Source organism: Pseudophryne corroboree, chromosome 2 (assembly GCF_028390025.1).
Source record: "Pseudophryne corroboree isolate aPseCor3 chromosome 2, aPseCor3.hap2, whole genome shotgun sequence".
Taxonomy (NCBI): domain Eukaryota; kingdom Metazoa; phylum Chordata; class Amphibia; order Anura; family Myobatrachidae; genus Pseudophryne; species Pseudophryne corroboree.
Window position 1 is genome coordinate 163,455,866 of NC_086445.1, and position 72,089 is coordinate 163,527,954.

Here is a 72,089-nt window from a genome sequence, read left to right on the forward strand (position 1 = left end):
TGATAGGTATCGAGACAATCAACTTTACCAAAAGGGGTGGAGACAGATACAACAGACTGTCTGAGGGAAAATTTTGGGATACACAAATTGAGGACCCTCGTTCCCGACGGCCTCAATGAGTGTATTGAGATTGACCCTAGTACACATTCAATCCATACCACACTTTCTCTATCGTCCTAGTGGATGCTGGGGTTCCTGAAAGGACCATGGGGAATAGCGGCTCCGCAGGAGACAGGGCACAAAAGTAAATCTTTCCGATCAGGTGGTGTGCACTGGCTCCTCCCCCTATGACCCTCCTCCAAGCCAGTTAGATTTTTGTGCCCGGCCGAGAAGGGTGCAATCTAGGTGGCTCTCCTAAAGAGCTGCTTAGAAAAGTTTAGCTTAGGTTTTTTATTTTACAGTGAGTCCTGCTGGCAACAGGATCACTGCAACGAGGGACTTAGGGGAGAAGAAGTGAACTCACCTGCGTGCAGGATGGATTGGCTTCTTGGCTACTGGACATCAGCTCCAGAGGGACGATCACAGGTACAGCCTGGATGGTCACCGGAGCCTTGCCGCCGGCCCCCTTGCAGATGCTGAAATAAGAAGAGGTCCAGAATCGGCGGCAGAAGACTCCTCAGTCTTCTAAAGGTAGCGCACAGCACTGCAGCTGTGCGCCATTTTCCTCTCAGCACACTTCACACGGCAGTCACTGAGGGTGCAGGGCGCTGGGAGGGGGGCGCCCTGGGAGGCAAATGAAAACCTATTTTGGCTAAAAATACCTCACATATAGCCTCCGGAGGCTATATGGAGATATTTAACCCCTGCCAGAATCCGTTAAGAGCGGGAGACGAGGCCGCCGAAAAAGGGGCGGGGCCTATCTCCTCAGCACACAGCGCCATTTTCCCTCACAGAAAGGCTGGAGGGAAGGCTCCCAGGCTCTCCCCTGCACTGCACTACAGAAACAGGGTTAAAACAGAGAGGGGGGGCACTAATTTGGCGTTAGAAATATATAAAAAAGATGCTATAAGGGAAAACACTTATATAAGGTTGTCCCTATATAATTATAGCGTTTTTGGTGTGTGCTGGCAAACTCTCCCTCTGTCTCTCCAAAGGGCTAGTGGGTCCTGTCCTCTATCAGAGCATTCCCTGTGTGTGTGCTGTGTGTCGGTACGTGTATGTCGACATGTAGGAGGACGATGTTGGTGAGGAGGCGGAGCAATTGCCTGTAATGGTGATGTCACTCTCTAGGGAGTCGACACCGGAATGGATGGCTTATTTAGGGAATTACGTGATAATGTCAACACGCTGCAAGGTCGGTTGACGACATGAGACGGCCGACAAACAATTAGTACCGGTCCAGACGTCTCAAAAACACCGTCAGGGGTTTTAAAACGCCCGTTTACTTTAGTCGGTCGACACAGACACAGACAGGGACACTGAATCCAGTGTCGACGGTGAATAAACAAACGTATTCCTTATTAGGGCCACACGTTAAAGGCAATGAAGGAGGTGTTACATATTTCTGATACTACAAGTACCACAAAAGAGGGTATTATGTGGGATGTGAAAAAACTACCATACTTTTTCCTGAATCAGATAAATTAAATAAAGTGTGTGATGATGCGTGGGTTCCCCCCGATAGAAAATTATGGGCGGTATACCCTTTCCCGCCAGAAGTTAGGGCGCGTTGGGAAACACCCCTTAGGGTGGATAAGGCGCTCACACGCTTATCAAAACAAGTGGCGGTACCGTCTATAGATAGGGCCGTCCTCAAGGATCAGCTGACAGGAGGCTGGAAAATATCATAAAAAGTATATACACACATACTGGTGTTATACTGCGACCAGCGATCGCCTCAGCCTGGATGTGCAGAGCTGGGGTGGCTTGGTCGGATTCCCTGACTAAAAATATTGATACCCTTGACAGGGACAGTATTTTATTGACTATAAAGCATTTAAAGGATGCATTTCTATATATGCGAGATGCACAGAGGGATATTTGCACTCTGGCATCAAGAGTAAATGCGATGTCCATAACTGCCAGAAGATGTTATGGACACGACAGGGGTCAGGTGATGCAGATTCCAAACGGCACAAAGGTGTATTGCCGTATAAAGGAAGAGGAGTTATTTGGGGTCGGTCCATCGGACCTGGTGGCCACGGCAACTGCTGGAAAATCCACCGTTTTTACCCTAAGTCACATCTCTGCAGAAAAAGACACCGTCTTTTCAGCCTCAGTCCTTTCGTCCCTATAAGATCATATCTGCCCAGGGATAGAGGAAAGGGAAGAAGACTGCAGCAGGCAGCCCATTCCCAGGAACAGAAGCGTTCCACCGCTTCTGACAAGTTCTCAGCATGGCGCTGAGACCGTACAGGACCCCTGGATCCTACAAGTAGTATCCCAGGGGTACAGATTGGAATGTCGAGACGTTTCCCCTTCGCAGGCTCCTGAAGTCTGCTTTACCAAGGTCTCCCTCCGACAAGGAGGCAGTATGGGAAAAAATTCACAAGCTGTATTCCCAGCAGGTGATAATTAAATTACCCCTCCTACTACAAGAAAAGGGGTATTATTCCACACTATATTGTGGTACTGAAGCCAGAAGGCTAGGTGAGACTTATTCTAAATCTAAAAATTTTTTGAACACTTACAAAGGTTCAAATCAAGATGGAGTCACTCAGAGCAGTGATAACGAACAGGAAGAAGGGGACTATATAGTGTCCCGGGACATCAGGGATGCTTACCTCTATGTCCCAAATTTGCCCTTCTCACTAAGGGTACCTCAGGTTCGTGGTGCAGAACTGTCACTATCAGTTTCAGACGCTGCCGTTTGGATTGTCCACGGCACCCCGGGTCTTTACTAAGGTAATGGCCGAAATGATGATTCTTCTTCGAAGAAAAGGCGTCTTAATTATCCCTTACTTGGACGATCTCCTGATAAGGGCATAGTCCAGGGAACAGTTGGAGGTAGGAGTAGCACTATCTCGGATACTGCTACAACAGCACGGGTGGATTCTAAATATTCCAAAATCGCAGCTGATCCCGACGACACGTCTGCTGTGCCTAGGGATGATTCTGGACACAGTCCAGAAAAAGGTGTTTCTCCCGAAAGAGAAAGCCAGGGAGTTATCCGAGCTAGTCAGGAACCTCCTAAAAACAGTGCATCATTGCACAAGGGTCCTGGTAGAAAATGGTGGCTTCCTACGAAGCAATTCCATTCGGCAGATTTCACGCAAGAACTTTTCAGTGGGATCTGCTGGACAAATGGTCCGGATCGCATCTTCAGATGCATCAGCGGATAACCCTATATCCAAGGACAAGGGTGTCTCTCCTGTGGTGGTTATAGAGTGCTCATCTTCTAGAGGGCCGCAGATTCGGCATTCAGGATTGGATGCTGGTGACCACGGAGCCCAGCCCGAGAGGCTGGGGAGCAGTCACACAAGGAAAAAATTTCCAGGGAGTGTGATCAAGTCTGGAGACTTTTCTCCACATAAATATACTGGAGCTAAGGGTAAATTTATAATGCTCTAAGCTTAGCAAGACCTCTGCTTCAAGGTCAGCCGGTATTGATCCAGTGGGAAAAACATCACGGCAGTCGCCCACGTAAACAGACAGGGCGACACAAGAAGCAGGAGGGCAATGGCAAAAACTGCAAGGACTTTTCGCTGGGCGGAAAATCATGTGATAGCACTGTCAGCAGTGTTTCATCCCGGGAATGGAAACTGGGAAGCAGACTTCCTCAGCAGGCACGACCTCCACCCGGGAGAGTGGAAACTTCATCGGGAAGTTTTTTCCACATGATTGTAAACCGTTGGGAAATACCAAAGGTGGACATGATGGCGTCCCGTCTGAACAAAAAACGGGACAGGTATTGCGCCAGGTCAAGAGACCCTCAGGCAATAGCTGTGGACGTTCTGGTAACACCGTGGGTGTACCAGTCGGTGTATGTGTTCCCTCCTCTGCTTCTCATACCTAAGGTGCTGAGAATTATAAGACGTAGAGGAGTAAGAACTATACTCATGGCTCCGGATTGGCCAAGAAGGACTTGGTACCCGGAACTTCAAGAGATGTTTACAGAGGTCTTATGGCCTCTGCCGCTAAGAAGGGACTTGCTTCAGCAAGTACCATGTCTGTTCCAAGACTTACTGCAGCTGCGTTTGTTGGCATGGCGGTGGAACGCCGGATCCTAAGGGAAAAAGGCATTCCGGAAGAGGTCATTCCTACCCTGGTCAAAGCCAGAAAGGAGGTGACCGCACAACATTATCACCACATGTGGCGAAAATATGTTGCGTGGTGTGAGGCCAGGAAGGCCCCACAAAGAAATTTCAACTCGGTCGATTCCTGCATTTCCTGCAAACAGGAGTGTCTATGGGCCTCAAATTGGGGTCCATTAAGGTTCAAATTTCGGCCCTGTCAATTTTCTTCCAGAAAGAATTGGCTTCAGTTCCTGAAGTCCAGAACTTTGTCAAGGGAGTATTGCATATACAACCCTCTTTTGTGCCTCCAGTGGCACTGTGGGATCTCAACGTAGTTCTGGGATTCTTCAAATCACATTGGTTTAAAACCAGTCAAATCTGTGGATTTGAAGCATCTCACATGAAAAGTGACCATGTTCTTGGCCCTGGCCTGGACCAGGCGAGTGTCAAATTGGTGGTTTTTTTCTCAAAAAAGCCCATATTTGTTTGTCCATTCGGACAGGGCAGAGCTGCGGACTCGTCCCCAGTACTCTCCCTAAGGTGGTGTCAGTGTTTCACCTGAACCAGCTTATTGTGGTGCCTTGCACCTACTAGGGACTTGGAGGACTCCAAGTTGCTAGATGTTGTCAGGGCCCTGAAAATATAGGTTCCAGGACGGCTGGAGTCAGGAAAACTGACTTGCTGTTATCCTGTATGCACCCAACAAACTGGGTGCTCTTCCTTTTAAGCAGACTATTGCTAGTTGGATGTGTAATACAATTCAGCTTGCACATTCTGTGGCAGGCCTGCCACAGCCAAAATATCTAAATGCCCATTCCACAAGGAAGGTGGGCTCATCTTGGGCGGCTGCCCGAGGGGTCTCGGCTTTACAACTTTGCCGAGCGGTTATTTAGTCAGGGGCAAACACGTTTGTAAAATCCTACAAATTTGATACCCTGGCTAAGGAGGACCTGGAGTTCTCTCATTCGGTGCTGCAGAGTCATCCGCACTCTCCCGCCCGTTTGGGAGCTTTGGTATAATCCCCATGGTCCTTTCAGGAACCCCAGCATCCACTAGGACGATAGAGAAAATAAGAATTTACTTACCGATAATTCTATTTCTCGGAGTCCGTAGTGGATGCTGGGCGCCCATCCCAAGTGCGGATTATCTGCAATACTTGTACATAGTTACAAAAATCGGGTTATTATTGTTGTGAGCCATCTTTTCAGAGGCTCCGCTGTTATCATACTGTTAACTGGGTTTAGATCACAAGTTGTACGGTGTGATTGGTGTGGCTGGTATGAGTCTTACCCGGGATTCAAAATTCCTCCCTTATTGTGTACGCTCGTCCGGGCACAGTACCTAACTGGCTTGGAGGAGGGTCATAGGGGGAGGAGCCAGTGCACACCACCTGATCGGAAAGCTTTACTTTTGTGCCCTGTCTCCTGCGGAGCCGCTATTCCCCATGGTCCTTTCAGGAACCCCAGCATCCACTACGGACTCCGAGAAATAGAATTATCGGTAAGTAAATTCTTATTTTTCCTAATCCCCCCCACCCACCCCTGCCTCAATGGATTATCTTTCTTTTCTCCCTTTCTTCCTCTATTTCCTTTATTAATTGCCATTCAGTTAATGCACAATGCAGTTGGTTTACTAACATACAAGTGCAAGGAGACACTTCTACTGTTATCCTCTGTTATTCCTATAGTTATTACTAAAGCATCTTTAAATTATTGAGTAAAATAAAATAAGAAAACAGATTTAGGATAGAATATGTATTAAACTATCTATAAATTAAGAGAGTATGGGTAGATATTTATTGAATAGAAAATTTATTTATCATGTATTGATTTTTACCATATAAGGGTGTATTCAATTAAAGTCTGATCCATTCTGACATGTATTTGTCGGAATGGATCCGACAACCCCTATTCAATCCCATCTAAAATTCAACTTTTTCAAGTCGAATTTAGATGGGACCCAGAGGAGGAGAGGGGGGGTGAGCCGTGCGGGGACAGCCGGTGGCAGCCAGAGGAGATCAGCGCTACTCCGTAGTAGCGGAATAGCGCTGCAGCAGGATGTCACTCACCCGCCCGACCTCACGGCAGCTTCCACCCGGCTCCAGCAGCATGCTGGAGCCGGGTGGAAGCTGCCGTGAGGTCGGGCGGGTGAGTGACATCCAGCTGCAGCGCTACTGTAGCGCTGATCTCCCTTTATGCCTGCCGGCTGTCCCCCCGTCTCCCTGCAGCTCCAGCACCCCCCTCGCCGCCTCTGGGTCCATCTCATTCCGACATCATGTTGATGTCGGATTGAGAAGGTCGAAAACGGGGCCAAAACCTGTCGGATTTGGCCCCGTTTTCGACATCACGTGGATCGGCAGCTATTCCGCCGATCCACGTGCTTTTCGACAAGTCGAGGCATTCGACTTGTCAAAAAGCTTTGAATAGGTTGAATCAGGATTCGACCTTAAAAAGTCAAAAACTGCCGTCTTTTCGACAGACTGCAGTTTTCGACTGCAATTAAATATATCCCATAACCCATATGAGATGTCATATACAGGTGTCTATTAATATGTCTAAAATACATATATGCTCCATATAATCTAATTAAAAGTATTGGAGTTTATTATTTTATTTTGTTCACAATGTCCCTACTAGCTATATAGTTCTGCCATTTTTCATCATGTATTTATCAGATATATTTTTTTCTGCTGCGGGGTACACTGGGCTCCACAAGTCTGGACAATGGGTGTAGAGTAGGATCTTGATCCGAGGCACCAACAGGCTCAAAGCTTTGACTGTTCCCAGAATGCACAGCGCGGCCTCCTATATCACCCCGCCTCCCAGCACAGGAGCTCAGTTTGTTAGTTGGTGCTGCAGTAAGCAGGCACTTAACAGAGGGGCTGCTCCATGCAGCCCTAAAAAGGCTTTTTTTCTGAAGAAAAAGTGAAGACTTCAGGGCAGCAGCAGGGGTAAATGTCTTCTGACATTCTCTGCTGCAGCTCCAGCTCTCCCCAGCGGCGCTGTACAATCCCGAGCCCTGGTTGCCGGGTACCTACAGCGGAGGCTCCGGTTTACTTCATGTTAGGCACACACAGCTGGGGCTCTCCAGGATCGCGTGGCCGCGCTTCGGGAGGTGGTAAGTCGCGATCTGGCGCGGTCAGTGGGAGGCGGGCCGCGCGCGCTGGCGGTGTACACTGTGGCAGTACAGGCGATCCCACTAGATCACCAGGGCATGGGACAGGTCAGATTTTCTCTATAAACCGTTTTATTAGAGCCCGCAGTACCCGGTGGTTTTGCCAGCAGGGGGCTAGAGCTTGGACCTGAAGCCCCTCCCCCAGCCCCAGGGTGCCATTTTCTGCAAATGTTCCCGCCCTGGAGCTGTATATCTGTCTCTCCCTCACTCCCAGTCAGTGTCTGCGGCGCCATTACTCCTCAGCTCACTGTTCCTGGGACTGCTTGGGCAAATCCTCCTATGTAAAGCCGCCTGGTTCTCAGCGCTGTGCCTTTACATGACACTTAAGTATTCTACCTGCCTTTTTAGTCAGTGCTAGTTAAGAAAGAGTGCATTTAGTCAGGGGTTTATAGTACAATTACCCTGTGATATACATCCAGTTTCTTACTGTGTAGTGTTATATCTATTGACTATATAGCTGTGTAAGCTAGTCCAGTGCAGTATTATTGTCTGTAATAACCTCTGCATTGTACAAACTGTGACTATTTGTGTGTGCATTGATAGCCGAGTGGTGTCCATCTCGTGTCTTTCACTCAACTTGCTATCCCTATATTCTATAACCTGAGGGGGCTTGGTGCGTCAGGTGTTATTTAATATAGGATTTTCACAAATCTGTATTACGTATTTTTCTCTGTGATTTAGTCCCCATATCTCTCCTTTATCTCTGCTGGTGCTGACTGCACTGCGCAGGGGTTTGGGTTTAGGGATATAGTGCTGCTAATAATTGTACTGTTACCTCATACTGCAAGTATATCATGTCTGCTTCTGAGGGTAACGGTTCTGGGGCGGAACACACTGCTGGTGTTGCTGAAGCCACAGGCACATATGGGGAGAATATAGCAGCTGTGGGCTCTGGTTCTGGGGGCTCCTTGCCCCCCAGTGGGACTGTGGCAACGGAGTCACATACTGACCCTCTGTGGGCTGCTTTTTCCACGCTTCTGCATACGCTAGTTCATAAACTAACACCCCCTATGGGACCCCTATGCCGGTACAACCGTATGTGGTTACTGCAGCTATCCCGCCGTGGGCGGACGAGTTATCTGCTCAATTAAAGAAGTTGAACCAGCCCCTGACTACTAAAAAGTCTGACCAACGCTCGCCTAAGTCCAAGAGCGAGCGCTCGTCTCCTCACAATCCACTGCTGTCACTGACACCTCGTCTGATGAAGACAGCACTTACACTGACCCCACAGGTTCTGACTCAGATACAGCTGATGGGGAGGGTAGTTCACATGTGGATGTTCCTGATCATTTGGAGGCTATCAAGTTAATTCTGCAGATTATGGATGATCCCGAGCCATCCGTTCCTCCTAAGAAACCAGATAGGTTTAAGCGTCCAGAAGGTGATTAAACAAGTTTTACCTCACTCTGACCACCTAGTGGATACATGTCAGGAACCCTGGCAAAGCCCGGGTACGAAGTTTGTGCCTCAAAAGAAGATGCTGGCTCGCTATCCCCTCGAGCCAGAGCTGTCTAAGAATTGGGAAACGCCTCCTCCAGTAGACTCGCATGTGGCTAGGATGGTGCTTTCCTCAGCTCTACCTGTCTCTACCGTCACGTCTCTAAAAGAGCCTACGGATAAACGTGTGGAGGGTTGTCTTAAAGCGATTTACACCATCACGGGTGCTGCACAAAGGCCGATTATTGCAGCTACATGGGCGGCAGAGGCTATTGAAGCATGGGCCTTGGAGTTAGAAGCTGAAATCTCCTCTGACCATGCTAGACAATGCTTGTCATATATTGTCACAGCTTCTCGCTATATTAAAGAGGCGGCTTCTGATGCCGGTATCCTAGCAGCCAAGGCCTCTACTACGTCAGTCCTGGCTCGCAGGATATTGTGGCTGAGATCCTGGTCTGTGGATCTGGACTCTAGAAAAACCCTGGAGGTACTCCCTTTCAAGGGAGATATTCTGTTTGGGGAGGACTTAAATAAGATAGTGGCTGACTTGGCTACTGCCAAAACTGCCTGTCTGCCTAATACAGCTCCTTCTGTGTCGAAGGCCAAAGGCATGTCCTTTCGCCCCTTTCGTCCTTCAGGTAAAGCAAAAGGTCAGGCATACCATAAGCAGGCCCGCACTTCCAAACCTGGTAAGCCGAAGCCCAAAAGAGCCTGGGCTGCCCGTCAGCCAGCAGCCAAGACCGATAAGCCTGCCGCATGTAGGGGCGGGCCTCCCCCTGGGGTATCCCAGGGTGGGCGAGCCGGCTTCTAGGGTATACCCAGGAATGGTTGAAGACCACTTCAGATGCCTGGGTACGGGAAGTCGTCACTCGAGGTTACGCCATAGCCTTCAAAAACCGACCCCCTCATCGATTTTGCCAGCCAGACGTCCCGTCAGACCAGACAAAGGCAAACACTCTACATTCGGTGGTACAGACCCTCTTGGATACAGGAGTCGTGGTACAGGTGCCTCTTGCTCAGAGGGGCCGGGGGTACTATTCTCCGCTGTTTCTAGTCCCGAAACCGAATGGGTCCTCCCGGCCCATTCTCAACCTCAAGGCACTGAACAGGTTTGTGAAGGTTTCCAAGTTCCAAATGGAAACCCTTCGCTCTATAGTTCTGGCCTTGGAACCTGGGGACTACATGGTCTCCCTGGACATACAGGATGCTTACCTGCATATTCCTATAGCAGTGTCACATCAACAATACCTGAGGTTCGCTATTGGCAACCTCCATTACCAGTTTTGGGCATTACCATTTGGTTTAACAACGGCTCTGCGAGTCTTCCCCAATGTTATGACGGTGGTACTCCGCCGTCAAGGGGTCAGGATACTGCCGTATCTGGACGACTTGTTAATCCTGGCAAATTCCCCAGATCTTCTCCTGCGTCATCTGGATATGACGGTCCGGTTTCTACAAGCCCACGGGTGGGTCATCAACTGGAAGAAATCCTCCCTGGTCCCTGCTCAGAGCATGGTGCACCTGGGAGCGCTGTTGAACACTCACAACCAGAGGTTGTTTTTGTCTCAGGAGAAAGTCCTGAAGCTTCAGGACAGGATTCGTTGCTTCCTTTCTCATCCGCAAGTGTCGATACATTTGGCAATGCAGGTGCTGGGTCTCATGGTGTCAGCATTCGACATGGTGGAGTATGCTTAATTCCATTCTCGCCCCCTCCAGAAGCTGATTCTAGCCAAGTGGGACGGCCTGCCTCACCGGATCAGGTCTCAAATGATCTCTTTGACTCCTGAGGTCCGTCTGTCGCTGCTCTGGTGGCTCCAGGACCAACAATTGTGCAGGGGCCGTCCCTTCTGGATATCCAACTGGGTCCTGTTGACGACAGATGCCAGTCTAAGAGGTTGGGGCGTGGTGCTGGAGCAGCACTCCTTGCAGGGTCGGTGGACCAAGGAGGAATCTCTCCTCTTGATCAACATTCTGGAATTGCGGGCGGTCTTCAATGCGTTGAACCTAGCCCAGCATTTGATTCAGAACCATCCTGTTCAAGTACAGTCGGACAACGCCACCACAGTGGCTTACATAAATCATCAAGGCGGCACTCGAAGCCGTTTGGCAATGAAGGAAGCCTCACAGATTCTACGTTAGGCAGAACACCATCTACCGGCAATATCGGCAATATTCATTCCGGGAGTCCTGAATTGGGAAGCGGACTTTCTCAGTCGTCAGGACGTGCATGCCGGCGAGTGGGGCCTCCATCCAGAAGTGTTTCAACTCCTCGTGGAAAGGTGGGGTCTTCCAGATGTGGATCTGATGGCGTCTCGACACAATCACAAGGTTCCGGTCTTTGGAGCAAGGACAAGGGATCCTCAAGCAGCATTCGTGGATGCGCTGGCGGTGCCGTGGAGGTTTCAGCTGCCGTACGTGTTCCCTCCGGTGTCACTCCTGCCGAGGGTAATTCGGAAGTTCAAGCAAGAAAAAGGAAATCTGCTTCTCATAGCTCCGGCGTGGCCCAGAAGGCACTGGTTCTCAGACCTGCAAGGCCTATCGTCAGAGCGTCCAATTCTACTTCCGCAACGCCCAGACCTTCTCGTTCAGGGCCCTTGTGTCTACCAGGACCTAGCCTGGCTATCTTTGACTGCGTGGCTCTTGAAGCTTCCGTCTTGAGGGCTAAGGGTTTTTCTGAAGAGGTCATTAAAACTATGTTGCGGGCCCGGAAACCGGCTTCTGCTCGGATCTACCATAGGGTCTGGCATTCATACTTTGGTGCGCATCTAACGATTATGACGCTTCCAAGTTTAGTACAGCCAAACTGTTGGCTTTTCCGCAGCAGGGCCTAGATTTAGGCCTGCGTCTGGCCTCCCTCAAGGTTCATATTTCTGCCTTGTCGGTGTGGTTTCAGAGAAAAATTGCAACGTTACCTGATGTTCATACTTTCACTCAGGGTGTGTTGCGTATTCAACCTCTCTATGTCCCGCCTGTGGCTCCTTGGGACTTGTCGGTGGTTTTGGAGGCGTTACAGGAGCCTCCATTTGAACCTCTTGGTTCAGCTGACCTTAAGTGGCTTTCCCTTAAGGTGGTGTTCTTGCTGGCTATTGCCTCTGCTAGAAGAGTGTCGGATCTGGGTGCCTTGTCTTGTAGTTCCCCATATCTGATTTTTCACCGGGACCGGGCGGTTCTTAGGACTCGTCCCGGATATTTACCTAAGGTGGTTTCTTCGTTCCACCTTAATCAGGAGATTGTGGTTCCAGCCTTTGTCTCTCCTGATTTGTCTCCCAAAGAGCGGTCTTTGGATGTGGTACGGGCTCTCCGTATCTATGTGAAAAGAACTGCTTCTATTCGAAAATCTGATTCTCTCTTTGTTTTGTTTGGATTTCACAAACGTGGCTGGCCTGCTCAGACCCTGGCCAGATGGATTAGAATGGTGATTGCACATGCTTATGTGCAGGCTGGTCGGTCAGCTCCTGCTCATATTACGGCCCATTCTACTCGGTCTGTTGGACCTTCTTGGGCAGCCCAACGCGGTGCGTCCCTTGAACAATTGTGCAAGGCGGCTATGTGGTCCTCCGGAAACACGTTCATAAGGTTCTATGCCTTCGATACTGCCGCTTCCCAGGATGCTTCCTTTGGACGCCGGGTTCTTGTGCCCGCTACAGTGTGTCCCCTCCCATAAGGAACTGCTTTAGGACATCCCCATTGTCCAGACTTGTGGAGCCCAGTGTACCCTGCTGCAGAAAACGAGTTTTATGGTAAGAATTTACCTTTGTTAAAACTTTCTGCGAGGTACACTGGGCTCCACAAGGCGCCCACCCTGACGCACTTAGCTTCTTTGGGTTCATATGGCATTAGCCGCTGACACTTCTCCTGTCGTGAGAGTGTGGTGTATGTGGCTACTAACCGTTGTCGTCTCTTTTCCTGCTACTGCGTTGGGCTGGTTAACTAAACTGAGCTCCTGTGCTGGGAGGCGGGGTGATATAGGAGGCGGCGCTGTGCATTCTGGGAACAGTCAAAGCTTTGAGCCTGTTGGTGCCTCGGATCAAGATCCTACTCTACACCCATTGTCCAGACTTGTGGAGCCCAGTGTACCTCGCAGAAAGAGTTTTAACAAAGGTAAGTTCTTACCATAAAACTTGTTATTTATACCAATGTACAAAATATTGTTGAATTTAATTCTCATTTTTAATTTTTTCTATGTATATGCTTGATTAAATATATAGATTGAATGACAGCCATAGGAGTCCTAGTTAAATGTGTAGCAATTAATAGATTCTATAAGAATATTGATTGCACACGTGATTGTCATAATAGGAGCCCTTTAAATAGAGCTCCTTCAGTTCTAGGAGTCATCTCTTTGAAAAGTCATCTCTTTGAAAAAGTCACGTGTAGTCGTGACGAAACGCATCAGGACTCCGCCCACAACGCCGCTAACAAGTTCAGGTGGACACTCCAGACACCGGGCACGCTGTGCATACACCATCATATAAGCCGCTTCAAGCACAGCACGGGAGAGGGGAGGCTAATCCCCCTCCAGCTTGTACATCTGACCGCAATTCACCCATCCACTACGGGACTCGACACACACTGTCACACCCAGCGGCTGTACTACCGGCTATAAACGCGGTCCACACGCCGCCAATACCAACAGTGCTGACATCTTTTGGGCTAACAACCTGTATGATACGACTGCAGCGGTAGAGACTGTAGTGTGGAGATTTATATCCAGCTTACCGCGGTCCCTCCACTATTGGAATTAATGGCTCATTCTTCATCAGCTTCACGCCAGCATGCACCTGAGCTTGGTAAGTATAAGCCACCTAATGACAGCGGCTAATAATATTTGATTTCACTTATATTACAGCAGTTCACAAAGCCATCACGAATCAATTTACTCAGGGGACGCCCGGTATAGTTCACTGGTCCTATTGTCACTGAACATTTATATTGGCACACGGACTTGGTTTTCAGCTGCTTTTAATTTCAATTTGCATTATTACTAAACAATTATATTAAGTGTTGAACATTCATTATGTAATCGCTATATATTTATATAAGAATGTTTTTCATATAATAGCAAAGCATACAGCTACAATGGAGTATTTGCTCATTTTTAATAAAGTCATTTTAATTTATTAATTTGGACTCCTTGGCTGTTATCATCTGAGGTACAGTACGCATGGATATATGAGCACCTCTATTAATTTCTTTTTGTTCAGGTATTTATATTAGGTGTAATACACAACTCCTATATAGAGGCGAACGTATACCAAGTACTGTTAATATTTGTCTCTGCTGTATTAATTTGACACAGGCGCTGCAGTAAATAGTGTTGGTTTACATACTAAAGTGGGCAGAACTTCCTCATCCAGTCCGCAGTGTTCGTTCCGGGAGTCCTAAACTGGGAAGCGGACTTTATCAGTCGACACGCCATTCAGGCAAGCGAATGGGCTCTACACCCGGAGGTCTTCCAGACTCTAGTAGACAAGTAGGGGTTGCCAGAGATAGATCTCATGGCATCCCGTCTGAACAACAAAGTGCTCACATACGGGGGTCAAGAACAAAGGATCCCAGAGCGATCTTTGTCGATGCCCTGTCGGTGAGATGGGATTTTCATCTGGCTTATTTGTTTCCTCCAATCACCATATTACCCAGGGTGGTGAGAAAAATAAAGCAAGGAAAAGGTGCCGTGATACTAATAGCTCCGGCTTGGCCCAGAAGACATTGGTACACAGATCTGCAGAGGATGTCGCTGGATGTTTCACTTCTGCTCCCTCAACATCCAGATCTACTTATGCAGGGTCCTTGTTATCAAAAACATCTGGATCGACTGTCGTTGACGGCGTGGCTCCTGAGACCTCTATCCTGAAGTCAAGGGGATTCTCACAACAGGTAATTCAAACTATGCTCAGAGCAAGGAAGGAAACCCTCCTCAGCTCGCATTTATCACCGAATATGGCAAACCTATATTCATTGGTGCAGTGAACGGAAAATGGACCCTAAATCTTTCAGAGTTTCCAGGGTCTTTGCATTCCTTCAGGCAGGAATGGATAAAGGTTTGAAGGTGGCTTCCTTGAGAGTGCAAGTATCAGCATTGACTGTATGGTTTCAAAAGAAAATTGCCAATTTGCAGGTTGTGCGTACTTTTTTCCAGGGAATACTGTGCATTCAACCTCCTTTTGTTCCTCCTACAGTGCTTTGGGACTTAAGTCTAGTCCTGAAACCCCTTCAAGTTGCCCCGTTTGAACCACTTAATAAAGTGGATCTTAAATGGTTGAGAGCTAAAGTTCTCTTTCTACTGGCTATGGCGTCAACTAGAAGAGTATCAGATTTAGGGCATTATCATGTCATTCCCCATTTCTGATTTTTTTATCCAGATAAAGCACTTCTCAGAACTAGATCTGGGTATCTTCCGAAGGTGTGTCTAAATTCCACCTTAATTAAGAAATTGTAGTCCCGGCTTTCCAGGTACCGGGCCTTTCTGCGGGAGATGCATTGCTGGACGTGGTCCGTGCATTAAGGATCTACGTGGATCGTACCAGTGCCATCATAAAGACAGAATCTCTCTTCATTCTCTACGGATTTCACAAGAGAGGATGGCCTGCTGATAAACAGACACTGGCAACGTGGCTTCGGATGACTATTTCAGAAGCATATTCTCAAGCTGATCTCCCTGTCCGACTAATGTCTCTGCTCACTCTACTCGTAAGGTAGCTCCATCATGGGCAGCACAACGTGGTGCTTTAGCAGAACAAATATGTAAGGTAGCCACGTGGTCTTCCATTAACATTCATTAGACATTATGCCTTGGATACCTTTGCCTCTCATGACGCTGAGTTCGGGCGAAGGATTCTCCTGTCCAATCAGGAGCGTCTCCACCACTAAATTGCTTTGGGAAATCCCATTGTTATACTGTGGATAACCGGTGGACTCTGCAGGAAAAATATACGTTATGGTAAGAACTTACCATTGATAACAGCATTTCTCCTAAGTCCACAGGGATCCCACCCTGACGCACCTGATTTGAGGATCCTTTTACTCACTAACCTCTTCCTTCTTGTACGGAAGGTTGTGCATATGTGTTCTTATTGCCTGATTAGGGCTATCTATGATACTCCTGCCTTGAGCTTTGGAATACAACTGATTTGCCTGAGCAAGGAAGCAGGGATATATGGACGGGCCCGTTGCATGCTGGGAGGCCGGAAAAGCTTTGACCGATTGGTGCAAATCCGCTGTCGCTTTATCATATCCCATTGTTATCCTGTGGATCCTGTGGACTTAGGAGAAATACCATTATCAACGGTAAGTTCTTACCATAACGTATATTTCTACAATAAGTGACATCTTTTATAGATTTTTTTAAAAATGAACTAAGCTACACCGCAATATGTAAAAAATATCAATGCTTTATTAACAAGTATATCTATAAAACATCCTGGTTTTCAAAGTAGGAATCCATGAACAATAAATATAGCAAAGTTGTCATCTTGGGATGTTTGCTCAGAGCAAGGGGTTGGTGACTCTTCCAATAAACAGCACAGAGTCTGTAAACATAAAACAGGAGTTTCATGAATTCAGAAAGAAGGGAATTGTATTAATTTAGAAATCTTTACCATTTAGAAGTCCAGTTAAACTTAAAACACTAGTGTTTATATTCGGAATCATGAGTATGTTCCTTTTTCTACTTTATTTGTGGAATCACTACCACCTAAAACCCTGTAGAGCAAATTAGTGTTTGACAAACAGCTGATTTTTTTTTTTTCTATTTAATTGTTTTTGAGTTTTTTTCTATTTCATTGTTTTAGGTGTATTGCAGAACGATTTTAAACCAGCATTTTTTACCCTCCTGAAGCAATAGTGTTCCAAAGGTCAGCTGGACTTCTTTCAGAATAAGCTTTTTACATTTCTCCAGAAGTACAGACTTTCCTACACTGCTGCATGTTGAGCCACCATACGTTCCTCCTATAGCTCCGTAGGACTTATTCTTACCTGCTTTAGATCATTCTCCTTTTTTTAATCCTTTGGAATCTGAATTTGGAATCTGAATTTAAAAAAATGGATAAAAGTCTAATGTTATGGCCTTATGCAGTGCAGTTCATTCAGAAGTGGAAGAATCTCTTGGGCGTTGTCAGGTCTTTGCAGACCTATGTTACCAGAACTGTATAAATGGATGGCCTTTTGGTCCTCATTTATGATGCTTGCAAAAGAGATTGACCTGGGTCAAAGCAGATTGTTACTAGGTGATTAACGGGAGATGTATGACTTTTCCCATGGCAGACAGTCAGCTTATATTGTAGCTAGCAATTTATCAGGTACATTCTACAAAATAATATAAGCTGACTGCTATGGGCAACTACCCACCTTGTTTTAGCCACTCTTTAGAAGGCTTGATACATCTTCTGTCTGTAATTAGGCTTACATTGGAGTAGGGCAACCTGTTTCTGAAAGTGAGCACATCCTACCAGATTGACTAATGCCCCCTGATTGGTATAGTATGGGGCTATGTCTGAGCAGCTATTTCAGGCAGACACCGGGTTTTCTGTTTATTCAAAAGGTTTATCAGATCCAAAGTTTTGAAGGAAGATGTTGTGCACAGTAACTCTGGAGCATATCCTTCAGCATTGACTGTTTTGCAATGTTCCAATGTATCCTAATTTGAGATGGAGAAAGTGTGATCTTTTGTAAATGTGGCAAATCTTGTGTGCATAAATCCATGGACAACCTTTGGCTTTCCAGCTGTTGTGAAACCACAAGCCCCAGCATACATTACCTGCTGCCAGAGCATGCTGGGGAAGGTAAGTACAGTGGTGCCGAGAAAGGGGGGTAGGGTACAAATTACCTGGGCCCAGGTATGTTGGAGGGGCCCAGGTCCATGCCTTCTGTGATTAGGCCATGTAACCTGAAAAGTACCTAGGCCCAGCCACGCTCTCTACTGCCCTGGCTGGGAGATATGCCATGCTCCTGTGAGTGGGTGCTTCTCATATGCTAGATACCCCCCCAAAGAGGTATGGCCATGCCCCCAGCATGCTGCGGTCACACCCCTTCAGGGCGGACAGTGGGGCCCAGGAAGTTGTTATACTGGGGCCCATGATTTCTCTTGGCAGCCCTGGATAAGTATATTCTGACCTCTATGCAACCCAACCCAACTTCTCTACTGTAGTAACCTCAAATTGCCACCAGAAATAAAATCTCATCTTCTCAAACAACCTCAACCTTCTGGAATTAATGATCAGACACTGTGTCACTAACAGTCCTTCACATGGTGGCCTCCATATACACCTTCAGGATTGGAAGCAGGCATGAAAGTTGGGCTACTAGATTCCCTCCACTGCACACTTACAGTTCTACCAACTGTTTCCTCCCTCATGGTTCCATCTTTTGAAGTATGTACTATCTGGATTGGCAGTCCCGTCTCACTGCATGTTTCTGTGGTCTATCACCCCCGTGGACCATACAAACAATTCCTTGAACATTACTTGGCTTTTCGCTCTCGTTTCCAATCTTCTGACATCCCCAAAATCATCAATGGTGATTCCAGCATATCAACTCCATGTAACAACTGTAAAGCTGGGCATATACTATACAATTATCTGCCATATAATCTGCCTGATCTGGCTGGGTGGAATGAGAATCTGGTAATGGATGAGCGCAAATGACAATCGACCATTTGCTCCCAAACACTGGAAAACAAACAAACTGTTGTTCATGCAAATTGGCTAAGTCACGGACAGGTTTTGTCAATGTTCCAGTGTTCGGAATATCCCAGCTTCAAATATATCTCCTAACTTGACCACCCTGCTCTGCCCAATATTTGTGCCTCTCATCCCCACTGTTTCTCTCTCCTATTATAGGGCTCAATTTCTGTCTTTTTAACTGCACTGTGGAATTCCCTTCCTCGTACAAATACACCAAATACCTAAACCAATTTCCTCCTCCCTTTTTTCTTATACCCGATTACCACCACTTTATAGAGTTCACAAGGTTGCATTTATACTTGTGCTGTACAAAATAATACTGTACCTGTGCTAGCTTGTCGTAAGAAAAATAGAAATGGCCGGTCTGCTTTAAATACAGGCTTGCGGGATCTTTTCATCAACACCATAGCTGTATATAAAGAAAAAAATAGAAATGAAATTAGCCAGGTCAAACCTGTAGGAGTTATTGATAGTTCTTTTACGTCCTAGACCTAGAGGATGCTGGGGTCCAAATTAGTACCATGGCTTTGGGAGCCATGGGAACTTTAAGAGTTTAATAGTGTGGGACTCAGTTTAGAAAATGTGCCCAGTGGAGCCGGTCACAGCTAGGGGAGCTCCTAGGAGGTTTTTATTTATTTATTAGTTAGGCACAGGGAGGCTGCTGGCAACAGCCTCCCTGCTTCGTGGGACTTAGGGTGGGGAGGGGGGGGAGTAGGATCCAACCCTCTGAGGTTAATGGCCCCTATCTCCGCTGACCGGACACAGAGCTCCTGAGGGTGTCGATCGCAAGCCCCCGAGGCGACCGCTCGCTCCCGCAGCACTGCCCCCACCCCCTAACAGAGCCAGAAGACGTCTGTGGTGAGTAGGACGACGGCGACCCGACAAGCGGGGAGCCAGTGAGAATGGCGGCATCAGGCTGGGATCGCAGCGCTGATGCTGCGCTCTGGAGGGCTCAGAGGTACTGTTGTGCGGTGCTGTGAGGGGTGCCCTGAGCCAGCGCAATACCCTTACACTGGTCACAGATGCTATCAGGGACACTGTACTGCTGCTAGGAACCATTACCTCCGGCCAGTATAATCTCTAGAAGTGCGGGAAGATGGGCCATTTTAGGGGGCGGAGCTTCTCCTCTGAGCGGATCCAGCACTCACCAGCGCCATTTTCTCCCTGCAGTTTACATCCACAGAGACGCTGACAGGGAGCTCTGACCCTCCACGTAACTCCAGCTATCTGGTACTGTACCAGTGGGTTATAGAAGGGGGAAAGAGTGTTTTATTCACATTATTGTACTACTGTATTGTATTGTAAGGCTACTCAGTCAGCGCCAGGCTTTTATTCTATAACTGCCTACTGGGGCACTGTGTGTGCGGGCTCCTTAACTCTGTGTCTCTCTGAAGGTACTTGGGGGAAACTGTATCTGACATTTTCCTGTGTGTTTGTATGTTATATATCTCACATTACTATGTCTAGGGCTCCGTATCTTGTGCTACAGAGTGTGTATCTCCAGAAGAGTCTATTCCATGTACACAGGAATGCAATATACTGTCTCAGCCTTATGAATCCGAACCTCAGTGGGTGGCTTCTAGTAAGGGAATGATATCCCAGATTTCATCTAGGATTGCTCGTAATGAGACTGAAACACAGGATTTTAAATAATCTGTAGAGGTTTTGTCGTATTCTGCTCCCACTACTTCCTCAAAATTCCCTGGTATATGCCCAAAAAAGCGTGCTCTTTCCCAGATAATGCAAGTCGACATGGATACCGACTCTGATACGGGAGACGGCAATGGGGATATACTGGGGAAGGGGAGGCATCCCTTGCTAAGGGGGTGCTACTCATGATTCCTGAAACATGCGAGATGTTTTACGCATTGCTGACAAGGTACCTGAACAGGTCGAGGAGGCTTACTTCACAGGCAATAAGAAAGCCTCCCTTACCTACCCTGCGTCTAAGGTATTAAACGCATTATTTGACAAATCCTGGGAAACCCGGAAAAAAAAATCTAGATCCCAAAGAGAGTTCTTGTTGCTTTTCCTTTCCCTGAAGAGGATAGGAAAGAGTGCGAAAAAAACCCTATAGTAGATGCTTCTGTATGTAGATTGTCTAAAAAGGTGGTTTTACCTGTACCTGGGTCTACCACTTTGGAAGAGCCGGCAGACCGCAAGATTGAGACTACGCTCAAATCCATATACACTGCTTCAGGCGTGGCGCTAAGGCCCACTATTGCTTGTGCATGGTTTTCTAAAGCTGTAGTAAAGTGGTCAGGCACATTACTAGAGGAATTAGATTCTCTTGATAGAAGTGACATTGCACTGTTCTTACGTCACATACAGGATTCTGCAGTTTTCATGGTGGAGGCCATGAAGGACCTTGGTCATCTGAATGCACGGACATCTTCCATGGCTGCCTCGGCACGCAGGGGACTCTGGCTGCGCCAATTGTCTGCGGATGCGGAATCCAAGAAGTGTGTGGAGAACCTACCCTTTACAGGTCAGGCTCTGTTTGGGGAAGCTTTGGATGTGTGGATTTCCACGGCAACCGCGGGTAAGTCAACCTTTCTTCCCTCAGCCGCTCCGCCGAGGAAATCTTATCCTACGTCTACAATGCAGTCCTTTCGGATCGCAAAGGTTAAAAAGTTCAAGCCCCCTTCCACTTTCTTCAGAGGTGGTCAGGGAAAATCCAGAAAACCTGCACCAACAGATTCGCAGGAACAGAAGCCTGGTTCCGTTTCCTCAAAATCCTCAGCTCGACGGTGGACCTCCCAGCCTGGAGATCGGGCAGGTGGGAGCACGTCTAAGAAATTTTCGGTCAGGTCTGCACGTCATTAAACCTGGCCCCCTGGGTGTAAGCTATTGTGTCCCAGGGGTACAGACTGGAGTTTCAAGAACTCCCACCTCACAGATTTACCAGCTTTGCTAACAAAAAGGGCTATCCTACAGGAAGCCATTCAAACGTAAAAGGCAAATGTCGTTGTTCCAGTATCACCTCATCTGGAAAACAAATGTTACTACTCCAACCTCTTTGTGGTACCGAAACCGGACGGTTCGGTCGGACCAATATTGAACCTGAAATCTTTTAAACCCCATTTGAGGGAATTCAGGTTCAAGATGGAGTCTCTGAGAGCGGTGATCTCAGGTCTGGAGGAGGGGGAATTTCTGGATATCAAGGATGTGTACCTCCACATTCCGATTTGGCAGCCTCACCAGGCTTATCTCAGATAAGCACTGCCATTTGGCCTAGCCATGGCACCAAGCGTGTTCACCATCCATTTTTGTAGTGGGAAAAGTTCGGGTCCAAGAATCTGCTTGATTCCAGGAAATCGGTGGTGACAAATGAGTCCAATTTAAGCCAGAGAAGATGATGAGGAGACGGTAGGTAGGTGGTGCACACAAGCAAGCTCAATGCGTTTCGCTGGTAAAATCACTGCCAGCGTCCTTAGGAGCAGGATCTTTTTCCACTACAAAATTGGATATTCAAGCTATTGGGAAACCTATGGGACTGCACTTCATAGATCGGGTAATACCAGTGCTATAGAAGGATCAATAACTTTCTGTGGAATGAGCCCTAGCCAGTAATACAATATAGCATTTTATTGAGGAGACTATTGGAGGTCAACATTTCCAAAAGCTTTTATATTTGTGATTTGTGGCAACTATCCCTCTTTTTTATAAATTTGTAATAAATTGTCATATTTTATATATTTTTTCATTGTGTAACGTCCTTTCAAATTTTGGAATAACTCCCGGCGCCAGTATCTTTCTCTTTGGAGTACAGGGGAGATTGAGATATTGTCAGCCTTGAGAAATGGTAATGGTATTAGAAGGTGGAAAGAGAACATCAAGGGTTGTCATTTATGCAACCTTTTACTAGGCACGTTTTTGGTAAAATTGGCAGGTTAGATAACAATGGTTTTAAGTGTGTAAATTTTAGGTCAAATGTTTTTGTTTCTGTTAAAGTATGTTAACTTTTGCATGTGTGCTGTATGTGAATATTGGTAGTACTGTAGCTTTTCAATAAGCCACCTTGCATTTTAGCTTTACTTTCCCTTTTAAGGGTGCATATTTATCCTAGTGTAAAAAGATTTGAATTGTTTTAATTAAAACACTACACTATCTCAGTTCTTTATTTTGTTCCCATTTCCCAATTACTAGCTTGTGCAGTGTACATGCAAGGTCTTGTGGTGGGATGTGGTACACAGGCTCTCTTATCTGCTTTATAATAGATTGTGTGTCCCTCTTTAGCCATGTAAAATATGACACGGATAAATAGTGTATGGCGCTGTCTCTGTTCACTATGTTGCTTATATACCTGTGACTCCTGAGGCTCTTGTACCTCCTTCCGACACTTCAATCTCTGCCTTATGAATGGCTTGTGAGATGTACAAGCTGTTTTGCTCTGGAAGATGGCATTGGTACATATGATCATTTATTGTCATTGATATACTTCTACTTATATAATACATTATCAGTCCCTCCTGATGCTGTTAACACCAGGTGATATTCTGCATTTAGTTTTATATATGAATTGAATTAAATTAAATTATTACCTGCTATCCCTTTAAAATTTGCCTTCATTGGATCAAATATGTCTGATACTCCCAGGTCTGGTAGTACCATCCTTAAATCACTGTAGCTTTGCAATTTGAACCTGCAGAGTTAATTAAAAACGAATTAATAAAATTTTTCTAGATTCACAACCTGTACCACATGCATTTTTATACATTTAATGCAAATGAATTAATCCATGAAATAAAAAGGCCGCCCGGTGTAATAATTCAGGTTTTCTTATATCCCTAGTCAGACATACCATTAGCAAAGAATGGTGACTAAAGGAATTGCCTTGGACCAAATGGGTAATTAATAAGAATATGCCTTAACATTAAATGATTACCTGGGCAAGAAAATGTCCATTTTGATCCTTTTCATAGAGCAGGTCCACAGTGAAATACTCTTTGATGATAGGTTTGATTCAATGGAGGACAATGGCGTGTTCCTGTCTGTGGAACGTACCACAAACATACTGACTGTGTTCCCAAGATACGGCAGCTCAACCACTGTAAACTTCTCATGGAAAGTGGTTTCAAACTGCCCTGCAAAAACATTTAAGAATGTAGGTCAGGTGTATATATTGGTTATTACAGCCAGTAGCTAAAATGAGCTTCACATTAATATGTAAAAACACATACATATACTAAAAAAAACCTAAAACATTCAACTATTTTACTATTCAAAAGTTTAGTGCTTCCTATACTTGCTTTATATTTTTTTATGCCCTATGGTTGAAATACAGCATTTAATAGTTCCATAGTTGTAACTTTTTTCTTTCAACAGTTGTAATATTTAAGTTATATGTAATATCTATTTTTTTTGTGGTTCTAGTATATAACGTAAGATAATGACAATGTTGGAATATTAAACATTCCTAACCGTAGTTTACATCCGCAGTTTGGTGCATCATGGGAACTTTAACCACTGATCCATCCATGCTAATGAAAGGCAGAGTCTGAGTGTCAGTGAAAGAGAATTTGGTTTTCCATCTGCTTTTGAAGTACATTGTGCTCACAAGTGCAATCTGTGTGAATCCTGGTCTAAAAAAGCCACAAGGCACCAGAGTCTGTATCCCACCTGTATACAAAACAATCAGACATTATATGATGAGCGTCATTTTGTTAGGTAAAATCTGAAATCATTCATATTGTTAAACTGAGTGTACAGTATGTATTACTTTGTGTTGGTGCTAGCCTACTCCTGAATGCATAGGCTGCTGTCTCATAATGGGTGGGATGCACCAAAGCTAATTCTGCTTGGAAACTGCATTTTCAGAGGTTTGGCTTCATTGCCCATATGCACCAAGCTCTGGAATGCAGTACATCCAGAGCTTAGACCCAGTAGGCATCACCATCTGTAGTTGGCATTGCCTAACAGAAGCCTATGGGCTTCTTTTCTCTGAGGACTGTGAGGGATCCAATCAGTTCCTTCCCAGTGTCCCATGCGGCGTGCATCACCTAACGCATGTGCAGAAGGTCTCACAAACCCTAAAGTCCCAGCACAACAAAAGACAGCTCTTATTGGGAGTGGTGTTCTTTGCCTAAATCTTCATGCATACGGCATTCATAACCTCCATATGCATGAGATCAGTGGCAAAATGCGATGCTTGATGCATCCTGCACAGTGGCTGTGCGGTCTGCATTGTGCGTAAGCTTCCATATCTCATACGGGTGTATTATCAGATGTATGTGCTGGAGAAAGGAATTCATACAGTTTGTTGAAAGTGAATGTCAACAAACTATGTGGGCAGGATGAGGCTACCATTTCATGTACGATCCTAGCAATCTCGTTGATAAAGGAGGAAGCAAGATCATAGTAGTTGGTGTTTGGTGTGGGAGGGGTTAGAAGACAGAGCAGCGATGAGAGATTAGAAGAGTCACAGATGTGATTACTGTATCTGCAAATGCTAGTTTCAGCCTTCCCCTTGTGCACTAGTGTGCACCAGAATGTGGAAGCCCCGGGACCCCCACCTTTGGTGTCGCTGCATCACTCCCTTTACACCTCTACTTGTTGGATTTATTTGTGCACCCTTCAGTCCATTGCCCAGTCACCGCCGAAGAACGGCCTCTGCTTTTGCACATGTGCAGTAGCAAATAACCACTGAACTGCGCAAACATCTGCATTGTGTGTGGTTTCCGTCCACCTCTAAATCAGGCCCTATGTGAGGTATGAGACTTACGCAAATGACATTCAAGTTTCCAAGAAAGTTTAATTAGATGCTGTGTAATTAAGGCATGCTTGTCATTGTAGGTGTGTGCAGGGCTATTTCTGGGGTTTGGTTAAAATGTGGTATAGCAATATCAGGAGTAGAGAGTGCAGAACATGGGATAGAAGTTGCTGAGAGGTGGAAAGTTGTTGAAAATGAGCTAAGGTTTCTATAGGTGTGAGAGAGCATGGTAGCGTTCAGTAGCAGAAAGATTAAAGTAAAAGAAGAGAGCTGCAGGTTATACAGTGATAATCTGAGAGAGGGAAATGAGGGAAGAGACCAGCAGGTTATACGGTGACAATCTGACAGGGAAATGAGGGAAGAGAGCTGCAAGTTATACGGTGATGATCTGACAGGGAAATGAGGGAAGAGAGTTGCAGGTTATATGGTGACAATCTGACAGGGAAATGAGAGAAGAGAGCTGCAGGTTATACGGTGATAATCTGACAGGAAAATGAGGGAAAAGAGCTGCAGGTTATACGGTGACGGTCTGACAGGGAAATGAGGGAAGAGAGCTGTAGGTTATACGGTGATGATCTGACAGGGAAATGAGAGAAGAGAGCTGCAGGTTATACGGTGATAATCTGACAGGAAAATGAGGGAAAAGAGCAGCAGGTTATACGGTGACGGTCTGACAGGGAAATGAGGGAAGAGAGCTGTAGGTTATACGGTGATGATCTGACAGGGAAATGAGGGAATAGAGCTGCAGGGTATACGGTGATGTTCTGAGAGAGGGAAATGAGGGAAGAGAGCTGCAAGTTATATGGTGACGATCTGACAGGGAAATGAGGGAAGAGAGCTGCAGGTTATATGGTGACAATCTGACAGGGAAATGAGGGAAGAGATTGAAAAAAAGAGAAAAGACAAAAAACCTTTTTTGGGAGCACTCTTGAAAAATGTATAGGTGTGATAAAGATAGAGATATTGTAATTAAAACTTAACCTTTAATTGATCTTTGTATAAAAAAATGTAATATAATATATAGAAAAATAAGAGAAATGGCAAGCAACGATACTCTTAGTAAAAGGATCTTGTTGACCTTTTTAACAAATGGGGTACAAGATCGTTATGTAGGTGAAAATATATGGGTATACCTTGGATAACTGCATCTGTTATAGTAAGGGACAAAGAAATGCCAGCAAATGATGGTCAAATCTGGGGATGGTGTCTGACTGCGGATGGAGAGATGAAGAAGAGAAGAGGGAAAAGAAAGAAAGAAAGAAAGAGAGAAAAGAAGAGAGAGAGAGAAAGAGAAAAGGAGAAGGGTGAAGAGGATGTTCTCCTTGGAAAATGGCCCACTGCACCTGGTATTCTCAGGAGGTTCCCCTTCCTAATACTGACCAGGCCATATCTGCTTAGCTTCCGAGATCAGACAAGATCGGGCGTATTCAGGGTAGTATGGCCGTGGGCCGTTTGTTAAAGGAGAAGAAAGTTCCACTTCTGCTATCTGTACTTTACATTAAATCAAAACTGTTAATAGTTCGAAATTGTATTTCCAGATGAGAGAGTGTGTGAAGAAAAAAATATTGGAATTTGAAACCAGCGTTGTGAGAGAGACAGGAAAGTGAATACTGAATATGAATTGGTGATGATTGTAGGATCCTGTCTTCTAACAATTTGTATAGACTGGTATTACTCTGATGGAAAGGTGCAACAGGAGCTGGATGCTGGCTGACTGTTTACAATAAAAGACAGTGCAGACATAAATGAAAAAAATGAATGAATAATTTGATAATTCGTAAAGATTGTGTCCTAGACTTAATTGATAAATAATTGTTAATTAACAGACAATTAATTCAAAGTACCGAGATGACAATCCTTGTAGAAGCCAAACTGACGGAGCTATGATAGTGAAAGTATGCTCGTCAGAATCTTATTGATTAATAAATAAATAAGTAAATAGACAATGTATTAATTGTTCTGAGAAAAAGTATCAATTAAATAAAAAATTGAGGGATCCAATTAGGGCAATGTAAAGTTGAGGTGAAACCGCTGAATAGTGCACACTGGGTTCATTAAATATACAAAAATTAATTCATTAAAGGCAAGTTCATAGCAGAAACACCAAAAAGCATAACAAGAAAAAATTTATAACAAGAAAAAATTAATTGAGCTCAAGGCTGGCTCCAAAAATCACTGAAATCTTAATAGAGGTAAAGTTAGACATAGATTAATTTGATTGGTATTGACAAACTAGGTACATATATAAAGAGAGACACACTTTAAAGCTCAAGGCTGGCTCCAAAGCATTGCTGTGGTCCCTATAGTGATTGATAAATAGATATCAGGTAGTTATCCTTGGTATAGGCGGAGAATGTAAAATTAATAATAAGATTGTGCCTTGTGGCAGAGTATACTAATAGCCTCAATGCTGTACTGTTATGAAATACTTGGTGGGTGCATACTGTGCCAAAAGCGAGGTTCATGGGAGAGGAGTAAGCAGCCGCGGCCGATGATAGCTGCGGCCGCCCGCTTCGGACGCGATGACGTCACTGAATGATGCGTTGCCCCGACGTACGTTTCACCTTACGAGGCTTGATCACGAGAGCTCTCGTGATCAAGCCTCGTAAGGTGAAACGTACGTCGGGGCAACGCGTCATTCAGTTACGTCATCGCGTCACCGCCCGATCCGGAAGCGGGCGGCCGCGGCTATCATCGCTCACAGCGGAGAACTCCGGGGGACGCCAATATCAGACACCACTAACCATAGTGGTGGGGGTAAAGTACACTAGACCACCATGGCAATTGAACATTACTTGCCTAAGGACCTGCTTACTCCTCTCCCATGAACCTCGCTTTTGGCACAGTATGCACCCACCAAGTATTTCATAACAGTACAGCATTGAGGCTATTAGTATACTCTGCCACAAGGCACAATCTTATTATTAATTTTACATTCTCCGCCTATACCAAGGATAACTACCTGATATCTATTTATCAATCACTCTAGGGACCACAGCAATGCTTTGGAGCCAGCCTTGAGCTTTAAAGTGTGTCTCTCTTTATATATGTACCTAGTTTGTCAATACCAATCAAATTAATCTATGTCTAACTTTACCTCTATTAAGATTTCAGTGATTTTTGGAGCCAGCCTTGAGCTCAATTAATTTTTTCTTGTTATAAATTTTTTCTTGTTATGCTTTTTGGTGTTTCTGCTATGAACTTGCCTTTAATGAATTAATTTTTGTATATTTAATGAACCAAGTGTGCACTATTCAGCGGTTTCACCTCAACTTTACATTGCCCTAATTGGATCCCTCAATTTTTTATTTAATTGATACTTTTTCTCAGAACAATTAATACATTGTCTATTTACTTATTTATTTATTAATCAATAAGATTCTGACGAGCATACTTTCACTATCATAGCTCCGTCAGTTTGGCTTCTACAAGGATTGTCATCTCGGTACTTTGAATTAATTGTCTGTTAATTAACAATTATTTATCAATTAAGTCTAGGACACAATCTTTGCGAATTATCAAATTATTCATTCATTTTTTTCATTTATGTCTGCACTGTCTTTTATTGTAAACAGTCAGCCAGCATCCAGCTCCTGTTGCGCCTTTCCATCAGAGTAATACCAGTCTATACAAATTATTAGAAGACAGGATCCTACAATCATCACCAATTCATATTCAGTATTCACTTTCCTGTCTCTCTCACAACGCTGGTTTCAAATTCCAATATTTTTTTCTTCACACACTCTCTCATCTGGAAATACAATTTCGAACTATTAACAGTTTTGATTTAATGTAAAGTACAGATAGCAGAAGTGGAACTTTCTTCTCCTTTAACAAACGGCCCACGGCCATACTACCCTGAATACGCCCGATCTTGTCCGATCTCGGAAGCTAAGCAGATATGGCCTGGTCAGTATTAGGAAGGGGAACCTCCTGAGAATACCAGGTGCAGTGGGCCATTTTCCAAGGAGAACATCCTCTTCACCCTTCTCCTTTTCTCTTTCTCTCTCTCTCTTCTTTTCTCTTTCTTTCTTTCTCTCTTTCTTTTCCCTCTTCTCTTCTTCATCTCTCCATCCGCAGTCAGACACCATCCCCAGATTTGACCATCATTTGCTGGCATTTCTTTGTCCCTTACTATAACAGATGCAGTTATCCAAGGTATACCCATATATTTTCACCTACATAACGATCTTGTACCCCATTTGTTAAAAAGGTCAACAAGATCCTTTTACTAAGAGTATCGTTGCTTGCCATTTCTCTTATTTTTCTATATATTATATTACATTTATTTTTTTATACAAAGATCAATTAAAGGTTAAGTTTTAATTACAATATCTCTATCTTTATCACACCTATACATTTTTCAAGAGTGCTCCCAAAAAAGGTTTTTTGTCTTTTCTCTTTTTTTCAATGTAGTTCATCTACAAATTTCTGGGAGCACCACCAATCGATAAGCAGTTCTAAACTTGTCTTGCTAACTGCTCACATATTGGTTACCTTATCATTCCAATATTTACACATTTATATGATACTGGTGCGGATTCACACTCATCATAGTAGTAAATGAGGGAAGAGAGCTGCAAGTTATACGGTGACGATCTGACAGGGAAATGAGGGGAGAGATCTACAGGTTATACAGTGATGATCTGACAGGGAAATGAGGGAATAGAGCTGCAGGGTATACGGTGACGTTCTAAGAGAGGGAAATGAGGGAAGAGAGCTGCAGGTTATACGGTGACGATCTGACAGGGAAACGAGGGAAGAGAGCATTCAGGGATTATGGTGATTATCAGAGAGAGGGAAATGAGGGAAGAGAGCTGCAGGTTATATGGTGACAACCTGAGAGAGGGAAATGAGGGAAGAGAGCATTCAGAGTATATGGTGATGATCTGACAGGGAAATGAGGGAAGAGAGCATGCAGGTTATACGGTGACAACCTGAGAGAGGGAAATGGGGGAAGAGAGCATGCAGGTTATATGGTGATGATCTGACAGGGAAATGAGGGAAGAGAGCATGCAGGTTATATGGTGACAACCTGAGAGAGGGAAATGAGGGAAGAGAGCTGCAAGCTATACGGTGATGATCTCAGAGATGTAAATGAGGGAAGAGAGCTACAGGGTATATGGTGATCTGACAGGGAAATGAGGGTAGAGAGCATGCAGGGTATATGGTGACAATCTGAGAGAGGGATATTGAGGGAAGAGAGCTGCAGGCTATACGGTGATGAACTCAGCGAAGTAAATGAGGAAAGAGAGCTGCAGGGTATATGGTGATGATCTGACAGGGAAATGAGGGAAGAGAGCTGCAGGGTTTACGTTGATGATCTGAGAGAGGGAACTGAGTGTTAATCAGAAAATGACTAGAGCAGGAGTTGGCAAATGTGTGGGACTCCAGCTGCTGTAGAACTACACATACCAGCATGCCCTGTCACAGATTTGCTTGCTGTTAGAGCATGCTAAAACTGTGGCAGAGCATGCTGGAATGTATGGTTCCACAGTAACGCACATTGCCTACCCATTGTCTAGAAATTACAAGAGTCAGTCAGAGAACAAGACAGGAGTATAGATGTTCTGTAATACATATTAATTTTAGAGAATAAGTATAAACAATGAAAACTGTTACTACAGTATATATGTTTTTTCTTTATTTGCCATAGCGACGTGTACGTGTCCTGCCCTGTGTTACTTACAGGGAACTCAATAGATGGCAAGTTGAGAAGAAAGAGCAGATGTTTTATAATGCAAGGAATATGTGAAACATGGAAATAACAAGAAGAGGGGCGATGACATTGAAATGAATAATTAATTATTGCTCATTTCTCCATGTGCCTGATGATTCAAGCCATCTTTCCTCACCTCCTGTGTTCTTGGTCACCCACTGATTTATCTGAGTAGCTGTCCTGTTGTACTCCGTGAAGTTTGCCAGCTGAAGGCTGCTGTTAGCCCATAGTGCAGCATAGTCTGTAAACTTGGCTGAGAGGGGCGTCCCTGCCTGGATAAATAAGGCACACGCCAAGTGGACGGTGGTCTCTTGGCTGGAGTTGGTAAGATCCCTGTGCATGGCTTTCATAAAGTTTTGCACAGTTTCATCTGATAATAAATAGAAAGCACAAGATCAATACAAGTAGTTGTGGTGATAGTTGTTCTAATTCTAAAATATCTTTACAATCTCTCTCCTACATCTCTCCCCTTTATCCAACCAAATCAATTCCTTAGTGTGATCACTGTGAAGCACAGGGTGTGTTCCTAATCCAGAAATCTTGATTTATTTAAATGAAAATCCTTTAAGTATTTCATTAAAATCAAATACAGGCATTTAAAACTGATTTCCCTCACTCACATTGCATGAACGTTTGGAAGTAAAGTTGTTATTGTAAATTATTAAAGGATTAAGAAGGGAAGAAAGCTGATATACTGCTTGGCCAGTAACTAACACTGCCTGGGCTGAGCAGAAATCTCACTGTCAATATGGTTTTGATTTAAGTGATTGGATAGAGGCAACATCATTCATCCTATTCATCATTGTCATGGGCTGCCTTCTAGGTTTCACCTACAAAGAGAAATTGTTCCTGAATGTAAACTAGTATTTGAATAATGATACATGTGCATTACAGGTTAAGTATTCCTTATCCAAAATGCTTGGGACCAGAAGTATTTTGGATATTGGATTATTCCGTATTTTGGAATAATTGCATACCATAATGAGATATCATGGCGATGGGAGTCAAGTGCACAGAATGCATTTATACTTCATATACATCTTATACACACAGCCTGAAGGTAATTGTAGCCGATATTTTAATAACTTTGTGCATTAAACTGTGTGTTCACACAATTTCACACAATTCATTTGTTTCATATACACCTTATACACACAGCCTGAAGGTAATTTAATACAATATTTCTCATACGTCCTAGAGGATGCTGGGGATGCTTCAAGAACCATGGGGTATAGACAGGATCTGCAGGAGACATGGGCACACCATAAGACTTTGAATGGGTGTGAACTGGCTCCTCCCTCTATGCCCCTCCTCCAGACTCCAGTTAGATTCTGTGCCCAGCGAGACTGGATGCACACTGAGGAGCTCTCCTGAGTTTCTCAGAAAAATACTTTACTTAGGTTTTTTATTTTCAGGGAGACCTGCTGGCTACAGGCTCCCTGCATCGTGGGAGTGAGAGGAGAGAAGCAGACCTACTTCTTCTAAGTTCAAGGGCTCTGCTTCTTAGGCTACTGGACACCATTAGCTCCAGAGGGTTCGATCACTATGGTACGCCTAGCTGCTTGTTCTCGGAGCCGCGCCGTCACCCCTCACCCCCCTCACAAAGCCAGAAGATAGAAGCCGGGTGAGTATGAGAAGATCAGAAGACTTCAGTGATGGCAGAAGACTGCTTGAGGTACCGCGCAGGTGTCGCGCTGCGCGCCATTCTCCCACACTGATCACGTCACTGCAGGGTGCAGGGGGGGCGCCCTGGGCAGCATGGAGGGCCGCAAATACCACTGGCATGTAATATAACGGTGCCCAGGCACTTGTTAAGGGACCCTTGCCAGTATAAAGAATTTTGAGCGGGACTGAAGCGCGCCATGTCGGGGGCGGGGCTTAGCCGCATAGCTCTCAACAGCGCCATTTTTCTTTTCACAGAAGGCTGCAGAGACGCTGGCCCTGATCCTCCACACTGCTGTGCAAGTAACAGGGTGCAAAACGGGGGGGGGGGGGGGGCACTGGTAATTGGTGGATTATATTATTTGACAAAAGCGCTAGCAGGTCTGGGCAGTATTGTTGCCGACTTCAGAACCGGGACGGGCGCTGGGTGTGAGCTGGCTGAACTCTCTCTGTGTCTTTCTAACAGGCTCTGCTGTGGGTCTGTCCCCTATAGCCCAGTGTGTTTGTGGCTGTCGGTACGTGTGTGTGTCGACATGTCTGAGGCTGAATGCTCTTCCCAGGAGGAGGCTGGCGTGGGGAATGACAGTTCTGTGAGAGTGACAGTGTCGGCACCACCGACGGATGATTGGGTCAATATGCTGAGTCTTTTAAATACAAATGTGACTAAGTTGGCTAAGAGGTTTGATAAATCTGAGTCTAAGAACCAGACATGGAGGAAATCCATGGAAGATGGTTTGTCACAGGTCCAGACCCCTTTGGGGTCGCAGAAACGTGCATTTGCCCAAATAGCAGATACAGATACCGACATGGAGTCTTATTCCAGTGTCGACTATAGTGATGCCAGATTACATCCAAAACTGGCTAAAAGTATTCAGTACATGATTGTGGCAATAAAAGACGTTTTAGATATCACTGAGGACCCTGCTGTTCCTGATACAAGGGTCTGTATGTTTAAAGGCAAGAAACCTGAGGTAACGTTTCCCCCCTCTCATGAACTGAATGCACTTTTTGAAAAAGCTTGGGAAAATCCAGACAAAAAGATACATGTTCCCAAAAGAATTCCAATGGCATATCCGTTTTCCTCTGGGGACAAGGACAGCTGGGAGTCAATCCCCACGGTAGACAAAGCTTTGTCGCGTCTATCCAAAAAAGGTAGCACTTCCGTCCCCTGACACGACAGCCCTGAAGGATCCTGCGGATCGTAAGCAGGAAAATATCCTGAAATCCATTTATGTCACTACAGGGTCGCTACTCAGGCCCACTGTTGCTGCGGCATGGGTGAGTAGCACTATTGAAAAGTGGGCGGATAATTGATATCTGAGGTAGATTCCCTAGACAGGGATAGTGTGCTTTTGACCTTGGGTCATATCAAGGACGCTGCAACGTATTTAAAAGAATCGGTAAGGGATATTGGCCTTTTGGGATCAAGGGCCAATGCCATGGCATTCTCTGCTAGGAGAGCTTTGTGGATTCATCAATGGAATGCTGATGCTGATTCTAAGAAGGCAATGGAGTCTTTACCGTTTAACGGTAAGGTCTTGTTTGGTGACGGCCTCACTGACCTGGTATCTACGGCTACCGTGGGTAAGTCATCTTTTTTACCTAATGTTCCTGCACAGCAGAATAAATCGCCTCACTATCAGATGCAGTCCTTTCGGCCCTTCCTTGCTGCGAGGGGGAGAGGAAGGGGAAAAAGGTCACAGGCTGTGGCAAGTTTCCAGGAGCAGAAGTCCTCTCAGGCTTCTACCAAATCCACCGCATGACGCTGGGGCTCCTCTGCGGGAGTCCGCTCCGGTGGGGGCGAGTCTCAAACTCTTCAGTCAGGTCTGGGTGCACTCGGACCTGGATCCTTGAATAGTAGAAATAGTAACCCAAGGGTACAAGTTAGAGTTTCAAGACGTGCCCCCTCACCGATTTTTCAAATCGGCCTTGCCGGCTTCTCTACCAGAAAGGGAGATAGTAAGCGCTGCGATACTAAAGTTGTGTAAAAATCAAGTGATTGTCATGGTACCCCCGTCTCAATAGGGGGAAGGTTTTTATTCGAGCCTGTTCGTGGTCCCGAAGGCGATGGCTCGGTCAGACCGATTCTAAACTTGAAATCCCTCAATTTCTTTCTAAAAAGATTCAAGTTCAAGATGGAGTCTCTACAAGCAGTGATCTCCAGTCTGGAGGAAGGGGATTTTATGGTATCGGTCGACATAAAAGATGCCTACTTACATGTCCCCATATATCCTCCACATCAAGCTTACCTGAGATTTGCTGTGCAAGATTGTCATTACCAATTTCAGACGTTGCCGTTTGGTCTGTCCACGGCTCCGAGGATTTTCGGATGGCGGAAATGATGGTTCTCCTGCGCAAGCAGGGAATCACAATTATCCCGTACTTGGACAATCTCCTCATAAAGGCGAGGTCCAAGGAGCAAATGTTGAAGAATGTTGCTCTTTCACTGATGATTCTGCAGCAACAAGGTTGGCTCCTAAATCTGCCAAAATCACAGTTGGATCCAACGACACGGCTGTCGTTCCTGGGTATGATTCTGGATACAGAATTGCAGAGAGTTTTTCTTCCACTGGGCAGAAAGACATGCCAGCGCCCTGGCAGCGGTCTTCATTCCAGGAGTGGACAACTGGGAAGCAGACTTCCTCAGCAGGCATGATCTCCATCCAGGAGAGTGGGGTCTTCATCAGGAGGTCTTTGCAGAAGTGACAAGTCATTGGGGAGTTCCTCAAGTGGACATTATGGCATCCCGCCTCAACAAAAAACTTCCGAATTATTGTTCCAGGTCAAGGGACCCTCAGGTGATAGCGGTGGACGCCCTAGTGACATCGTGGGTGTTTCAGTCGGTCTATGTGTTCCCTCCACTTCCACTCATTCCAAAAGTGCTAAAAATTATAAGACCAAGGGTTCAGGTGATCATCATTGTTCTGGATTGGTCAAAAAGGGCCTGGTATCCAGATCTTCAGGAGTTGCTGATAGAAGATCCCTGGCCTCTTCCTCTTCAGGAGGACCTGTTACTACAGGGGCCGTGCGTGTATCAGGACTTACCGCGGCTGCGTTTGACGGCGTGGCGATTGAGCGCCAAATCCTAGACCGAAAGGGTATTCCCAGTGAAGTCATTCCTACACTTCTGCAGGCTAGAAAAGAAGTAACAGCGAAGCATTACCACCGTATTTGGAGGAAATCCAAGAGGGCTCCTACGGAAGAGATTTACCTGGGGCGGTTGCTCCATTTCCTACAAGCAGGTGTGGATGCGGGCCTAAAGTTAGGCTCCATTAAAGTAAAGATTTCGGCCTTGTCGATCTTTTTTTCAAAAAGAATTGGCCTCCCTTCCAAAAGTTCAGACTTTCGTGAAAGGCGTACTGCACATCCAACCTCCCTTTGTGCTCCCAGTGGCACCATGGGACCTTAATGTGGTGTTACAATTCTTGCAATCACATTGGTTTGAGCCTTTGCGCAAGGTTGAGTTAAAATTCCTTACTTGGAAAGTGGTCATGTTGTTGGCCTTGGCGTCTGCAAGGCGAGTGTCTGAGTTGGCGGCTTTGTCTCACAAAAGCCCCTATTTAATCTTCCATGCTGGTAGAGCGGAGTTGAGAACTCGTCAGCAATTTCTGCCAAAAGTGGTTTCTTAATTTCATGTTAACCAGCCAACTGTGGTGCCAGTGGCTACTGACGCTTTGGCGGAGTCAAAGTCTCTCAATGTGGTCAGAGCTTTGAAGATCTATGTCGCCAGAACGGCGCAGATTAGGAAAACAGAGGCTCTGTTTGTCCTGTGGGCTCCCAACAAGATTGGGGCTCCTGCTTCTAAGCAGACTATTGCGCGCTGGATTTATAATACGATTCAGCAGGCTCATTCTATGGCAGGATTGCCGTTACTGAAATCGGTGAAAGCCTATTCTACCAGAAAGGTGGGCTCTTCCTGGGCGGCTGCCCGGGGAGTCTCTGCGTTACAACTTTGCCGAGCTGCTACTTGGTCTGGTTCAAACACCTTTTTGCAAAGTTTTACAAGTTTGATACCCTGGCTGAGTAGGACCTCTTGTTTGGTCAATCGGTGCTGCAGAGTCATCCGCACTCTCCCGCCTGTTCTAGAGCTTTGGTATAAACCCCATGGTTCTTGAAGCATCCCCAGCATCCTCTAGGACGTATGAGAAAATAGGATTTTAATACCTACCGGTAAATCCTTTTCTCTTAGTCCGTAGAGGATGCTGGGCGCCCGTCCCAGTGCGGGCTGTATCTGCAGTTTGGTTATAGTTACGCTCATGTTGCGTTGAATTCAGTCAATCTGTGACTGTTGTTGGTCATGCCATTGCATGCGTTGTTGTTGAATGCCACGTTGTACGGCGTGTTAGTGGTGTGAGCTGGTATGTATCTCACCTTAGTTTAAAATAATTAAATAAATCCTTTTCCTCGAAATGTCCGTCTCCCTGAGCACAGTTCCTATAACTGGAGTCTGGAGGAGGGGCATAGAGGGAGGAGCCAGTTCACACCCATTAAAAGTCCTTTGGTGTGCCCATGTCTCCTGCCGATCCCGTCTATACCCCATGGTTATTGAAGCACCCCCACATCCTCTACGGACTAAGAGAAAAGGATTTACCGGTAGGTATTAAAATCCTATTTTTTAATAACTTTGTGTATTATGCAAAGTTTATGTACGTCGAGTCATCAGAAAACAAAGGTTTCACTATCTCACTCAAAAAATTCTGTATTTCGGAATATTCCGTATTTTGAAATATTTGGATATGGGATACTCAACCTGTATTTACTCATACCGTCTAGCTTTACATTCATTAAATGAAATCTGAGGAACCATGATATCTTTAATAAAATGTACAACATTTTTGGGCTAGATGAGCTATGCCTCCAGTCTACTCAGCTCTGCCTAAATGTCACCAGAAAAATGTCCTGGTTTCAGGGCTGTCTTAACAGCATTTAACAAGCAATTAACTGGGGCCCCTACCCACTCATTCACGGGAATACATAATAATAATAATAATAATAATAATAATAATCATCATATCTTACCCCTTCTGCAGCCCAGCATCATGTCTCCACATGCTTCCATACAGTGAGTGACTGTCCGCACTCTGGTGGATAGCCCAAGCCATCCACAAATCAACATGCTTACAGATATTCACTGCCTGGCTGCAGGCTGGGAGACAGGTAGAGAATTTCACCTGGCCGCTCTAATTGTGTGTAATTCACAATCAGTGCAGCCAGGAGCATTCTCTACCTGCCTCCCAAGAAGCTCTCCTACCCAGCCTGCCCTTGTTTGAAGGCCCCTAGAATTTTGGGGCTCTGGGCATCTGCCCACTGTGGCTATACGTTACGATGGGCCTGCCTCAGTCTGATAGGAAATGTCCTTTATTTGCAATGTGAAGAAATTAGGAATGACTCAAACACTGTAAAGGGGCACTGCAGGGTGCTATAGTTATGGGTGCCAGTTTCAATACATGCAGTTTCTATGAGGCATCTTTGCTAGATCTGGTTTACTGCATACATCAGGATACTGACGTCTACAAACACCAGATATTGTAATAACTGTATACAGATGTAAAATTAGTTCTAAATTCTAGAATACCCCACCATGGGCGGTGGGAGGAATTCTAATCTGTATGTTTTCATAATACAATTTTCACCCACATCTGTAATAAATGGGATACTAAGGGGTATATTTACTAAAGCTTCTAAAAATAAAAAGAGGTGACGTTGCCCATCGCAACCAATCAGATTCTGTCTATTTTTTTAGGATGCAAAAAAGATATAATAGACAGAATCGGATTGGTTGCTATGGGCAACATCACCATTTTTCATGTTAGAAGCTTTAGTAAATTTATCCCTAATAGTCAAGACTAACATAACTAAAGTTGCTGATCAGTTCATATAATATCTATTGTACCAAATGGAATCAGCTTATTCAGGATGAGGAATCCTTAAATTACACTATTATAAAAATGATGTATATTTTTATACGTGTGACTGAATATAAACTTTCTAGATATATGGGCAGTAGAGTTGTTATCAATTTTGTGTAGGTAACATTTTGTGTAACAAATTAAGATGCCCATTTATCAAGCCTTGGAGAGTAATAAATAGCACGGTGATAAAGTACCAACCAATCATCTCCTAACTGTCATGTTACAGGCTGTGTTTGAAAAATGACAGTTGGGAGCTGATTGGTTGGTACTTTATCACCGTGATATTTATCATTTCCAAGGCTTGATAAATCTGGGCCTAACATTTTACTGTTGTGTAACTGCCATGCTATTCTTCCTTAGTTACAGTGCTACAAAACACTCAGAACCATTAATTACCATTAATCATTACCATTAATGAGCTGATAATGCTGCACGTAGCCTAGATGACTGGTGGCCTGTACGCTGACGGGGCCTTCATTTGACTCTTACCAGCAGAGGCATTTTGTGTTATTGATGTCACATAGAGGGAAATTTATCAAAACTTGGAGATAGATAAAGTACCAAGCAATCTGTCATGTTACAGGCTATTTGAAGAATGACAGCTAGGAGCTGATTGTTTGGTACTTTGGGATTTACTTACTAAGCCTTGGAGCAGAGCCGTAACTACGTGTGTGCCAGGTGTGCCTGGCACACAGCGCAATTACCCTGAGGGTACAACGGCCAGCGGCTTGTAATGAGTCAAATTTACTCATTACAAGCCGCCTCTGCTGTGTGCGCCACGCTGGAGAAGCCGGTCCAGTGGCAGGGGAGGAGAGCAGCAGCGGAGAAGGAGGAGGAGGGAGGGGGACTGGAGCCGCAGCAGCGTTATGTAATTAGTAGAGGCGCCGCTGCAGCAGTCCCCTCTCCTTCCGTATTGGCTGCCCGGCGCTGCTGTGAATGCTGGGATGTGGTTCCTTCATCCCAGCATTCACAGCGGCGGCGGGCAGCCAATACGGAAGGAGAGGGGACTGCTGCAGCGGCGCCTCTACTAATTACATAATGCTGCTGCGGCTCCAGTCCCCCTCCCTCCTCCTCCTCCTCCTCCCCTGCCCGGGATCTGCCAGCACCGAAGAGCCTGACTGCCAGGGGGGAGAGATGGTAAGTATCTCTCTCTCTCTCTCTCTCTCTCTATTCTGTCTGCCGCAATGTGTAAAAAGGGGTACTGGCTGCCGTAATGTGTAAAAAGTGGACACTGTCTGCCGTAATGTGTAAAAAGGGGGACGCTGTCTGCCGTAATGTGTCAAAAGGGGGACGCTGTCTGACGTAATGTGTAAAAAGGGGGACGCTGTCTGACGTAATGTGTAAAAAGGGGGATTGTCTGCCGTAATGTGTAAAAAGGGGAACTGTCTGCCGTAATGTGTCAAAGGGGCTCTACCTGGTGTAGTGGCAATACTGTGCAGCGTGATTTGAATAATGGAGACTACTGTGCACCGTAGTATGAATTGGTATTATTTTGTGGCCATGCACCTTCAGCCTGTAACATGGTAGTTGGGAGCTGGTTGGTTGGTACTATATCTCTGTCCACTTTATCTCCATCCAAGGCTTAGTACATTGACCCCTAAATCTATCTTCAAGCTTTGATAAATCTGCCCTAGAGTAAGAAGAGCACACATAGAGTTTATAGTTTGGGAAAGATTAATTTGTGTTTCTCAATGTTTTTTAGTTGGGACCCAAGAGTTGGAGTGTCATTGTTCTGGGACCCACAGAAGATACATTTCCCAGTATAATAGTTATCATAGTTTTCCTTTCATATTCCAGCAGCATGTCAGTATAATGAGGTTGGTTCTTTGCACTGCTATGGTCTCACGTTTATAACAATATTATTTAATGATGATTATGGGGTCAATGTATCAATTCTTCTAGAGATGAGATGACAAGCAATCAGCATTTAGCTGTCCTTTATCTAGCACATTCCACTTGTCCTCTTCAGAAAATTTGATACCTCTTTCCCTATATATTTATCAGTATAGATTGATTTTTTACACTATTGATATGTTTTAAAATTGACTTTACCATACACATTGTATCCCAGGGCATTCTCTATCTGAGTGAAGGTACGTCCTCGAGCTCCGAACTGCATCAGCCCCAGAGAGCTGGCTACGCTGCTTGGAGAGACTACTAAATTGGTCCTGTTCTCTCTCTCCAATAATGTCTGGTAGAGCCTGACTGAAAACTCTGTGCTCCGTTCTCTGAGTCTCTCAGACATGTGGCTAGATCCCTGGCTGAGGAAACACGAACACAGAAGCCCCAAGAGCACACACAGCAGAGGCATGGAGAATAAGTGCTCAGCCAGTCTTCAAGCCTGAAAACACATTAATAAAATAGGGACAATGCACATATTAATACATATGGTTATGGTTTATAGTGTGAACATGTATACATATACACATACATACATCATACATACATTCATAAATAATATGAATACTCTGGGGTTGGTCAGAGAGGTTTAGATTCATAGGGGCAGATGTATAAAGCCTGGAGAAGTGATAAAGAAGTGATAAGTAGAAGGTGATAAAGCACCAGCCAATCAGCTCCTAACTGTCATTTTTCAAACCTGTAATGATTGGCTGGTGCGTTACCTTCCACTTATCACTGCTTTATCACTTCTCCAGGCTTAATACATATGCCCCATAGTAACATATTCTACGCTAGAGATACAAACTTAAAATTAGAAGCAAGTTGTGATTGAAGTACTGCAAGCTAAATGGGAGCAACTGCTTGGTTGAATACTATATTATTGCACTGGACTACTAAGTAAACCTATTTCTTTAGTAAAAGTTAAGATTGTTTAATTGTTATCTTTTATTTCTAAAGCTAACAAAGTGTCCCTAAAGTTGTACAAGGAATAGACACAGTAACAATGTAACTGGTCATACCAGAAAAATCTATCTATCTATCTAGATATTTATATATAGATAGATATTTAGGCTAGGAAGCGATGAAGCAGTCAGGCAGTCAGCGGCACTCGAGGTCTTTTTCAGCAAACAACTGTATTGAAAAAATCACAGCATAGAGCCAATGTTTCGGGACTGACACGTCCCTTTGTCAAGGTGAGTAACGCCTAGATAGATATTTCTATATATAAATATATGTGTGTATGTATGTGTGTTAGGTCTCTTGATTGATTTTTAATTATGCTCATGTTCACAATAGTTAGTCTAATACACACACACACGCACACACCCACACCAGATTTATGTGAAATCCCCATAGGTTTTTCTAAATCATTTTAAAAAGTGAGTATTCACCTGAATAATCGTGATTTAAATACATATTTATTTTATTAGACCAACTTAATGTTTACAAGTTGTCTTGTAATGTTATAAATTTAGATTTAAAAAAATTCTAAAGGGTCAACTTTTGTAAGCAATATTGTTGGTGCATGTGAATTTCATGGGTTCACTATGGTATGCCGGCGGTCGGGCTCCCGGCGACCAGCATACCGGCGCCGGGAGCCTGACCACCGGCTTACCGACAGTGTGGCGAGCACAAATGAGCCCCTTGCGGGCTCGCTGCGCTCGCCACGCTACGGGCACGGTGGCGCGCGTATTTTTTCTCCCTCCAGGGGGGTCGTGGACCCCCACGAGGGAGAATAAGTGTCGGTATGCCGGCTGTCGGGATCCCGGCGCCGGCATACTGTGTGCCGGGATCCCGTCAGTCGGCATACTGAAGACCACCCGAATTTCATTGTAATCGCCTAATTTAAGACCACTGTAGAAAAAAAATATTGGAAATTAGCTTGTTGTCTTTTGCAAAATGTATTTAACCAAAACTAATTTACTAAATTTTAAAATATTGCTGCATTGATTAACATTTATTTATGTAGTGCTAGGATATTCAGTAGCACTTTAGAATCATTTATTTATTTATTCATTTACATTTACAGTACTTAGCTATATATTCTCTGTAAATCGCTGCAGAATATGTATGCACTATATAAATAATAGGTAATAAATTATAATAATAATAGATAGCGCCCACAAATTATGTTGTGCTTTATAAATGGGAACAAAACAGTAAAGAAAACAAGACAAGACCGGGTAATAACAAACAAGACAAAGAGGTATTGGAATCAATTAATTCAACTAGTTTCTGTTTATGGGAGATATTTATCAAACTTTGTCGAGAGATAAAGTTTAGAGATTTGGGGCAGATGTATTAAGCCTGGAGAAGTGATAAAGCAGTGATAAGTACAAGGTGATAATGCACCAGCCAATCAGCCCCAATATGTAAATTTACAGTTAGGAGGGGATTGGCTGGTGCATTATCAGCTTGTACTTATCACTGCTTTATCACTTCTCCAGGCTTAATACATCTGCCCCAATGTACTAACCAATTAGCTTCTGTCATTTGACAGGCTCTGATAATGACAGGTAGGAGCTGATTGGTTGATACTTTATCTCTCACCACTTTATCCCTCTCCAAGGTTTGATACATCTTCCCTATATGTTTTTTTAGTTTATAATTTAGTGACTGTTATCTAGGCATAGCTATATCAATTCATGCTGGAATCTGTACGCTTCATGTTTTAAGTAATGGCAAGCTGTCCCATTGGTCCTGCAACAGATGGAATAATCACAGCCAGCTGCAGAACTACTCACAGTTTGTGTTGTGCTGCGCTGTCTCTCCAGATGTCTGTCTCTTTATGAATATTCTCCAGTCAAACACTCTGATGTGTAGATGAATATATGTAAGTCATGAGACTGCATGGAAAAGGACAGTCGGTGACTGTAGTCACTATTGGTGATGTCTGTACCACTCTGCTCAGATCTCTGTGTACTAGTGGCTGAGGCTCTATATAGAGCCAGGCAGAGAGGCAGGTCACTAATTAGCAAATCCACTGTAAGGCACATTTAGGAACACTTGGGGATGGAGTCAGCACATTTTATTGAACCTTTACACGGTTGTATGACTTGATTGTACTTCAGTAGATCATTAAGATGTGGCTATAGAATGCATTTCTCAATTGTCTAGGCAAGGGGTAGGTAATTATTTTTATACAAGTTCCAAATAATAAATATGAATGCATGCTGTGTGATTTGTGGCTTTACATCATTCTATTTTTGGGGAATTTGTGTTTGCTTATTAATCTAAATGTTTTTTAATTGTAAATGTTTTTAATTGTTTTTATGGTTTATTAAATACAAAGTTTTAGCCCAGGTACACATCAGTGTGATGTCCGCACGGTGCGACATGACTCTTGACATCGGCAAGTGCATACACACTCACTCATGTCTGCTGCGAGAAACGGCGGTGGGGGGAGGAGCGGGGCCATGCTGCATTCACCAGCAATGCCCTCGTAAGCAACATTGCACGTCGGAACTACATGCAGGTCTAACGTACGATGCAGCATACAACCTGCGGGAGCGAGCTTCATATCCTAGCGTACACACTATACAATATCGTTAGGAACCGAACGATATCAGCCGGATCATTTGTGATAGTGCATAGTGTGTACGCACCCTTATGCTGCCCATAAACTTGTGCGATGCCCCGCAATGCGACATCGCGGGGCATCGCAGCGGCAGTTCAGGTGCGATGAAATCGCACCTGAACTGCCAAAGTGATTATCATGCGATCATGCAATAGATTGCATGGTAATCATGTGATCAGCACATCACTGCCGAGTGGGAGCGGCCTCCCATCACACATCGCAGTGCGATATATCTCATGTGGTTTTAAAACCACATGCGATCGCACTGCGATTTGATAAATATTAAGTGCAGCACATACTATCCTGAGACGTGATTCGACTGCCGTGCACTTGTATCGCGTCGAAAAGTACCTAAAATGTGCATACAATCCTTCGATTTCTCTCACAGATACGGTCGAAATTGACAGTTGGCACCGATTATCTCACAAGTGTATGGGCTACATTACAGAAATGGAGCAATTTATGTAGAGATGGGAAATTTCCCCAAAAGTGGGGTTGCAACCATTTAACATCCTTTATTTCAACATAATCAGTATAGAAGTCCAAATTTTTGGACCATGGATCATTGGAGATATTGTATTATTTGCTTCATATGTGCATAAAATAAATAAAGTATTATACTTGCAGAAGTGCTGCCATTTCACATGAAAATATATCCACCAAGAACACATTTGTTTACAGCAGCGGTTTTTTTGTATCTGTAATTTGTCTTTTATTTTGTGTGTATTCATTACGGTGCTTTCCATTAGGGTCGGAGCAGTGGCATTATACTACTGGAGCAGACCCCGTGGCTGATAATGCTGGAATTCTACAGGGGTGTTCCTGTGGGGATCCGGTCTTTAGGTCGACAGCACTTAGGTCGACACTCATTATGTCAACCACTATTGGTTGACATGCATTAGGTCAACATGGTCTACAGGTTGTTATGGTCACTAAATCGACATGACAAAAGGTCGACTTGAGTTTTTCACATTTTTTCCCTATTTTTTTACTTTTTCATACTTTACGATCCACGTGGACTATGATTGGGAATAGTAACCTGTGCCGAGCGCAGCGGTAGTGGAGCGAGGCACCTTGCCCAAAGCCGCTCGCCATACGAGGGGATACAGTGCACTAATTGGGGTCCTGGTCAGTTTACAAAGAAAACGACACCAAAAAAATATAAAAATACTCATGTCATTGTCAACCTTTTTCCATGCCGACCTTGTTCATGTCGACCTAATGACTGTGTCTACCTATTTCAGGTGTCGACCAATAATGGTCGACCTAATGACTGTCAACCTAGTTACTGTTGACCCTATGATTCACCCCCGTTCCTGCGCCCTTGTATCCTTGATGTAGGAAGAAAGTAAAGATAAACTGCTACAATAAACCTAAAACAGACACTTTTTTGAAGTTCCATTGTTTTTCTTTGTTGTTGACTGCCACTCTGTATCATAAAAGTAACAAAACACAACATAGACAGACAGAGACAGACAGGCAATGCTGGAAGGCCGACTCACAAGACAGACAGCCACACTGACGGTGCTTAAAGCACAGCCTGTAAAATGATCGAAGGAAGTTGATTGGTTGGCACTTTATCTATTTCCCTCTAAGGGGTATATTCAATTAAAGTCGGATCCATTCCAACATGAATTTGTCGGAATGGATCCGACAAGCCCTATTCAATGAGCAGCCAAATCCGACTGTAGGATTTGGCCGTTCCAGGTGTCCCGTTCTGCTGCTGCTGTCAGCGACAGGACGGCGTGCACTGTCAGCGGCGTCCTGGAGCGTTGCCGGGAGTGAGGAGCCCGGCCAGGGGGGGGGCGCCCTGCTATAGAGGTACCTGTGCCCTGCTGCCTCTATAGCCCGCCGCCCTGCTCCCCAGTCTCATCTTCTCAAGCCGATTTTTTGTTAAAGTCGGATTGAGATTGACGGAAATGAACGAAAAACTGTGGAATTTGGTCCCGTTTCCGACAGAAGCACGCGGATCAGCGACTATTCCGCCGATCCACGTGCTTTCCGACAAGTCGAATTTCCCGACTTGTCGGAAAGCTGAGGGGGGATTGAATAGGTTGGAACCACTTCCGATCTTAAAAAGTCAAAAACGGACATCTTTCCAACAAGATAGCAGTTTTGACTGTAATTGAATCCACCCCTAAGAGAGAAAATACTGTATAAGCAGGGGCGGATTGGCCATAGGGCTCCCCAGGAAGATTCCTGTTAGGCCCACAGGTCTGTGGGCCCTGTTTTGTGTGTTGTCATGTGAACCCACCCCCTGCTGTTACCGATTCACTCTGTTATTAAATCTCTACAATACAGCAACTCTGACATCCAGTGATACTGCTCTGGTGCTGCCCATGTCGGCTGGGCCGGCAACAGAAATCTTGCGGCCCGGTAGAGTGATATCTTTGGGGCCCCCTCAGATGATAATATATATAATATATTATCTGATGCACTATATATTTCTTATATAGTGCATCAGAATTTGCTGCACTATATAAGAAACTGTTAATAAATAAATATATATATATATTTTTTTAAATTTATAACTCTCCGTCCTCCCAACTCCCTTACCCCATCCCAAAGTCCTGTATCCCCTCACCAAGCCACTCACCTGCACTGCACTCCCCAGTATCCCGACTCGAACACCGCACAGCAGGTACCATGTGGCCCTCACACCCCACCAGAGGAGACTGGGCAGGGCATGGGAATCCTGGCCAGCGGAGCTGCTGCCATTTCCCATAACTGCCTGCATCAGAGCTGAACCCGGAAAAGCGACCGCACTCTCACTCCGCACAGTCACTGTGTGTGAGAGGTTCCTGTCACTTTGAGGCTGCGCCCACACCACCTACAGTTCGCTGCTCTACTTGGACAACACGGCTCGCATTCCTACCCTGCATGTCGGGCCACGTCTACAAACTTGCACAAGGCCACTTTTAGTTCCCAATCCGCCCCTGATCTCAGACACAATTGCAGCAAAAGACGCAAGGAAGACCGCAACCGCATACAATCTGGCCCTATACTGAGGGATCCCGCCAAATCAACTGACCCCACCCCCTCATCAGACTGCGCTCCCATTAGGGCTGCTTCCATAAATTTCCCAGGCTGGTTTTCCATCCCAATCCGCCCCTGGGTATAATAGGCATTTCTATAATGGGTGCAGTCCAGGGAGCCCACACTGCACCCATAGAGTATACTTCCCTCTCAACTGTCCCGCGGCAGTGTCTCTGCAGCTTCGGCACAAATCACTTGGAAAATGGCCGCCGCAACCATTTCCTAGTGATTTGTGCATGCGCACTGGAGATGTCCCCGGGAACATGGCCTGCGTGTGCGCAGAAGACTCTGGCTATATTCCAGAGTCTACAGACTACCGGGGAGGAGGGGCCCCTCCTCTCTGGAAATGCCCCTGGTTAGCGCTATGAGTTTAGGATCATTAGCTGCACAGATTTACCAACAAGGTCTGTGCGCTTTTTCTAATTTACCTATTATAAAGCTATAAACTAAGTTAAGGCTTAATTATTTATAGAAATGTATGTTATACACATGGGATACATTAAGTGGTATAACAATAATATCTGCCATGAATCTCAATTTTCCTGATACTGTCCATATGTGTACTTTCCAAAGGAGATGTGGCCTTGTAAGAAATGATTGTACAGTAGTCTAGCTGGATAGCGGTAGGATTTTTTCGCGGGGAGCTCAGGTATTAAAAGGAACAATTGACTTATGGGGGAGAAAATAATTTATCTGGACCTGGCTAGAAAGATGTATTTTTTTATACACAATGTATTTTTTTATACACAATTTAGCCATGAATAACTATGGAAAAACATCTTTCTGGTCTTAGGATTGTACTGTATATATCACTCTAATTTATCTACTGTATGTCCATCAGCGATAACTAGCAATGGCCATGCCTTGCAAGATGTCACGGCCGCTAGATATCGCTGATGGACATCTTAGGGCTCTGCTGCTGTACCTTCCCCATGATACTTAGAAGTACAGTGGCAGTACCTGTATCGCCAGCTCTCCTCCAATGCTGTCGCCATCTCAGGATGATAATAGCAGATGCAATATCAAAAAGAAGGTTTTTTGTTTAAATCTGCACTTGGAAGCACCTGGAGACCAGGTGCAGTGATCATGTCTGACTCAGATGAGCCTTGAAGGCTCCTCGACTGGCAGGCATTCAGGTAAGTCGCTGCGGACTGCTGCTGGCCCAGTTGCCCTGACAACTGCATTTAGTTTTTAAATAAATAGCCATGAAACATGTTTTCTAGCACCACAATATGCGGCGATAGAAATAGGACTTTTCAGGGCTGTTTGATAAATCAGAACCCAAAAACTCAGACATCTGAGAGTTAGGAGCTGCACTGATTCATAAATATATAGCTTGAGTAATTGCTCTTCAGCAAATCCCCTAAAACTATGAGAATGATGTTGGATAATTGATTTATCATCTATGTCCCTCTCTCAGACACAAGGTTTGTCCTTTATTTGCTGAGTGCGCGTTTACAGGTTGTAGAGATTTTTTATGCACATTTGTTATATTGCTTAATCACTTTCTGAATTAAAAAAACAAACAAAAAATAAACACAAGATTTGCCCAAGTGAATAACAGATGATTGTAGTTGCTCATTATACTGTAAAACAATTTATGGTATTTGCTGGATTCCACATTCCATTATCCCTCTCTGATATGCAACTATCTGTTGTTCACAGTCTTTCTAGTTAGCAGTAATTATGTTATGCAGAATCCTGGTAAATACCTGACCTTGCTAGGAAAGGTCGCATGAGAAAAACTTTGCAACCTACAGTTTGCGTTGAGTGGAAGACTCTCATTCAGAGCAGTAACAAGACTTTTTGGTGCCCTGTGCCAGAGAGAGAATTGGCGTCCCAATAGGGACATAAGATGCATGCCTCGTGGGGAAGGGGCATGACAAAACTGATCCCAGAGAAAGTCTATGCTATGATGCCCCTTCCTACATTTTAAATATATATCAATCATACACATACATATTATAGAGCACTGCAACAACATGGATTTAGACACAAATCCTTGTTATACCACATTCATGCACTTTACTTGAGAGCTCGTTGTTATTCAGTTACAATACTCTTTATGAAATAACACTTTTCAATATACTACCATACTTTGGATTCAAACTTATAACCTGTTGCATTCCAGCCAAACACCCTACTCACTGAGCTATTTGATCTGCATAAAAACTGAGAACTTTATGAAGCTACTTGTACTTTGTGAAAAATTGATCAGCATTGCAGCTGAGCAGATCTATGTATGTAGTGTGTGGATGCAAGGGATTGGATGTGTGGCTGCACACTGCATAGCTCATCTGCTCATTTGCAATGCTGATAAAAATTTTTACAAGGTAAGCGTCAAATAGTCGAATCCTGTGTATATCAGCATATTGAAATGTAATAAAGGACAGTGTGACTGAATAACAAAGAGCTCTCAAGTTAAATTCATGAATGGTGTATAGGTATTAGCGCCAGAAGGGTTGGGGGCAGGAGACAGGGATGGTCAGGAGTTGCTAGGCTTCAAAAAGGGGGGGAAGCTGCAAGTGAAAGTAATTAAGACAGATAACTGACAAGTGCCACCAACAGCGCTCCCTACACTGCAGCGCTATATGCAGTGACACACTCCGCACATACCTAGTTACGGCCTTGCTCTCATTCAAACTGAACACTGGAATAGCCCTGAATCAAGTAAGATAAGTATCTTTAAATATTTCCAAAACATATCTGTTCTTTGTTGTAAATAAGGAAAATAAAAATAACATTTTCCTAGGTTGTGGTTTGCTTTGGTTGCAGGTAATTTATTTTGTATAAGGAAAAGGACATGCAGAGCCGGCCCTAACCAATATGATGCCCTAGGCAAGATTTTAGGTGGTGGAAAGAAGCAAATTGGTAGCAGCCCTGCGCTTACTAGCTGCTGCTTGTTCCTAGAAGGTAGAGGTTACACCCAGAAACCTCTTAAACCATGAAATATACAAAATTACTCAAAAACCTTTTTGAGGATAGTGAAAATGTATCCCTTCAGGATGATGATTTAGAAGGGGCAGTGAGAAGAATTGAAAAATTATTAATCAAGGAAGGAAAAATTTGGTGGGAAATTGTCACCCTGGAAAAGTATATTAAAGAGGATTTGATCCCCCGGGGTTTAAGAATAGATAAAATCCCATCATTTGAAGGAGAAACAGAAACCTTTAAAAAGGAGTGGTTTAAAATTCTTGACACATGTTCCTTTAATCTAATGGCATTAATTATTAAAGAAAAAAGAAAATGCTCAGTTCATTAGAACAAGAGATAGACACATTGGATTCTTTAATTAAACCTTCAATCCATCTGGAGGAATATAGGGACTTAGAGGAAAGGACTCTAAATAGACTCCAAAAAAATGAAAGGGAACTAATGAATAAGAAACAAAAGAAATACCATAGAGATAAAGAAGATTATGAACAAAATAATGTATATCAACGTATTAAACTTAAGGGGGGTAAGGAGCCCACAGGAAATGAGGTAATTAATGAGAATGTACAATCTAAGTTAGTCCATAGGAGAAATATGGATAGAAATAACACGGGACAACGATTATACTCACGATCCCGTTACCCACAACGTACCTTTAACAGTCAGAATAGAAATAAGGGTACTTTGAATAGGAGGTATCAGTTTGAAGATCATAGAGAAAGAACCCCCATAGGGGATAAACGACAGTTAGGACGCCAAAGAGAATTTCGGATGAGGGAGTCTGACACCAATTACCCCGATTCTAGAGAGGTTGATTTTAAACAAGGCACCCTAAATAGACAAAATAAGAGGGACCATAATCAAGGGGCATGAGAGAATGTTGAACATGAGGATAGACAACAGTCTTTTTTAGGGAAGAGGACAAGACGAACCAGGTACACATAAAGAAAAAGAAAAGAGGTTGTAGGGCAGGAAAAAAACAAGGTTTCTCTAAAAAGAAAAGAGTACGATCTAATAAGGGCAATTATGTTGTGGAAGAAACTATTTCATCTACATAGAAAAATAGTAAAACCAAAATATACAATTTAAGTGACTATATATTAACTAAAGAGGAATCGGAGGTTCTTGAGAAAGGACTTAAGTTTGCCCCATCAAGTAAACTCAATGAATTTGAAGTATAGGTAGAGCTACAAAGATTTGTGCGTAAATTGGCCCTAAAAAGTTTTTTTGCCGAAAAAGAGGGTAGCAATGATATAGAAGTAGAGCGTGTCAAGGTGTTTAAAAAGAAATCAACTTTCTTCCCGAAACATAAAAAGGGTTGCTTCGTGGACACCTTTGAAAAACTTGTTAAGGAAGACCTCGAATTAACTACATTTAAATGCCCTAAAGGCAATCTAAGCCTAGCACAAAGGAAAGCCATTAGCTCCCTGAGAGACAATAACCTTATTGTCATAAAGCCAGCAGATAAGGGCGGGGGAGTAGTGGTCCTTAATAGGGATGATTATCATGCAGAGATCAATAAACAACTATCCTGTAAAGAAACGTATAGAAAACTAAAAGGTGATCCCTCGAACTCTGTCTCTAAAAAGTTGGAAGTTTTTTTTAAATCTGTATCTATCCAATAGAACTATTTTGGACACTGAGGTGGAATACATAAGGTTGGAGAGTCCCTCCATCCCAGTAATTTATGTCCTTCCGAAACTACATAAGAGCATAACCAGTCCCCCCGGACGTCCTATTGTGGCAGGGGTTAATTCCATTCTCTCTAAGCTTTCAGCTTTTATAGATAACAAATTGCAACCATTAGTATTTAAGACAAAAATCATATCTTAAAGATACAGGAACTACTATACAGAGATTAATGGAATTAAAATGGAGTTCAGAGTTTTTTCTCATTACAGCTGATGTTAAATCACTATACACTATTATTCAACATCATTTGGGTCTAGAAGCTGTCAAATATCATTTAGAGCAGGATAATGAAAATACACAGGAAAAAGATTTTATTATTGATGGAATAACCTTAATTCTAGAAAATAATTTTTTTGGTATGAAGGGGACTTCTTTCTCCAAACGTCTGGCACGGCTATGGGCACCAGGCTGGCACCAAGTTATGCTAATTTATTTATGTCCCATTGGGAGGACCAGTCAGTTTGGACTGGCCACCAGTGGGGTGCCAGCCTGGTGCTCTGGGCCCGCTATATAGACGACATTATCTTTGTATGGGATGGTAGTAGGACAGAACTAGATTCCTTCTGTACCCACTTGAATAATAATAATAAAAACATTCAATTGACTTTTGAGATTAGTAGGGAGAGGGTCCATTTTTTAGATCTCACTATCCAGTCTGAGGGTGGTAGACTAATTACTACCAATTATAAGAAACCGACAGACAGTAATTCATATATTATATATATTAATATATCATTTTGGATAAAGGGTATAATTTGGCCTTGGTACAAAAGGCAAAAGTAGAGAATAGGGCATTATCTCAGTCGGACACCATCAAAAAAAGTGAGGAAAGACAATAAGGGGAATGGCTCCAAAGGTGTCAGTTTTATCAGTAAATTTTCATCTCAGCACAAACAGTTTGAGGGCATCATACGGAAACATTGGAGTATACTCGCCAGAGACCCACTGCTGAAGGGTCAAATCACTGATATCCCAAAGTTTATATATAGAAGGGCAGACAACCTGAAAAACATGTTAGTAAAAAGCTCTTTGGATGTGGAAAAGAGACAAACTCGCATTGTGTCAAAGGGCTTTTATCGATGTGGTAGTTGCAACATGTGTAAAAATTGTAAATCGGAAGTAAGATTACCCATTACCAATCCAATCAAACTAAAAAGGTATTACCAATTAAAGATTTTATCACATGTTGCAGCAAAAATGTTGTGTATTTATTAGAATGCCAGTGTGGCACTCAATACGTGGGGAGGACGAGCAGAATGCTCAAAGAACGTATGAGTGAACACTATAGGAACATTAAAAAAGGTCTAGAAGGACACAGTGTATCTCTGCATTTTAGGGACAAACATAATTGTAATATAAAAGGATTAAAAAGTTTTTGTGGAATAAAAATTTGTAAGGGAAATTGGAGGACTCATAATACAGAAGCTAATCTAGCTAAGATGGAGATGAGAACTATTTTTGACCTTAGGACATTAACACCTAATGGCTTGAATATGGAGTTCGAAACAAAATGGTTTATCTAAATACATCTTATACTAATACATCTGTATGGTGTTGTTTTGTCTCTTCTTTTCCCCATTTTATGAGAATCCGATAATTGGATATGGAGAAACACGGTCATTCATTATGACCTCTTAAAAGGACTGATGTATTGAAGCACCATATATACGTTTTGAAAGATGGACTGACTTCGATATCATCCTGTATATCTTCAACAGATTTATGGTTTATTATGTTAAGAATGGTATGTTGTAACCAAAGGTATTTACATTGATTTCTCTCATGCCCCGTATGGTTTATAAAATACAGATATTCCACTCTATCTGAGTAATTATATAGTGAATTCCTTTGGTTACGAATAGATGATGTACATTGATGGATAAAGGTATTTGCTGGCATTTCAATTTTCGTTTTTGCCCCGTTTTTTTCGGATAGTCTTGCCGATCACATGATCGGGTTTTTTCAGTGTCAAAATACTTTGTCCTGTCATTTCCCACACCATTAGCCGATCAGGTGATCGGAACCCCTTTTTTCAGTGTGAAAAGACTAGCAAGTACCTTCCTCCTTTTAGTTTTTATATATTATATTTTGTCTATTATTATAAGAAGCGGGCAGCTCTTTGTCCGTTTGGGGAAAATACCGTGGAGGTGTCTATATACGTAATGTTATATGGATATTTTATCTGTGGAGTGTAATTACCGGGTAGTTCATCTCATCTGTGTATATGGCCTACAGCTGTGTAAGGTTCCTTTTGAAAACGGACAGGGAGAATACCCACACTTATCCGTTTATGTTTTATCTTTATTTTTATATAAGTGATGAATGAACAACTAATATGAATGTATAACATTTGGTGACCCTTTAAGGGATTTTTATATTATGGTATTTTTATATTTTTATATTACGTATATATCCTGTTGTTATAATTTTAATGACCATCAGCTGCATGATTAGAGATGGTATAAATATCTGTAGATGTAAGGAGGACGGCACTTCTTGACAAAGGGGAGTGAACTCCCAGAAACGCGTTGAAGCCGTCTACCGCTGAAGCCGTCTGCCGCTTGCAGTGTGGGATCCTGGGACTCGGTGATTCGGACTTTGTTCATGTTCGCTTACCTGTCTGCAGCCGGTCGGTGAGAAAACGAGTCTTACATCAGCCGCCGATACCTGGATTCCTTTGTTTGAACTCTGTTCATTTTTTAACTTCATGTATTAAAAACTTTCACTTGTGGATAATCAACTGTACAGAATCCTTCTTTGGGACGACATACCAGACAAAGATACCTTTATGGGCACGCGTGAAAGGAAGTTAATGTAAGTTATTTTGTACACCCATATATCATGTGAAGTCTGTTTTGGGGGCCTTCTCACTATTGAATATCTACGTACAGCAAAAGATACCTTTATGGACACGCGAGATAGAAATATCCTGTAAGTGTGAAACGTTTCTATTGGTGTGGGACAGCACATTGTTTCTGATAAAAAGATACCTTTATGGACACGCGAGATAGAAATATCCTGTAAGTGTGAAACGTTTCTATTGGTGTGGGACAGCACATTGTTTCTGATAAAAAGATACCTTTATGGACACGCGTGGTAGAATTTATCTGTAAGTGTAACTCCAGAGAGAGATAAAGCAGTGGATCGTGTAGAACTGCAAAGGATTACCTTCAGATCTATATGTACTATGCAGCACTAGTTCCTGGTTTTTTCTTTTTGTATATTTCAAGATTTTAGGTGGTGCCCCCTAGCACCACCGCTGGTTCCGCCTCTGACCTTGCACCTCTTTCCCAGCACCACCACCCCTCATCCATAACAGTCCTTATTTTGGTGTTTGTACCCCCTATATTTTAAATAGGAACAGTTCGCACATTTGGAGCACAGCCCAAAAAGGGGTGTGTTTTTGCTGGCAAGGGGCATGACCACACAATAGTAACCCCAATTCCAATTACGCCACACAGTACTGCAACTTTATTCACATTTGAATATGCGATAATGTTCATAATTCATATTACATCCCACAGTAGTATCACTTTACCTTATAAACGTTACATTAGAGCCCCTTATTCACATTACATCACACTGAATTGCTCCTTATTCACATTCACATTACACCACACCCTATTGCTCCTTATTCACATTAGAGGACACAGTAGTGCCCTTTCTATACGCAATGGCACATAGTACAGCACCTTATACACATAATGCCACACAGTAATGCCCCTTACAAATATGAGACACATTATTAGTGTCCTTATAAACATAATGTGCCTTACACATTATGACAACCTTTATTAATGCCCTTTTACACATAATGTCCCTTACACATATGCTGCACATTAATAATGCCCTTATACACATAATGACACACATAGTGCCCCCTGCACATTTGCTGCACATTATTAGTCCCCTATACACATAATGACACACATACAGTATTACCCTGTTACACATATGTCGCACATTATTAATTCCCTTATACACATAATGACACAGTATCCCTTACACATATGTTGCACATTATTAATGCATTTTTACATGACACACATAATACTCACACATATTCTGAACACTACTGCACAACCAACCCACTCACATGCACACAGCACTCACACTGCCACTAATACTGTGACCTCTGCCTCTGCTTGGATACAGATGTGTCCTCATAAATCTTGCCTCAATGCTGATGTCTGGCACATTATTTTAATGAAAATGCATCTTATTTTCATTGCTATGTGGCTAGGATGCACAAGCAGCTTCTGCTGAATAAAATGATATGTGGCATGCCTATATACTGTATGCCACTGTGGCTGTATCTGCATATGAAATGCTACACACAGAATATAGGTATGCCGCATATCATTTTAATCAGGAGAAGCTGCTGATGCCCCTAGCCTATACCTATGGCCGGCTCTGAGGACATGCATAGGCATTAAGGGGGATCTAAATGGGATATGTGGGTAACAGAAGACCAACAATGGCCTGACTTAACCAACATGAAGTCACTTACAGTTCCCTCCATTTTCAACCAGTTGTAGCCTTTGGAAAGGTCAGGCATCTGTGTTTAGATTATTTCACTTTGGAGTCATCATAGGAAATCCATTTTACTATGGAATGGTTTGGTGCTGTTAATATGATCTGATTCAGTCACCACGTGGGTGTCCAGGCTGATGGCCTATGCAGTGGAGAGTTGGTCAGTGTTTGACACAGTCTGATGTATACTTATTTGTCTATAGCTTTATGTGTATATTCATCATATGACTAGATATATAGGGCCTGATTCAATTCCGCACACAATTCTAATTTGTAGCAAGTTGTTCAAGTGCCAGAGACTACTTACACCTTTTTAGAGAAATTTTGAGTTATTTGATCGTATTCGGAGTTTGTATCTTCACTTGCACCTGAGTGGGTGTAACTGATGTGTAACGCACTGCGGGGCTAATTCAGACGTGTTCGCTCGCTAGGGTTTTTTTGCAGTTTTGCGTTCGCATAGTCGCCGCCCATAGGGGAGTGTATTTTCGCTTTGCAAGTGTGCGAACGCATGTGTAGCAGAACTGTACAAACAGATTTTGTGCAGTCTCTGAGTTGCCCAGGACTTACTCAGCCGCTGCGATCACTTCAGCCTGTCTGGGACCGGAATTGATGTCAGGAAGCCTCCCTGCAAACGCAGCCTAATGGTCAGTTGCCACCCACAAATGCCTTCTTCCTGTCAATCTCCTTGCAAACGCCCGTGTGAATGGATCCTTCGCACAAACCCATCGCTGAGCGGCGATCCGCTTTGTACCCGTGCGATGCGCCTGCGCATTGCGGTGCATATGCATGCGCAGTTTAGACATGATCGCCCGCTGTACGAAAATGCAGCCTAGCGATCAGGGCTGAATTAGGCCCAGTATGCAAATAAGATAAGTGTGCAATTGGTGTGTCGTAGGTGAGTACTCAAAATGGCAGGCTATTCAAAGGGAAGTGTGTGCAACGGGTCTCTTGCACCAAGGATATGGCCAGACAAATATGTGCTGCTGCTGCTGCTGATGATGGCTACTTTCCCCAGTAGATGGATGGGCGGCGTGCTGGCATAGATGTGGCTGTCTCTGAATACAGATCGAGATCTGCATTGGTTTCCAATCACGCAATCCGGATGCTGTACATGCATCTGTGAATCAGGCCAGTGTCGGACTGGGGCATGAAGGGCCCACCAGGGAATGCAGTGGTAAGGGCCCATGCTTAGGGGTGGGGTCATCCACCATAGAGGCTTGGCTAACCATTAGAGAGTGGATGGCCTGGGCCCCTTGATAAATATATATAGTAAATACTGCTAGTGCATGTATGATGATGTAGCAGATTAATAACAGAAATGCACTGTGTAGAGTACACAATAATCCTGTGCAATATAATGTTATATATGCATAATGTATAATTCAAGTGCACAATCCCTAGAGAAGGGTGTGAACCCTCAGGCAGTGGGGCACATCGGGGGTTTACCCATACCTCCCAACTTTTCTGATTCTGGATCCGGGACTCAGTGCCGTTTCTTGCGGCGGACGAGCCGTGCCACCGCACGGGGTGCCCACTGAGGCACTTTGTCCCCTTACAGCCTGCCCTCCTCCCTCCTCTTCCCGAGTACTCTGCTTGGGGAGCAGAGTTTTGAGGAATGATGCGGTTGTATCATTCCAGCATTCCCCTTGGCAACAAGCATTCCCCTTAACAATGAGCATTCCCTTTAGCAATGAGCATTCCCCTTGACAATGAGCATTCCCCTTGACAATGAGCATTCCCTTTGACAACGAGCATTCCCTTTGGCAACGAATATTCCATTTGGCAACAAGCATTCCCCTTGACAGCGAGCATTCCCTTTGGCAAAGAGCATGCCCCTTGACAACAGCGCATAAAACCATGACACCCAGCTCGTGAAACCCCTGGCAACAAGTATGACACCCAGCGCATGATACCCCTGGCAACGAGAATGACACCCAGCGCATGAAACCCCTGGCAACGAGCATGACACCCAGCACATGAAACCCCTGGCAACGAGCATGACACCTAGTGCGTGAAACCACTGGCAATGAGCAGGGAATTTAAAAGTAAATAGAAGCTTTACTGTAGGGCATAATTTATGACAGGCACTGCAGTGTATGGCATAATATGGTGCAAGGGGCATTACTGTGTGGGGCTGAATATGGTGGCATTTTTATTTTTTATTCCTGTGGTAGCCAAGGTCTATTGTTGCAAGGTCAAAAACTGGGGTGTAAGGTGCAGGGCAAAGTGTTTGTTTAAAGTTTGTGCATAGTTTGTGTTGCACCACATACACCTGAGCTAGTTTGAGGGCTCTGTTAATGAAGCTAGTGTAGCGGACGCACACTAGGTTAGATATTGGCCCTGCACGGCTGTTGTTTCTTTTTGCCTCCTTACAGGGACCTTTAAGTGGAGAAGATCCGAGTACAAGATTGGCAACGGTGAGCATCATCTGTGTCCGTCTGTCCCTGTGTCAGTCTGTCCCCTGTGCGCCGGTTCAGTGGACCTTGCTCGGCCGTGCCGAGGTAAGCAGTGAGACTACACCTGCATGGCATCAGGCACCGCACCCCTCTCACAGATTAGCGGGACTTTCCCGCTGGAATTAGGACATTTGGGCGGTATGGTTTATTCTGTACCCCCTTTGGGCCAGTCCTACCCTGGATCAGGCCCACAGTGGTCATAGTTACAGCCATCCAGTTATATGTATTCCAGGACTAGTCCGTGACAGTGTTAAAGTCCTCTACTTTATCTATGAGCCCTCTCACATGGGCACGAACATGTCTAGTTCTAAATATAAGCATTATTAACCGTGCGCTTTTTCTTTAACAATGAAACAATCCCATTGCATGGTAAATTCGTACCTGACAGTGCAATGCATTCTAAAGCACAGGTTTTATAAACACACGTTCTTGCAGGGATAGAATTGAGGTACTTGCCATTCTCAAAGAAATACCCAGATATCTTCAGATGTGCACATTAACCCATTTACAATTATTTCTATATATTTATAACACCTGCATTTTGTCTAAATACTGTATGTGCGTTTGATGAACGCGAGAAAGGTCTCTATGCTTAAATCTACAGTACTCTGATATTATTCTCTAATGTTTTGTATTTCACAAGTGGAAATGTAAGGTTCTTACACTTTGTAACCTCTAGTGAACTACTTGTACACACAGGAGCTGTCAGCCTGGATTAATCTGATCCTAATTAAACTTGGTGGTTGGGTAGTAGTGTGCTGCCAGGTACACAGAGGTAAACTGATCTGGATTATCTGTGAATATGAATTTATCTATGAGAGAGAGACCATTGCTGAGTAGAATGTATCCACAGTTAAGAAGAAAGTGATTTATCATAGGCTTACTTGAAATTCAGTACCGACCTTCATATTTGCTCAGTACTCTTATTCATACAGAGTTTCATTGTGCTGCCCATAAGAATGTAAAAAAGACGATTTGGTCCTGATTTTCCCTCCGTCCTAGAACCTGCTTCTACTTATTAATTGATGTTATCATCTTTTGTGTTTTGGAATGACGCCTGCCGGCCTCTGTCAAGGGGTGAAAATGAAGTAGAATTTCACATTCCAACAAGTTAATAATCCACAGCACACATACACACAATTATTTCAGAAAACATTGTCTGGTTTTGCATTTAGTTGCCTACAAGGTCACATTAAAGGATGATGTAGTCTTGCATGATATATCTAGATATCAGTTTAATTAAAGATCAAATTGAGAAGCTAAACTTCTGCAATATTGTGCGTGGTAGTCTTCCCAAATACACCAGTATGTTCCATGCAACTTTAGCCAGACAAATTTCTTTTTGGCATATCACGTTAGATTTGGATGTTGACAGACGTCATGTCGTCTCATCCCCCAGTGACAGCAGTGCAGCGCAGTCACCGCTGGAGGAGGTAAGCAAGTGCGGGGAAGAAATTAGAGAGTCAGCTTCGAGGACAGGCAGGTTCCGGGTAATTTGCCGTGCCACTGCTTCTGAATACATACAGCATACAAAGTGTCACTCTTTATGCACTATGCATAAAGAAGCAGCTCTCATCAGACCGATTTTGTGTGGTGCACCTCTGTGTAGGGGCCTAAGGGCGACCACCTTTGCCCCCCCGCCCTGTAACTCTAACCCTGATTCAACCATAACTATTTATGTCGCTAGTGCCTGGTAATAATAGTGATAATGTCTTGGTAACACCCAAGTCTCTATTATTGTGCAGTATTGTAATGATAAATGTTATCCTGTTCAGGATACCCTTGTTACATAAGGGCAATACTACATAGTGTTCATATGAGATTTATTGTGCATAATAATCCACCCTCCCCAGCAACGCAATGCAGTCCCTTAACTAACGCATACTATTCACCACCCATCACAGGATGTGTTTCTAAGTACCCATGGTTGTCCCTCATAGGTATAACCCATAAATGTGGTTGTGGGTGTCTGTTATTTCCCCAGTATGCCCTTATTATGTAATCCTCTTCTTTGTAGTGCTGACCTGACAAGCCCGATCTATGTATCCATTTCTGTTCTCCTCTCCCTGTTGGTACACCCCTTCTCACTTCCCACCGGTACCTATGCAAGAACCCAGTAAATCTCCTCAAGGAACTGTCACACATTGGTCCTTTCCGGGGTGGTAATTTGTGGCTCCACCCAACTTGAATTATCACCACATTGCTCTACTATTATTTTCAAACATTTCACTTAATTATTTTTTTCACTAAACATTAAATGACACACCTTGCCTAACAAAAAGGTGCCTGGTTCTTAACTCCCTATGTTGTGGCCATAAAAAAACAACTCCTCTTCATTTCCCCAAGGTTTCTCCAAATATTTATGGATAATGGGCCCTCTAATCATAATGTAATGGCTACTCCATTTTTACTCCAAAAGTTTACTCCAAAGGAGATTATTCCAAAGTCATGAAGTTACTTATCTGGATGGGAGCTTCAGAGAACGATCTATTAACCCTGGTGTCCTTTCATACTCATAACACCAAAAAGATCCTGTTCTTTTGATAAGTGCTTATCACAGCAAATTCACATCAAGTACTGTAGGTAGCGCTCCCTAGTAGTGCTGATATACTTTGATCTTAACTTTGGATCATAAAATTCCAAGCAATAGTCCCTGGCCACTTAACTTATTTAAACAGTTTTTCATTGAGCTTGATATGTGTGACCTTTGGAGATGGCAGCACATGGTCAAAGCTACTCCTTTTCTTCCCCAACCCACAATGCTTACACCAGTATTGGCTGGGTCTTGCAACAATCAAACAAAGCCAATAGCCCCTGTGTCATTCTTATGCAAGCATCAGTTTGTATCCAGTACCCAAGTTATGACTATCTGTCAACTGTCACAGAGCTTTCTCAGCCATTATATCCATTCCTTAAATCTATCCATCTGCCCTCTAGGCTTCAGTATAAAACATTTGAAGACACATCTCCTATCACCATTAGGGAGTTACCAGCGGCATTCGGACCCAATGGACAATCCTGAAAAAAAAAAAAAAGTACAAGATGCTACACAAAAAAAAGAAACATAACATAGTTAAAAATCTTAAGACATCTCAATGCGAAAGGGGCTGATGAAGGCTGAGTGCTGTCTCATTGTTTGATAGGATAGCTGTTCTCAAAATTAATCTCTTGCCAAGAGTCCTCTACCTGTTCCTGGTAAAAGTATCCTATTACGTCCTGACTCTGGACCACACATGTATTATTTTACTAACAATGACTTATATAGCGCCAGCATATTCTGTTGCACTTTCCATATGGCTTGGTTGAGCAGTATGTCTGGAGGGATAAAATCCAGAGATCTAGCTTTCAGAACTTACGCCATGCCACAACAAAAGGTGGACAAATGGTTCCTGGATATTATTTGGCCTCACACTTCAGTCAGGCCAGTAGCATGATCTGCTCATGGTCAGAGGCCAAGTTGGATAAACCTGGAGACCTCAGTCTCTAAGGTAGCTTGTTTGTCCTCCCTAGTGGTTATCACCTCTAGACTGTGGCCTCTCTTATGTTCTGTCTATCAGGTTATTAATTTCACTTGTCTAATTTCTCATCCTGCTTCCAATAATTCCCCTAGGTGTCCCACTTGAGGAGGATACGGGTCCACTATTATCAGAGGATAGCTAAATCCCCATCTCTACACTTGTTAAAGAAAACTAATATAAACTTTACTGTCTGTGGTATTTGGTTCCCACTAGATTGCACAGGATTTATAGCTCTACTCTATTATTATTACTAACAGTTTTTTATATAGCGCACACATATTCTGCAGTGCTGTACAGATAATTTGAGAGTGGGCCCCAGCGTTGGATGGGAAAGGCGTGGGGATTTAGTGACCCAGGGAAGGACTGATGGAGAGATAGTAGTGGCGGAATCTAAAATACATGTCCATTGTTTAGTGACAGGTAGTCTGGACATCTCAACTATTCTAGCCACATGTACCGCATGGTAATAACTGAGAAAATGGAGAATCTGAAGGCCTCCTCTAGTACGGCTTTGGGTCAGAACTGTCTGAGAAAGTTGAGGCCTGCCCTGCCCCCAAACAAAACGTCTTAGTAGGCCTTGAAGTGTCTTAAAATAGGAGCTCGGGATCGAAATTGGCAATGTTTGTAAGAGATAAAGGACCTTGGGTAGAATATTCATCTTTATAGTGTTAATTCTCCCTATCCAGGGAAGTCTCAATAGTGACCATTTTTGAAAGTCTGTTTTAAACCTTGTAAGAAGGGGGAGGAAATTAAGCTTAAATAGATTACTAGTATTTGGGGATAAAAGAACCCCTAAATATTTGATATGGGAGGGATGCCAAAGGAACCGAAAAGAATCCTCAAGACCCGCTACAGTACTCTCAGGTGTTGAGATATTAAGGGCAACCAATTTAGTATAGTTAATTTTAAAATTAGATACAAGACTTAGGGGTCTATTTACTAAGCCATGGATGGAGATAAAGTGCACGGAGATAAAGTACCAGCCAATCAGCAACTACCTGGCATGTCACAAGTGGGTTTGAAAAATGACAGTTAGGGGCTGGTTGGCTGGGACTTTATCTCTGTGCACTTTATCTCCATCCAAGGCTTAGTAAATAGACCCTTAAATCTGTGAAACTCATGCATAAGAGCAGGGAGGGTAGTCACAGGTTCAGAAATTGTGGCTGAGAGATCATCTGCAAATAGTGTCAGCTTGTATTCACGATCTCCCACCTGTACACCCGTAATACCTCAGTTGGCTCGGATTGCCCTTGCTAATGCCTCCATGCACAATACAAAAATCACAGATGATAGGGGGCAACCCTGACGCGTACCATTGCGTATCATAAAAGGACTCGAAAGGGCTTAGGAGATGATTTTGATCCTGTTTTGACCAACGTTGCATTCCCCAATTTCTACAAACCCATGGTCTTTCATTTTGGGACACCCCCTAAACTCCATGAACAAGCATGCAGGAAAACTGGCCACTCAGTTTTTAAATGCAGCCATGTGCCCGATCACCTCCCACTGAAGAGTCCGGATCTGGTCCCAATTTCAGTGGGCATTAATACATTTTGGCACCCTGTCGCCTCTCAATAAAAATTATACTCATTTTATTTAGATTTGGGGCCCATGGTGCATGTTAGGTTGACAATTATCATATTGACACACATACACACATGAAGTCTACACAAGCATGTTAACATGGTTGATATGTAACAAAGATGATATGTTGACATGATAAAATGTCAAGCTAACGTCACTGTTGGACCAGAGGTCTGAGGAGCCTTGGTTTTGGTCAGTATTTTAACTCTAACCCTCCTCCTGGTGCCTAACTCTAAACCCAGCCCCCTACCCCTGCACATAGCAAGACTAAAGGGATACTGTACACCGGGCTCCCCTCTGTCAGGAGCCCCCCCAGCCAGATCACACTGACATCACTAGATCTCCCTCTTGTGCAGCAGCAGAACCAGGAAGACAAAATGTGAGAAGGACAGTATGCAGTGTGGCAGAGACCAGAGACACAGGAGTATCAGGGTTCATGAGCTACAGACGGAGCTTACCGACCAGAGGAGAGGTAGGAGGAGGGAGAGAGCTGTAAGTGACCCAGGAATTTGAGTCCTGTTTAACGTGTTTTCATAAGAGAACATTTGGGTCGAGAGAGAGACACACAGTGAGTTCTTCTGAGTCCTATCCTAGGCTGTAAGTAGTACAGAGGCTGCTGCTTTTCTTGCATGTGACAAGATAAATTATAGATTTTATTTTTCTACAGTATGCTTATTTTAAGGTTAAGTTGTTTTAGTTCCACGAAAATAGCTGTCTCTCAATTAGGTGCCGCTATATACAGTACCCAGGCATTATTAAACTATTAGTTTAAATGTAAAACTAGCTGAAATACCCAGCGTTGCCCAGGTTTAAATATTCCAATTACTGTATTAAGTTGTCAATGAGTTGGATGTAATGGTCAACATATTAAAAATAATTAGCAGGACTTCCGGTGGGCGGACCTGCAAGTAGGCTGCTGGCGCACTCAGCTCCCGCACCGACACTGCTCTTTACCATCCTAGAGTGGGTGTTAGATCGCGGAAGCGGCGGCTGTGTGCCGCTGTACCGTGCGGCTCCTGGGGCTAGTTTGGTGGGGCGGCGCCGTCTCCTGTTGCTCCCAGAACACCAGACTCTAGCTCTGTGTAACAGAGCGCTGCCGCAGCCGCCATCATGGTTGCAGCCAGGCGTTTCCACGGAGGGCAGCTCTCACTATTCCCTGGCTGCCTCTCTCCACCTGCCTCCCCTGCTCCTTGGAAGTCTGTTCCCTGTGCTGCCTGTAAAGGGGATACACTGCGGAGGGTCCTGGAGTCACTATTGAAAGGCATGTAAGAATCCTCCTGCTGGTTTCACTCTGTACACCTTAGTGCCTTTTCCTGCTGTAGAGGGGATTTAACCCTTCCGCCCTGCCCTATCCCTGATTGGAAGTGGTTAGGTTCTTGACTGTGTTATTATCTTTTTTCCTGGACTGTTTGTGATTTCTCTTGTTGGCTGGCCAGCCCATTGCTACTGGGATAAATTATCCAGGAATTATTGTAGCTCCTTATTTATTTATTTTTTAATTTGACCAGGAACAAGCAACGTCATATTTTGCATATATTTGATTAGTTATTGCAACATTGTCATCAGCATAATCTAGCAGCATTGAACCTGCTAGTGGCTTTCCGTTGATATTGATATAATAGGATTTTAATTACCTATCAGTAAATCCTTTTCTCGTAGTCCGTAGAGGATACTGGGGTTCCATTTAGTACCATGGGGTATAGATGGGTCCACTAGGAGCCATGGGCACTTTAAGAATTTGATAGTGTGGGCTGGCTCCTCCCTCTATGCCCCTAACACCAGACTCAGTCTAGGAATCTGTGCCCGAGGAGACGGATATACTTTGAGAGAACGATATAAAGGATAGTTGTGAGATTCCGAACCAGCACACACAAACCAGAGGAAAGCTATGCTAACCCAACTTTAAACAGGAACAGCCACAGTTGAACCAACAATACTTAACCAACTAACAGCGCAGGAAGAACGAAGCACCGGACAGGCGCCCAGTATCCTCTACGAACTACGAGAAAAGCATTTACCGGTAGGTACAGATGGGTCCATGTTTATCTTGACCTTTAATAGGATTAACTGAGACTGGGCAGTCAGATTCAATCACCTGCTGTAATGACTTAATCCCCTGCTCTATTGTTCTTGGGTAGCCGCTTGACAGAGCTGTAAAGCCGAGCCACCCCGGGCAGCCGCCCAGGAAGAACCCACCGACCTAGTAGAGTGGGCCTGTACAGATTTTGGAACCGGCAAACCTGCCGTGGAATAAGCATGCTGGATAGTGAGCCTGATCCAGCGTGCAATTGTCTGCTTTGAAGCAGGACACCTAATTTTATTGGGATCATAGAGAACGAACAGCGAGTAGGATTTCCTGTGATGAGCTGTCCTCTTTACATATACCTTCAAAGCCCTCACAACATCCAAAGACTGTGAAGTAGCAGAAGTGTCGGTCATAACCGGAACCACAATAGGTTGGTTAATGTGAAACGCAGACACCACTTTAGGAAGAAATTGCTGACGAGTTCTGAGTTCAGCTCTGTCAACTTCCATGCCTGTCAAACGTAGCCGCGGTAAGTCCTGATAGACGAACGGGCCCTGTTACAGAAGATCCTTGTGAAGAGGCAGAGACCACGGATATTCGAGGAGCATCTCTCGAGGGACCGCGTACCAGGACCTTCTTGGCCAGTCTGGAGCAATGAGTATTGCTTGAACCTTTTCCCTTTTTATTCTTTTTAGAATTCTTGGGATCAGAGGAAGTGGAGGAAACATGTACACCATCTAATAGACCCATGGAGTCGTCAGAGCATCTACCACCACTGCCTGTGGGTCCAGTGCCGTAACTAGACTTTTTAGCACATTACACTAGGTAGAGCCTTTTACACATTGCGCCAGGTAGAGCACGTTATACACATTGTGTGATACCCACCAAAGGGGAATCACACTTGTATTAAAATAGGGTCTCTGATGTACTGCCCCATGCTCAAATTTCTAAGCAGCCCCAACAACTAGTCAACAGGTCAGGAGCAGGTCACATGACTAGTGTCAGGTGATATGGTGTGAGACAGTTACAAGTGGGTGACCAACTGTCAGAGGGGCAGATGTACTAAGCTTGAAAAGTGATAAATATCACTGTGATAAAGCACCAGCCAATCGGCTCCTAGCTGTCATTTTTCAAACACAGCCTGTGACATGGCAGTTAGGAGCCGATTGGCTGGTGCTTTATCACAGTGATATTTATCACTTTTCAGGCTTAGTACATCTCCCCCAGAGGGAGCTGTGTGGTGATGGTGCTGAAGGAAGGAGCTGCGCTGTCTGTGTGTCCTGGCAGTGTTGACCGGCTACTTTACCATCCAGTGAAGCCTTGGACAGTAAAGTAAAGTTATTATCTGCTTCTCTCTATAAAACCTCTGTGGGCCTCTGGTGACAGTGAGGGAAGGAGCAGTGCAGGGCCGGTGAAGCAGTCATGTTCTGGTGATGACATTCTGGAGGAGCAGTCCACTCGAGATTGCAAGCCGCATGCGAAGCCCTCACAACAGCCCCAGCATAGAGAGAGACTGAGAGAGGCGGTCCATGAGGTGGCGTCGGACTCGCATATAAGGTGCAAGCGACAAATTACAGCTGTAAGCAACTGGAGAGGTATACTGAGCACACCATTGACACAGTTCCACTGTACCTCCGTGTAGGAGCACTATTAATCCAGATAAATCACCTTTAACTTGTATCAATAAGTGCACTTATTACAGAGACTTAAATTAGAACAGCTAGTACAAACACTGCAGTGTATAAAAATAATACGGTGCACCCATGTCATGTCGCAGCACAGGGACAGCGGCAGCCGGCAGTCTTCATAGGGAGATTATCGCAAACGCTTAGTTTACCGCCATCTGCATTTCTGCCAATAATCATAATTTCTGCAGGAACTCACTATAACAGCAATTATTCAATCAGTTTACTGTGTCTTAATAACTTGGATAATTAAGCTATCACTTACGGCCAATAAAAACAGGAGTCTAACGTTAAATAATCTCTTCGTAAATGGCAGAATTAGCAAGAGAGAATATTCCTATGCCACAAAAGGATTACAAATAGTTCTTACAACAGTGTAACTATTATCTGCAGATAAGAAAGGAAGGACTTCAAGCATTAATAATACCCCTTTTCCACTTACGATCACGGGTCGCAGCCGGGAGCCTGACACGGGAGCTGCCCCCTGCTGCGACCCGTGCTCGTCCCCTTTCCCATCAGCAGTCACAACCCGGCATATGCCGGGTTGGTGACGCTTCTAGTGACGCGGCAGGGGCGGCGCAGGGAGATCACATGATCTCCCAGCGCCGCCCTTCCATACAGTGTAAACGGGAGCCGTGTCGCATCGACACGGCTCCCGTTTACACTAGAACCCTACCCGGATCATTCCCGTGTCCTACCCAGGTAAATAGCCGGGTAGGATTCACGGGTCACTTGATCCGGGTTGACCCTTTTCCACTTGCCAAAAACACGGGTAAATGCGCGCCCCCGTGCATTTACCCGTGTTTTTTGAGCTAGTGGAAAAGGGGTATAAGTAATAACGTTAACAAGAGTCCTCATGTATCACATGAAATATTCTATCTGACACTAGGAAAGTGTACCCAAATGTACTGTATTGCACAGACAGACTTGAGGACAATTGTATAAACTACAGAAAACAGTATAGTATTTGTGCAAAATTGAAGTCCATTTTCTGAAGTGATACTATTGCATATATTCACAAAGTTCTACAAATGTTTATATTCATGGTTACAGATACTCAGTATGATCTAATGAGTAAAATTTGGGTACCTGCTTATCGATAGTAGAAAGGAGTCAGTACGACTAGGAGCAGTTTTATAAAAGAGTGTATTAGCTTTTGAGTGAAATACATTGTCACTATTGGAAACTGATGTATTGCATTGTAAACTGTTTTTGTGAACTAATGTTTTGCTCAATTTGCACAAAAGTTCATTATCATAATTGGTGTTCTAATAAATTGACACTTAGAGGCAAATAAATAAAAATAAATAGTTTATTCTGTGACAATGCTAAATTCCTTGTCGTATAAACAACCCTTTATGAAGCTAAGAACACTGTACGCTGTTTACTTAAGAAGTACCGTAATGGTACGCTATTGGCGTAGCGATCGCTCAGCCGTAGGCGAGATGCTCAAGCGTCACGTTCGCTCGCGGCCCAGTGATCACAGGACACGTTATTGGCTATGTCTAGGGGAATGATTCGCTGTAGCGTAGCGTGCGCTCGAGACCACGAGGAGGTCACCAGCGATGCAGACGCTCACAACACTATACCTTTATGTTAAAACCTTATACCAATGAAATACACTGAATACCTTAATGTGAGTACAGGGTGTAAGTGCAACCTTGTGTAACCTGACTAACTACAAAGCTGCTTGAGCGTCACCGACGCTCAAGTGAACACTTAACACTATAGAAAATACACAGATACTGGTTTAGGTTCCAAAGCCTATTAACTGTATTCTATCTAATATACTTGTAAAAGGGGATAACAGTACAAATGATACACTACAATATAACAAGGACTTCCTAACCACAGAACTAAACAATAAATACAAAAAGACAATACTACACTGACCTAAATGCAATACAGTACAATACTATAATACTATGAGAGATATAAGAGAAAAGAGGAGAGAGAGAGATAGAGAGAGAGAGAGAAATTGGCTCACAGAAAGACAATGATTACGGAGAGAAACTTACGCACAAAGGGTATGATCGCCTGCGCCTCGATATCCAGCTCCCGGCTATCAGCAGATAACCGTTGATGAGAGAGTGAGAGCTGGATGTGGTCGGCCTGCCTATTTATGCCCCACACACAATGCAATCTCCTGGTCCTACAATCCCATTGTCCATTGGCCGAAGGAATTCGGCCCTGCATCATAACAAAAGGTCATAGGGTGATTCATACAGGTGGGCTGTGACGATTTCCAACAGCTCAGGTGGGTGGGAAACTGGGTTTCCCGCCGCATACCTGAGTATGTGTAAATAATAGAAATGGACATAAACTTCTTATGTCCATAACTATTCGCACGAGCGATTAATACGCTCCAAACCAACACCGGAATATTGCTAATTAAATACTCTTCCGATGGGTACCAAACACTGCTGTATGATTCCTGTTAGACCCTTCGTACGATATAAAGAGGGATTCCTCAGCTCTGGGACATTGTATTTTAACCAAACTTTCAGAATCTATCAAAGGGACCATGATCTATAAACTACATTAATTGTGAAAATATGTAACGAATGAGTCGCACGCTACGACCACATAAACTCTACCGTAAATACGCATACCGCGCCTGCGAGTGCACGCTATTGCGGGTATGCGCTTCCACGGGAGAGCGTACGCACGCGCAGCGCGGACCAGTGTGCGGTGCAAATATGGCAACGTGCATTGAGACATTTTTCTGACTTTGACAGTCCACCCTTTGGCAGTCAATAATAACTGCCACAAAACATTTAAGGAGAAAAATGTAAGTCAGGGGTTAATTGATTTCCATGGTTGGGTAGGGGAGAAGAGTGGAGTAGGTGTGAAGAGGGTATGACCTAGTGAGAAAGTAGAAGCATGTGTGTATGAGTCCATGTTTGGAGGGTCATGTATCATCGTGCCGTACGTGTGGTAAATCAAGCTTCGAGGTATTGCGAAGTATACATTTGAATTCCTTCTTGTCCTGTGGTACAGGTCTGTGGATGGGCTGTCAAACTCTACCGAGCTCATTTCGGCTGTGGTTGTAACAAAATGGGATGCACATTTTAGTTGATGATACATGAATGGGGGGGTATGTGGTTGCTGATATCTGTGCCTGTATTCCCTATCGTCTATGTGTGTCGTTACCTGGGGGTTGTAGAGATGAAGATAAAGAACACTTACGAAAAATGCAATGATATTCTATGTCAGGGAAATGTACATCTGTCGTCGAAGTTGTTTTCGGTATCTGTTGAGAGTCGTCTTCTTTGCGCTGTATTGCTCCTTGGGCATGAGCAAATAGCTTTGTCTGAGCCATCAGATTTACAAAAAATGTTGGGCTAGCGTGAGTTTAAAAAAATACTAGGGAAACTGGGGATCCATGGCAAAGTTCATCAAGTGTCCATATTTAAAGTTGTCAAAACTTCATCTTTGGTGCTTGTCTGTTGTCTGTATAGCGTCTCGTCAACTTCCTCGTCCAAGGGGGTCTTTGTATCTTGGAGAAAAGCAGAAAAACAGGTGAAAGAAACGGACCGTATAATCGCATTTTCATCACATTCTGGTTTCTATCATTGGGTCATAAATCAAATCCAGGTTAATTACAGTTTCCTCGCTCCTCAAGCTCATCACTTTTGTACTTTGTTTGCACCTCATTAAAGCCTGCCCGCATCTAAATATCAATCCAATCGATATAACGACACCCAAGATACATAGTAGGAACTTTCCAACATCCATTATGACTCCTTGAGCCCAGTCTCCTAAACCGGAGAACCAATTTCGCGGGTTCAACCATGACACCCAACTAGTCAGCTCATTACCTACAGCAGCAAGGGTGAGATTGTGTTTTCGACGAAATTCCCACTTTAATTGCAGAATATCGTCCATCTTTTGGTCTATGACCTCTACCGGATCCTCGGTGCTATTTGTGATATACGTGCAACACTTTATGCTGTACTGTGTTGCCAATGTAACACAATATCCGCCTGTTACTGCTGTAAGATAATTAAGAACCATCCTATGCTGAACTAGTTCTGTTTTATAAGCTTGAAGTTCTCTTCCAGTGTATCTAAACGTGTCATCATACATTTCAGTGATATTATCTAACAAATTGGCGAGTGCGGAAATGTATTTATAATTCATCACTCCCCGAGCGGTACGAGTGAAATCTAACGCTACCAGAACCTGAATCCCGGTGGATTCATGGATAAGATCAGAGGCCGGATGCTCTAACCTTTCTGACAGTTGTCTTTTAACTCGGTGCTCGTAATGAGTGTGAGTATAAGGAGCTTGGGCACCACGGTGTATGTCCTTCATTTTGTCATGTGTAACAGTCATCACTTCAGGCAATACTTTTCCAATATAACACAATCCTTCAGAGTTTGGGGCAAGCCACTTGTACGCCTTTCTCCCGCATATGAAATATGCATCATCGGGGAGAACATATGGGACGGAGAAGGACATGACCATGTTACAAACCTTCCAGGTGAAATCTCCTGACCCTAATTCTTCCATCTGCCTAATGCACGTATCGGTTTGTACGATATGTGCACAGTATCCTGGTGATACCTCTCCAACTCTAGTAATCCTATTTCCTAAGGTATATCGATACCGGAAAGATTTTCCTCTACTGGCTATGTGGCGTACGAGCTCTGTATCTGTAGGCATTCTATCTGCT

The 72,089-nt window shown here is 44.0% G+C and overlaps 1 protein-coding gene and 2 pseudogenes across 1 annotated transcript; 1 reads left to right on the forward strand and 2 right to left on the reverse strand.

The window, feature by feature from the left end:
- Positions 1 to 16,159: 16,159 nt before the first annotated feature.
- SERPINE3 (serpin family E member 3) lies at positions 16,160 to 40,806 on the reverse strand. The gene is made up of 8 exons (XM_063957045.1): positions 40,524 to 40,806; positions 31,034 to 31,267; positions 23,891 to 24,088; positions 23,355 to 23,553; positions 23,011 to 23,111; positions 22,773 to 22,859; positions 18,792 to 18,875; positions 16,160 to 16,315 (listed from the first exon to the last, which is right to left on the reverse strand). Exons 1-8 carry the CDS (start codon positions 40,780 to 40,782, stop codon positions 16,272 to 16,274), a joined length of 1,206 nt encoding a protein of 401 aa, XP_063813115.1. The 5' UTR covers positions 40,783 to 40,806; the 3' UTR covers positions 16,160 to 16,271.
- On the reverse strand, positions 26,510 to 26,627 carry LOC135051765 (5S ribosomal RNA; annotated as a pseudogene).
- On the forward strand, positions 29,019 to 29,136 carry LOC135051642 (5S ribosomal RNA; annotated as a pseudogene).
- Positions 40,807 to 72,089: the final 31,283 nt, after the last annotated feature.

Bases quoted from the DNA above. Each gene is read 5' to 3' on its own strand.
- SERPINE3 (XM_063957045.1), bottom strand. From the start codon at position 40,782: ATGCCTCTGCTGTGTGTGCTCTTGGGGCTTCTGTGTTCGTGTTTCCTC. The intron at 24,089-31,033 runs GTGAGGAAAGAT...TTTTGTATACAG, and splicing joins GGTGACCAAGAACACAGGAG to GTGGGATACAGACTCTGGTG. The intron at 23,554-23,890 runs GTTAGGAATGTT...ATGTTTTTGCAG, and splicing joins AACTGCGGATGTAAACTACG to GGCAGTTTGAAACCACTTTC.